This window comes from Rutidosis leptorrhynchoides, chromosome 3 (assembly GCF_046630445.1).
Source record: "Rutidosis leptorrhynchoides isolate AG116_Rl617_1_P2 chromosome 3, CSIRO_AGI_Rlap_v1, whole genome shotgun sequence".
In the NCBI taxonomy this organism is placed as follows: Eukaryota; Viridiplantae; Streptophyta; class Magnoliopsida; order Asterales; family Asteraceae; genus Rutidosis; species Rutidosis leptorrhynchoides.
Genome location: NC_092335.1, coordinates 220,574,434 through 220,646,522, shown reverse-complemented (window position 1 = coordinate 220,646,522; position 72,089 = coordinate 220,574,434). Strand labels below are relative to the sequence as shown.

Below are 72,089 nucleotides of genomic sequence, written 5' to 3'. Positions count from 1 at the left end.
TCAAAGGAAGGAATTGAAATGGATAGAGCTAAAGTAGATGTAATTGCTAAACTTCCACATCCCACCAATGTTAGAGGAGTTAGGAGTTTTCTAGGGCATGCCGGTTTTTACTGACGTTTCATAAAAGACTTTTCTAAAATTGCCACTCCTATGAATAAACTCCTAGAAAAGGATGCTCCATTCATCTTTTCGGATGAATGCATCAAATCTTTTAATATTCTTAAAGAAAAACTCACTAATGCGCCGATCATGATAATTCCAAATTGGAATCTACCATTTGAACTCATGTGCGATGCAAGTGATTTTACAATGGGGGCCGTTTTAGGACAAAGGATTGAAAAACGATTTCAACCTATTTATTACGCTAGTAAGATGTTACAAGGAGCACAAACAAATTACACAACTACTGAAAAAGAACTCCTTGCTATTGTCTTTGCTTTTGACAAATTTCGTTCATATCTCGTTCTAGCTAAAACGGTGGTCTATACTGATCATTCTGCTCTTAGATACCTATTTTCAAAACAAGATGCTAAACCACGTTTAATCCGTTGGATCTTACTCTTACAAGAGTTCGATATTGAAATTCGAGACAAAAAGGGAGCAGAAAACCTTGCCGTTGATCATCTTTCTCGTCTTGAAAATCCTGAATTAGAAGTTCTAAATGAATCGGCTATACAAGACAACTTTCCTGATGAATATCTTTTAAAAATCGATTATAATGAAATTCCATGGTTTGCAGACTATGCAAACTACTTAGTATGTGGATTCCATGAAAAAGAGTTGTATTACCAAAAACGAAAGAAATTCTTTAGTGATATAAAACACTATTTTTGGGAAGATCCACATTTGTTTAAAATTTATCCCGATGGAATAATACGCCGATGCATATTCGGGGATGAAGCTAGTCAAATCTTAAACCATTGTCACACAGGACCAACAGGAGGGCATTATGGGCCTCAACTTACAGCAAGAAAAGTTTATGACGCTGGATTTTATTGGCCTACAATTTTCAAAGACGCACACCTTCTTTGTAAATCCTGTGATGCTTGTCAAAGGGCCGGAAAAATAAGTCAACGTGATGAAATGCCACAAAATGTCATTCAAGTATGTGAAGTATTTGACGTTTGGGGTATTGAATTTATGGGTCCATTTCCAAACTCTCATAATAATCTCTACATTCTCGTAGCCATTGATTATGTATCTAAATGGACGGAAGCACAAGCTCTCCCAACTAATGATGCATGAGTTGTAGTCAATTTTTTAAAACGTCTTTTTGCAAGGTTCGGAACACCGAAAGCTTTAATAAGTGATCAGTGTACTCATTTTTGTAATAATAAACTTGAGAAAGTTCTTAAAAGATATGGAGTAACTCATAAAATCTCAACCGCTTATCATCCACAAACAAGTCGACAAGTTAAAAATACCAACCGAGCATTAAAACGTATTCTAGAGAAAACCGTAGGATCAAATCCGAAGGAATGGTCCATGAAATTGGAGGATGCACTCTGAGCTTTTAGAATAGCCTACAAAACTCCAATTGGCACCACACCTTTTAAACTCGTTTACGGAAAAGTATGTCACCTTCCAGTAGAAATTGAGCACAAAGCATTTTGGACTTTGAAGACATGTAATCTTGATTTACATGAAGCTTGACATCTACGGTTAAGTCAATTAAACGAATTAGAGGAATTAAGACATGAAGCATATGAAAATTCGATAATCTATAAGGAGAAAATGAAAAAATGGCATGATAAAAGAATCAGAAGTTCAAAAGAGTTTAAAGAAGGAGACAAAGTTCTTCTTTTCAATTCACGATTCAAGCTATTTCCTGGAAAATTGAAATCAAGATGGTCTGGACCATTCATAGTCAAAAGAGTTTTCCCATACGGAACAGTAGAGTTAATAAATTCAAATGGGATTGAATTTATGGTTAATGGTCACAGAGTTAAACATTACATAGATAATCCAATGAAAGTTGAAGATGAAGTTAATCACAATTTCAACACCACAGCTAACTATTTGTGGGAAGATTCGAATCTTTTAAGGTAATATGAATTTCTGTTAGAGTTAGATATTCTGTTTTCGTGTAGTTTTCGAAAATGGAATCTGCATGGTCTTTCCCTAGCAGACCCTAAAGAACTAGTCTTCTCCCCCCATTCTGAATTTTTATTTTTTTTAGGTTTTACGAGATGAAGAATTCCTTTGATCTGAACCATGATCTACTACTACACGCTATGATTACTAAACGTAATAATAACATCTTCTCGAGTGAACTGGTATCATTCATAAGAGGCAAAATGGACGAAGTGAGGAAAGAACTCAGGAAGAATCATCATAAGATATATTTGGTAAAGGAAAATCAAAATCCGCAACAAAAAGAAGAGCACGACACCTTGAAAGATGTCATAAATGCGAAAAATGGTCACACGAAGGTAAATGTTTGAACAATCAAACATATTCAAATACCGAATTTGTTACTCTATGTAGAGAATGACCGTTCATATGTTTAGAAGAAAAGTTATTGAAGAATCGAGGTTACGCTTATGTAGCTATGGAAAACCAAATCACACGACTCTCCTATGAGTCGGCTAAAGCAGGTCTCTGAGAATTCTATCTCACAGGTAAGTATGTACAGTTTTTATTTATTTTTATTTATTGCTTTTAACCTTTTGATAATAAATGCTGAATCGTTCGCTATAAAGTATTAAATTGATATTCAATAAAATTAGGTATGCGAAACCGAAATTATTGATATCATACAAAAATTTATTACATCACTGCGAAATTTACCGTTTATTCATAAGGTATAAATATCTTTAATCAATCAATCCAAAATATTTCAAAAATTCGTCAGGAGTAAAACTAGGTAAAATAGCCGAAATTACTTTACCCAAAAGAGGGGCGTATATTTTTGATAATATTTGATTGATTAAAGTGGAAAAAAAAACCAAAAAGATTTCTAATTTTACCTTGTTTTTAAATTAATAATAAATTATTATTGTAAATTTTTAAAACCAATATATTTAAGTTTTTAAATATTTTAAAAATTAATATTTTTAATATAAGTTTGTAAAATTAATGTATAAAAATATTAATGATATTTATATGAATTTTAAATTTTATGCATTTTCAATTTAAGTTTTTTGTGAATTTAAAAACAAAAATGTACTTTATTTCATTAAGTTAAAAATATGATTTTTAAAATTCGTCGTGAGTTGAAGATTAGGTCGTTGAACCGAAATTGCTTTACCCGAGTGCGGGACGAGAAATTTTATTACCATTTATTTTAATCTTATTGATTTAAAGTATGCCAAAAACATTAAAAAAATCAAAAATCTTTGCTTTTAAAACAACGCTTTAAAATGAGAAATTTTAAAATTTTGTCGAGGGACAAACTAGGTAAACGTACCGAAACGCCCTCATTTTAAAAAAAACAAATGTTTTAAATTAAATTAATTAAGTGTTTTACAAGATAAAGGTTTTTATAAAAAAAAAAAAAAAAAAATGCGCCCCATGCGATCGCATGGGGTTTTGCCTAGTAAGCCATACGGTCGCATGGACCACAAAAACTGGACAGGACATAAAGGCAGTCGCTGGTCTCTGTCTTCACAAAAACACACACACATACATACGAAAACCCTCCCAAAAACACTCTAAAATTCGCAATTTTTCACCAAAATCAACCAAATTTCGTTCTATAATCCGCTATAATCATGTCTTTTCTCAGATGGGGAAGCAGAAAGGTAAAAAAAATTCTCTCCTAAACTCTTTAATTCATATTATTAGTGTTCTTGAGCTAAATTTTACCTAATTTAATTTTGATAATTTCTAGTATAATTAGAGTTAAATTGTTAGTATATTATGCATGTATAACCTAGATTGATGCTATTTAACATGATTTGAAGCCTTAAACTTTAAAAATTTTAGAAATTTAGGGTTTGTGTTCTTGAGCAAATTGGGGCTTTTTGATATAAATAGGTTATGGCCGATTTTTGTTATGGATTATTGCTAAATTAAGTAGTGTAACATGTTTAGGTTGCTAAATGATCCAAACTTTGATCCTAAACATGATTTTTGAGCATCAAAGTGGACTTTTTAAGTCTAAAATTCATGAACTTGATTATTTTGATATAAATGTCATTTGAAACTTGTTTAATTGCTAGTAATGGTTATTTTAACATGTTATTTGAGTTAAATGCTTATGAACTTTGTATACATTTTCATATATGCTTATTTGAAAAATTGATAAAAATATGAAAATGAGTATAAGTTTAATATGGATTAAACATGTTATTGTAATTGTTTTAATTGTTATTTTGCTAACACTAATGCATATTTGGATGCACAAATTTTGTGTTTAATGTGTTTTGCATAAAAATACCGATACAGACGGTACATCATCGCCTGGACGAGCTGAGCAAGAACCACAGCCAGCGATGCAACCGGAACCACAACCTGAACAACAACAACATTTTGATCAACACGTGCCATACTATGAGCCGGAGCCACAATTTTTTACCGCCTACGTAGTATTTTCCGTTCACCATGTAATAGAACACTCGAGAATTCATGAAGAGGAGTTACACCCCAATATAAGGTTTGATAGAAGTTGGAGAGATTACCCGATGTACCAAAGTAACAAATTTAAGCTTTGGACCAAAAATGTAGAGGTACCAAGGGTAATAGATTGGGAGCCTTTGGTAAGGGTCAGCCTAGCTAACTCAGTTAGGCAGCATCTAATCCAAAGGTATGGCAGCTCTTCTTTTACTGATTGGGAATGTTTATTTACCACTCGTAGGCCTGTATATAAGGAGTGGTGTGTTGAGCTAATGAGTACTATAGCCTTAAATAAGGATGTAGATAGGTTAGACGATAAGACTTTTCTTAGATTTTTACTTGGAGGTAGGATGTACAGGATGTCTATGATAGACATGGCTAGAGCTTTACAGATTTACACACCTATTGAATTATTATCACTTGATTATACAGCTTTAATTTATCACGATGAGAGGGTAGATAGAGATTTTGACGCTAACGCCTTATGGAGGCGTATGTCAAATTTTAATGTGTTTACACGGGCAGGAAGACACTCCTATTTAGATATTAACAAAGCATAGCTTCGTATAATACATAGATTTTTAGCTAACTCGATTACACAAAGAGGTAAAAACAAGGAAAAAATGACTCTAAACGATTTATTTTACCTTAAGTGCATTCGAGACACTAGAGGCTTTGTTAATATTCCCTACTGTGTTGGGTTTTATTTGTCCAAAGTTGTGGAAGGTATAAAGGACGGGGGAATAATAGGAGGAGGTATTTTTGTTACTCTCATTGGAGAGTACTTAGGTGTAGATAGGGAACACTGGGGTCCAATGATGGTAGTTGAGGAACAAGCCGAGAGCATAGGCTTGTAGATTTATCAGGGTGCAAAGGTACTAAAACGGAGGCATAATATGCCAATACCATATCATGGCACCCATCCACAGGTAGAGAGGGGTTTGGATGAGGAAATGCAGGAAGCAGATGACATCAGGGATGTCATTAGGGATAGTTTTACTGACGTTTTCCAGCGTATAGATGAGGTGGAAATGAGTAATGAGGATAGGCATCGTCAGTATGAGCAGTGGCAAGCCGCAAATGCGTATGAGACTTCCAGGCGATGCCAACACGATAGCTGGCAAGTTCATCAGCACCAAATCATGAGCCAGCTATCATATTAGGTACCAAATAACTACATCCCGACTCGGCCTGCTTTTTACCCACCACATCAGCCCGACATGCTACCACCCTTTAACCTGTACAACCCCAATCAAGCCTACCAGAACACCTATCACCAACCATGGAACTCGAATGATGATATGAACTGGAATCTCTATCCAAATCAATAGTGTTCCATTGGTGATTTCTTGTCTTTTATTATTTTTATCTATTTATGTTAAACATATAACATTTTGATACTTTTATGTAATGTTTAACATTTTTATTATTGTGTACTAATATTTCATTTTTGTAATTTGAAAGTGGGATATTAAGTCCCATTTCAAATTACCATGCATGTTTATATTTGTATTTGTATGTATTTTATCTCATGTACACAACAGGGTAAAACAGCGCATTTTCAAAGACTGGCATTAAGTTCAGCAAAAGCAACTAATTTTGACGACAAGATGCAAAATATATGTGAAATAACAACTGCAGGAATGAACAAATGATGTGCACCATTTATCATTCAACACAAACAACAATATGTTTGGAAACTTTGGTAAAATTTAATCATTTTTCTACGCTAATCGCCCTTAATAATTTAAATTGTTACTGATTTCTTGCAAATGAGGGCATTGCAAGATCTTAAGTGTGGGAAGGGGTTAAATTCTTTTGGTTTTAAAAAAAATTTGACTTATATACTTGGTTTAATAGCCACCGTTAAATTTTACTAGTAACGCAGTAGTTGTATTAGAATCTAGTGCTCTCTGATAATAAAGAACAGCCCTAGTCTTATATACTGACTACCCACTTCTAGTAAAAAAATTTAAAAATTTTTAACTAAATGAACTCAAAATCATGTTTATACATATTTATGAATGATAAAACTAGGTGTTAACACCGAAATTATTGTTACCTCGAAAAGGATATAAATAGAGAAACAACCCAAAACGCTTGAATTCATTTAAAAAGGAATAGAGAAGAATAAAAAGGCAAAGAAAGAAAAATAAAATCCAAGTGTGGGAAAAATTTACCAAGTTATTTAGAACATATACCACATATTTTTGTACAAATAATTGAAGATACTTTTGTTTTGGACAATATTAGTCAGTTTTACCCAGTTTATTGTAATATAAATAGAATTTATAAGAAAGTATAGTATTCCGAGAAAAAGACACGCGCTTCTTGATTTAGGTCAGGAAGTTGTCGTCCAGACCAGTTGTAGAGACTACGAAAAATCTTGAAAAGTTTTCTCGAAAATCAGCTGGAAATTCACGGACCTCAGCATCAAACAGGGTTGCCAAGTGGTCAGACGTATCCTAACCATGAGAGGATCTATCTCGTACAATGGGGAGCACTGTGCAAATTAGCTTATAAGACAAATGAATCAAATCCCCAGAAAGGATAATCTCCTTAAAGATTAAAAATCAGCTTTTAAGCTTGATATTACTTAATCCTTGAGATTGACCTTAAAGATTGAGAATTCAAACTCATGGAATTCAATGATATCTAAACTCGAGCTTGAACGAGAAGATATTTTGATCAAAATTACAAACGATTTGTTTTCTGAAATCCTATTTTCAATGCGTTCATTACCATTGAACGTAAAATCCTAGGAATTCACCTAGAATTCATTAGGTCACCTGAACCAAATCGGGTGTCAACCGTAAGAACGGTGGTTGCATAGCATGGTCGAAGACAGGACCTTGTGCCAGACCGAAAAACTATAGGGTGATCTTTACTATTGCTCCTACAAAGGATAGTAATTGCATCCGACACGATATAGACCATAATCAAAAGCATGGCATTAGACATTGCCTTAACAGTTGCTTGTTCAACGCTTTCCTTTACAACCGGACGGTAGTTTACCGAAAGGTAATATACGGAGCAAGTATACTGGACATGTTGCTTTCCTAAAACAAGGTTAGCAAGTGGGTGACACAAAACCATAAGTTTTGAGCTAAAATTTTCAAATCTGAAACCCACAAAACCCACAAAAATATTTTGCAAACACTAGTGAAGGGTTATTCCGGAAAACTTATCTAGGGTAAAAGCTAAATTGAATTTTCAAAAAGATCAAATGTTTTCATAAAGATCCAATTTCCTAAAGGATCTAAATTTTTATAGTCATGTGGGACTGTAAACCACATCGTTACTATCATTGTTCATACCGCCGTATTAAAATCACTGATGTACAAAGTGTGAAGAATAAAGAATTGATTCTAGTATAGTTTTATTCAAGTTCTATATTGCTTGAGGACAAGCAACGCTCAAGTGTGGGAATATTTGATAATGCTAAAAACAAACATATATTTCATAGCATTATCCTTCAAGAAAGACAAGCTTTTAGTTGCAGTTGTTCTATTTACAAGTGATATTCGTTTAAATAATAAAAGGTGAAGACAAAAGACAGATTCGAAGATTTGAAGACACAAACGACCAAAACGCTAAAGAGTATAAAGTACAATCTAAGTGGTTCAATTTATTGATGAGAAACGTCTCAAAATTACAAGAGTACAAGCTTCAAAATGCAAAGTACAAGATATTAAATAGTACGGAAGGACGTTCGAATCCGGAACTGGAACATGAACCAACTATCAACGCGCGAAGCAACGGAGCTAAAATTACAAGTCAACTATGCACACAAATATAATATAATATATAAATAATTCTATAAATTATATATATATATATATATATATATATATATATATATATATATATATATATATATATATATATATATTATATTTATATATTAAAAACCATCGGCAAATAAGAAAACAAAAGTACCTGAGCTGTAAAAGGGGGCCATGCAATCGTATGGCCAGGAAGGCCAAAATCCATGCGATCGCATGGATTACTGTAGCAGCCCAAGTCCTATAAATTGGAACGTTTTCTGCCGAGTAATAAACACCATATCATACTTCAATCTCACTCTCTCAATATATATATTTATATTTTTAATTTTAATTTTAATTTTAAGTTAATAATAAAAAGGTTATAGTGGCGAATGTTTTGAGTTTGTAAGTCGAAATTTTGTCCGTGTAATACTGCGCGATTAATACTCATTGTAAGTTATGTTCAACCTTTTTAAATTAATGTCCCGTAGCTAAGTTATTATTATGCTTATTTAAGTCGAAGTAATCATGATGTTGGACTAAATATTAAAGACGGGGTTATTGGGCTTTGGACCATAATTGGGGTTTGGATAAAAGACCGACACTTGTGGAAATTGGACTATGGGCTATTAATGGGCTTTATATTTGTTTAACTGAATGATAGTTCATTAATTTAATATAGAGATTTACAATTTGAGGTAATTATAAATAACCACAGACACTCGATCGGACACGATGGGCGGGATATTTATAAATACTACTAATCGTTCATTTAACCAGACACGGGGATGGATTAATAGTCAATGGACTCATAAAAATAGGGGTGAATTACATACAAGAACACTTGGTGTAATTGTTAATAAAGTATTAAAACTTTGGATTGCACACAGTCGATAACCTTGTGTAATCATTAACAATGTATTAAAACTTTATTACAGTTTAAGTCCTCAATTAGTTGGAATATTTGACTTCGGGTATAAGGATAATTTGACGATGACACTCGCACTTTATATTTATGACTGATGGACTGTTATGGACAAAAACCAGATGGACATATCGAATAATCCAGGACAAAGGACAATTAACCCATGGTAATAAATTAAAATCAACACGTCAAACATCATGATTACGGAAGTTTAAATAAGCATAATTCCTTTATTTTATATCTCATCGCACTTTTATTTACTGTCATTTTATTTATTGCACATTTAAATTATTGCATTTTTATTTATCGCACTTTTATTTAATTTCATTTACTTTACGCTTTAAATTAAGTCATTTGTATATTTAATATTTTACATTAGGTTTTAATTGCGACTTAAGACATAAATCGACAAACCGGTCATTAAATGGTAAAACCCCCTTTTTATAATAATAATACTACTTATATATATATTTATATACAAATATAGTTTAAAATATAATATAGCGTTAAATTTAGTTGTACCCCTGTGGAACGAACCGGACTTACTAAAAACTACACTACTTTACGATTAGGTACACTGCCTATAGTGTTGTAGCAAGGTTTGAGTATATCTACTCTATAAATAAATAAATAACTTGTATAAAATTGTATCGTATTTAATAGTATTTCGCAATAAAAATATAACTATTTCGTATACACCTTGCATAACATCAGTATAACACTATATACTATTTTAAAACAAGTTTTGCATTCATGAAAAGATAACGTTTTTACCAACGTTAAATGTTTTACATAGGTAATGTGCTTCTACGAATAGAAAGCATTAGCAAAAGTATGTGACACTAAGGTCATTACAAAACCATAGTTCAAATAAAAACATAAGTAGTGAATGCAAAATAAATAGTTCCATGATTGAGACATCTCTAACAATGCAGCGGAAGTCTAACACAGCAAGTCTAATACAACGGAAGCAATATCGTCTAAGCACCTGAGAAATAACATGCTTAAAAAGTCAACACGAATGTTGGTGAGCTGTAGTTTTATTGTAAACAATAATGTAATGTAGACCACGAGATATCGTATTCAAAACAGTATGAAAAAGTATATGCTTAACCGTGAGCACTTGGTAACTAATTTAACGTAAAATAATATATCACCCCCTAAAAGTACACTTGGCGAGTGCGTTAAAACAGATGAAGTATTAAACACCTGTTAAATGCTAGCGCGACTAGCCCGAGTGGGGATATGAATCCATATCTTAGATTCGCGTTCACCGGTTCATAAACCAATGACTAAACGTTACCGAGCTAAGGGGAAAGTTTGTGCCGTTATGTCACCCACACATATATAAAGTTTAAGTACTCGTGTCTAGTATGTAAAACATAAAAAGCACATGTATTCTCAGTCCTAAAAATAGTTAAAGTAAAAAGGGAGCTATAACTCACAGTAAATGTGCGGTAAAGTCGATACGAAAATGTAAGCAAGTAGTAAGTCGGTCTGAAAGGTCCTTAAACTAAGTCAAAGGTTACTAAGTCAGTAAATCGTCCCAAAAGGTTTAAAGTACGTAAGTTAAGTCTTAAGTATCATCATTATCATCATACGTAAAAGATAAAGTAAGTTTTCAACAAGAATAGAGATCGAAACAAAGGGCTGACTTCAGACAGCCGCTACGACTTCTATACAAACTGAAATGATGAGCGGTCAGTGGCCAAGGCTCCATTTGTGAGTCCTCTTACCTCTGTCCGAAATTCAGATACTAACCCAATGTCATTTGACCGTGGTGATGGTCAAAGCGCGAGTAGGTCAGAAATTTCAGCACGTCATTACAAAGACGTAGTGAACTTTGGAAGGCTATAAATCCTAAACCGTACATCGGATTTAGGCGAGTCTTAATGAAAAGTCATCTACACATCCCGAACTTTCTAGAAATAAATTTTCCAGAAGCTCCAGGAGTCAGATCAGACCCTGAAAAATAGAAACAAGTGCTCCGGTGGGTTTCTTGGTGCTTGATGCTTATCACGGTTCTCATCCTTGATGCGTATAAGCCTCAAGTGTACAACTCTTTGATGGTTTAGCATCATTATGACCAAGTTTTAACTATCAACACACAACTAGAAGTAAAAGCTAACTTTCTATAAGTTTTGAACATCAAAGTTGTCTCTTTATTGTATAAACACAATAAAGCTTCAACCTTTGTCCTTTTGATACAAGTTTATGCATCTTCATCATATGAGATGATGAAGACTTGATTTTTATCATCATAAAAATCAAAGAAAGGTTCCAAGTAAGTGAGATCTACAATAATAACTTAGATCTCAAGTGTTAAGAAAACCTAAGCTAGAAAGCTTGGATTTTTACAAGATTAATGAGACCATAAGCTATAAAGTTAAGATATAGTAAAAGTAATGAGATCATAAACTTAAAAAGCTTAGATCTAAACAAAATAATGAAACCCTAAGCTAGAAAGCTTGGATCTTTACTGTTCTTGAAGATCCTTAAAGTAAAAAGCTATATCTACAAGTTACATGAAGATCATAAACACAAGTTTTGATCTTTTAACAAAAATAAGGTGATCTTAAGCTATAAAACTTAGATCCAACAAAGTAATGGAGATTCAAAGCTAGAAAGCTTGAATCCTTCATGTTCTTGAAGATTTCAAATTGAAGTTTGAATCTACAAGATGTAACAAGATCAAAAAGCTAGAAAGTTTGATCCTTTGATGATGATGATGATGATGATGTCGATTTAAAAAGAAGAAGAAAGAAAAATTCAAGAACTTACAATTTCTTAAGCTTTTAGTGTGAAAAAGACAAGAGAGAAAATTAGAAAGTAATTGTGTGTGAAATGAGAAATGAAATGAAGTGTGAAATGAGAAATCAAGCTTGAATTTATAGTGGTGGTGGGGGGTATGGTGGCCGACGGTTTTGAGGGGACAAGGAGGAGACCATTTTGCTTTTGCACGGTGGTAGTACAAAGGTGGTGCTTGTATGTTGGAATCCCATGCAACAAAGTGTAGTAGTGGTACACAAATATGCTAGTATATTGGCTTATCTTAATGGGTTTTTGTCTTACATCTTAATGGGTCATAAATCCATTAAAATTTGGGCTACTTAATAGTCCATTAGCTAGAGTAGGGTGGGCCTAAGTCCATTAATGTAAAAAGTCCATTAAGACTATCTAGCGTGCATTAGTAAAACACTAAGCGTAATTAAGCAACCAATAAGCCAAGTAATTGTCATTAGAAAATAACAATTAGTATTACGTAGTCATAATATTCCAATTATAACAAAAGTTTAACGTGTACTAAGTACGTAGCTCGTTTTAAACGACAAGTGACACTAACAGTCATAAAAGCATTCGAGGATCAAGTTAAGTAATTAAATATTTAAGATATTAACGAAAGTAATTAACATGAATAATGATCCCAGAATATAATATAGCTCAGTACGCACAAATACACAGTTTCATGAAAGTAATAAATATAAATATAAGTCCAAAAAGTCGGGTCGTTACATTTAAGAATAATTAATGCTCTTAATTTCTAAAATAGGATTAGGTTTGCATCAAACGAACACCTAGAACAAACAAGTAAGATGAAAAGTTTCACTAACCTTTTAGATAAGTGCTAAGAAATTAGACACACCTATGGAAATTAATGTTGACTCAAAAGGTGAAGGTGTGACTCTAAAGTTAGGTACGACTTTAGGATACTCTTTAGAAAGCAAAACCTAACTAGGTCTAAATAGACATCCGAGTTGCCTTAAGGAATAATCGAACATACATGAAAAGGTTATATCTTTGCACCTTGAAAGTTTTGATAGACTTAGGGCATTCTTACTTGGTCATGCATGAGAAATAGTAAAAAAGTTTACACTACATTATTTGCTAAGAATTATTAGAATGAAATCTTAATTATGCAAATAGATGTTCATGACTTGGTTATTGATCCAATTAACCATTTTCCTTGTGAACAGTTTTTTGAACTCACAAATGATAAGTTTGAAATATACTTGATATAGAAACTTGAATGCTTTGTTGTATGATTTACACTATAGGCTTAGCTCTAGGCTTCCGCTCATTATACACTAGGTGTAAACTGCAAATTATTTGTTTTCTCTCTCATATGTGCCATATATATGCTTTCATTGCTTGTATGATTATGTGTGCAACATCTACTTGTCATAATTGCATGATTATATGTTTGTGTCATACTTGTATGCTTATATGACTTTCATGCATGACAACTTGAGTTCTCTCAGTGTAACTCATGTTAGTTGAAATCAACTTATTAAATATCACCCTACGCACTTAAGGATCATTAACTTGCTAATTAAATATTATTTGTGAGTGCATTGTGCTTAATATTTGCTACATCCAACATGCTATATATTTTTCATCATGCTTATGTGCTTACATGCTTATGATTTATTAACATGTAGAAAAATTATGTTTGGATATTTTTGTGCTCATGATCTAATAGAACACTTCAAATTGTTAACTAAGATAAATGGAAAATGTTAACTAGTTAACATTATTCATAGTAAAGTTAACATATGTTGACATGATGATAATTGTCTTAGATCATATATGTCGAATGCCTGATAAGTAATTTGATATTAGCTTGCTTGCCATGAATTATGTGATTGCTTGTTACACTATATCACTTAAGTGCACTCTGGGGCTATATTAGAAAAGATAACTAAATAAGTAGTGATTTAATGTATATCGTATTTTGATATGAATTGCGAGTTAAATGCCTTCCCGGTCTAGTTATATAGGTTATGAATATGCTCATCAAAATTCATGCTATGGAACATGCCTCTATTTGATTATCATGATTACTTGCTTGCTATGCATGATTGTTACTTGTAGTGTGAATTCTAATTGAGCTTATTATGCATGATTGCTTGTTTTTATGTGATATATGCTTACTATAATTATTCTTGAGTTCTATGTATGCATATATTTCTAACAATGTTTGTGAGACTTCAAACACACTGTTATGCTCATCACCCATGCAAAGGAAAGTCCCAATGTGTCACACTTTCGAGCTGTTAAAAGGATCTTTAGAGTTATCTAAAAGGCTCTATGCATCATGAATATCATGTGCCTTGGTGATTCAGATGATGGTGGATCGCTACTATTTAGAAGAGTGGTGTATGTGCATTAGTTGGTTTATGCATAACCTCTTGGCTCTCAAAGGAACAAACACTTGTAGCTCTCTATCTACTACCAAGGTCGAGTATATAGCAATTGAAATATCATGTGCTCAAGGCTTATGGATGAAACAAACTTTCCTCGATTAAGGTACCACTTCTCCCAAAACTTATATATGTGTGCATCCTCTTGCTAAATTTGGACTAGTCAACCTAATAAGTGATTATTTGGACACCAATTTAGCTTTGATCATTATAAGTAAAATATTACCATGCTCTATATGTTTAGGTTATACATATGTTCATCACTAAATATACAAAGAGATATGCTCTTAGTTGAATAACTTGAAACTTAGTGTATGATTTTACAGTGATAACTTATCATGTGGATAACATTTTGACTTATCATATCTGCCTTATTGATCACTACTGCTTAACATGCTATTCTTATGATATGTGCCATATGTATGCCATACTTGTGTCCTTACATGCTTGTTGAAACTACTATGTTAGTATCTATAGTGTTTCATGATATGATTACGTGTGATGCTCTTACTTGTTTATCATGCTATGTTATGCTTGTGCTTAACATGCTTGTTTGAACTTACTCTCATGCTCTAGCATCTAAGCCTATAAATATGATTGTTATACATGATTGTTTGCTTGACAATTGATCCCATGTATATTAGCTTTTGTATGCTACTCTCACTTATGTTTCCACATTGTGCTATGTGCAATATGTATACCATGCTATGTTATATGGTTCTACATGCTTGATTAAACCTACTTGCTTTTATACATGCATGAAATTGGTAGAACTAGTGGAGTAATCTTGGTACTTAATGATAATGTTGCATGATATACTAAGGCTTCTGCTCACTATATGTTATATCACACATTCATGCTATACTATTCATCAACTCTGATATGTGGTGGTTCATACGCACTTTTGATCTTACATGCTCTCTAACGATCACATATATTGGTCAAAGTGCTCACTCCACTATCTTTGCTATCTATGACACACAATAATTCTTATGCTTGCTATATATTATTATGTGTGTGCACTAACCCTTGATTAAAGGTTTATCCAGCTCGTTGAGTTCATATCACTCCTTACTTGATATTATGACTTATGTGTGGACTTATAACAACCCTCATTTTTCCTTCATGAAATGACAGAAATGCCCTTAGGGTTCATCGTTTGTTTGTACATTATAACTAGGGTTGTTTTAGGAGATGGTAAATGGAGTAATTAATACTAAAACCCTAATATAATTTAAAACCCTAAATCTAACCCTATACATTAAATACTAAACCCTAATATCATTTAATATTAAATATTAAACCCTAACCCTAATACTAAATTAATAATATAAACTATATGTAATAAATAAATTATGACATTATAAAAATTAACCGATTAGGAATTAAGTAAAAATTTATAAGAAGACATGGACAAGTAAATACATGATTAAATAAAATTGTAACATTCTCAATTAGGCCTAGCTGTAAGATTACTAAATTACCCTTAAGTTGGTGTTGTGATATTATATGCTTTTATTTTTTTATTTGATGATTATTATTAAATAAGAATGTAGTTAGGACCAGTTTGTGACAAGGGTCACAGAACAGGTTTGTTTATTTAATTTGGATTTCGTTTGGGTTGCCAAATGATGTACGAAAGATATCAGATAACTGATAAATACCCGTGTATTGCACAGTGTAGGAATTAAACCTAATATGTTGACTAGTGTTGCTTCTATCCTTTTTTATTTCCAGATTTTTCCACACACACAAATACACACCCGTACTTACTCTTTCACCTAACCAAAACCCTAATCCTTAATTCTTGCTTTAGAGCTCAAATCGTTTATATTATTGTGTTCCTTGTGATTCACTGATTCTTTTAAGGTAAGGTTTGTATCATTTCGTGATTTAATCTTTGAGAAATTAAGAATTTTGTGTTAGTTTTCATAAAAGTGTAATTTGGGTCAAAATGGGTTGATTTAGTGTTGTTTGTGTCAAAACCTTGTGGGTTTGTGTTTCTAAATGATCAGTGTATCAGATTTGGTAAGTTTTAAGGTTAAAAACAAGCTCTAGATCGAGAATTGGTGAGTTTGGTGAGAAACCCGTCACTTTGTCAGCTGCTGTTACAGATGAACTACCCTCGGCCGATGGTCGTTGACGATCGACCGATGGTGTTTGACGATCGGTCGATGGACTAGACCCTCGACCGATGGTGTGAGTCCTTCGACCAATGGTTGAAATTTTGACGATCGGCCGATAGTGTAGTCGATCGGCCGATGGTGTAGTGACGATCGGCCGATAGTCTCTGACAATCTACTAAGTGTATATATATGTGAATGACGCGTTCGTCGCGTGTGGATTATATATATACATACGGTGGTGGAGGAACTTCTGGTAAGCCCCAGTCCGATCAGCTGGTGGTTAATGGTTTGGCCGAGCCACCAGAGTCTCTGTAGACGGCACTTGGGTGATGTTTGTGTGTTAGGCTATGTGACATGATTAGTATAACACTTCTGTATGCTATGGCCTGTAGTTAGTCGTACTCACTTAGCTTCGTACTAATTCCCCTCCATCTCCTCCCTGCAGGTTGTAGCTTGTAGATATTGCTTTTGGGAGAAGACGGGCATGGTGATGTTATGTTTAACAGGAGTCAACTCTGATGTTGTCTTGCTTTATGAAAACAATAATCTTTTGTAAACTTATTGTAAATATGTCTTCTCCATATAAACAAGCATCATGTAATGACACGTGACACGGGTTTTATTAACAATAGTTAATGTGGATATCGTATTTAATTAATATATGCTTCCGCCACGTATTTAAAAAAAATCAAAAATCAGCGGTGTCACAAAAATATACTTTAAATAAATGTAACTTTAAATAAAAAAATATATAAATTATATATATATATATATATATATATATATATATATATATATATATATATATATATATATATATATATATATATATATATATATATATATAAAGCCGTAAAAAATAATATAAATCTATAAATAAAAATCGGCCAAGGTGTTTTAAAAAAAAAGGAAAAACTTGATCACTAAGTAAGCTAACCTTAGAATCCTAATCTAGTTCTAACTTCCAATCCTAATCTAATTCTTGAGCCTAATCCTTTCTCACAAAATAATCCCTTAAAACCTATCATTAGGAAGTCCTAGTTTGATCATGATTCTAGGAACTCACTCTATAAAAGGAACCCCTAGGCTTTCACAATGTGCATCACAAATTAAACCCACAAACCCCTCTCCTTGTTATTGCTAGTCGACAGTCTTCCAATTTTTTTTCCTCTCTTTTTAGTCGACTAGTAGCTGCTGCAAACCATCCCCATCACAGCCATTTAGCCGACCAAAAACAGCCCACTTATCACCACCTTTTTGCTGCTTTCGGTTGCAGCTCATCACCACCATCGAGCATCTCTCTGCTGCTGTACAAACCGCAATCCAAACAGCCCCTTGTTCCTTCTTTTTGGTCGACCAATATAGCCTCCAAACCCTGACCTGCTGTCGACTTTAATCCCTACAAAATAGCCCCAATATTCATTACATTGTTGCTGCGTTTTATCTTCGCTTACTTGTTGTTTCTGTCGTGACCCAACAGACCCAAGAATAAGTTATTTGGGTCGAATCTTCCAGCTGGTTTCTGATTTTCTGTTGCAGTCCATTCATCATCATCATTCTTGATCTTAACCTTTAAGGTATCACTAAAACCCTAGTTCAATCTTGCATGTAAATCAGTTACTTTCAAGTTATTTATAAGTGCTAAGTATTAAGTATTATGTTATAAGTTATAAAATCAAGTATGAATTATGATTATGTTTATGGTTATAAGAACAAATTAATAATGGTTAATGAGTATAAACTAGTTCATGAATGTGGTTAGTAAGGTTAAGATTGTTACATTTAAAAGTATTATGGATAAGTAATTGATTTGATCATGATTATTGTATTGATTATGAATAAAATAAGAAAGTTTATGATTAGGGTTAAAAGATTTGAATAATGATTATGGTTGTTAATAAGTTAAAAGTATGATTATGAGAAGATGATTATGATATAGAGTATGATCTTAAATATGAAGTAATAGTTTGATAATGATCAAGAATAAGGATAATGATGATGTTAAAAGAATGATTATAAGATGTAAGTATGAGTATAGTTATGATCATGATTGTTGATATGAAGTTAATTACAATAAATAAAGGGTTATAGATATGATGAACATGTTCATAATAAAGGATAATGAATAAGGTTACAATCATGATACATAGATTATAATTATGATTAAAAAGATTAGGGTTGATGAATATGAGTAAGTATTATGGTTCACGGAATTGAAAGTGATAAAAGTTATGATTTTATGTGAGTATGAATAATGGTTAGTAATATTTGATGGTGGTATAATAAATGATAATGATAATAATACATATGCATGCATGTATGCATGCATACGTATGTATGTACATGTATGCATTGTATATATATATATATATATATATATATATATATATGTGTGTGTGTGTGTGTGTGTGTATGTGTATATGTAAATATATGCATACGTGTATATGTATGTGTATATATGTATGTATATGTACGTGTGTATGTATGTATGAGTGTGTATTGTGTAAGTTATATAAGATTAATAAATATAAAAAGAAAAGTAATAAGTGTATGTATATATGTATCATCTTTACACTAATGTATATGTAACACTTACAAAAAATATGTACATATATAACATATAGTTAAACACATACTTGTATGATAATAATAAAGAATATATGTATGTATCACATAGGTGTATATTATTTATATATGTAACACATATAGTGATGAGTTTACATAGTAGTTGATTAATTGAAGAATAATACTACTACTATTATTATAACTTATACACTTAACTATATAGTAACACTTTAATTACACTAAGTATATTATCACCTAAATATATATATATATATATATATATATATATATATATATATATATATATATATATATATATATATATATAATATGTACATTAATAACTTGTTATGTGTATACACTTATCGTGAAGGTTATAATTAAAGATAACATACAATGACTACATACATCACCGCTACTTGTGGCCTAGGGTGATCCTTGTTGCCATTATGGGAACCGCTTGTGGATTTCGAATGCCATGACTTAGATTCTGGTCAAGAATCCTGGGCACCCGGTAACAATAGATCATTCGAGTGACTTGCATGTTAGCAACGAAGTTTAGGCGAGATTGTACAACGCCTTTGTTAAGAATTATAACCCGAACATTCTTAACCAAGAAGCTTACTATAAGTGGAAGCTTTCCATAAATAGTAGGTTTCCAAATATAGAAAATGTAACATCCCGCCTTTTTCCAGTTACTTTCCATTTAACTATTTTAAAGTCCGTTATATATTTATAACATCTTTCGTTAATACGCGTTTTAAATTATCTCGATTAGGTAATTCACGCACCCGATTCAAACTTGAGGGACTAAAATTGACACGGGGCAAACTAGTTGACTAGGTCAACTAGTCCACCCCAATCACCACCATTCAATCATCTCCATCTCTCTCTCTTTCTCTCTAGCAAGAACACACACACATTTACCAAATTCATTCAATCATCATCTAAATTCGATCTAGGAGGCTTACAACAAAATAAATTACATATTCGTGATCCTCTCTTCATCCTCTTCATTTTGGTACCAACTTCATCTCGTTTGGGTAACATTTCTAAAACTCTAGATTTCTCTAAATTCGTGTTTTTGACTTGAAATGGTGTTAGTTAGTGTCTATGGCTCATTGTGATGTCGTGTATGTAATTTGTATGATCGATCTTGTTATTTGGTGTAACTAGCATGAACACTTGAAATGGGTTAGTTTAATCTTTGATTTTGATTGATTAAATGTTGTTAGATGTTAAACCCATTGTGTTAAAAGTGTTACTAGCATCGCTAGTTTCGTTTTGGTATGTTGGGTGATATGAAAACCTTGCGTTAACATGATTATTGATTTTGTGATTCTTAATTAGGGTTTGATGAACCTTAAAATGAACTTTTGATGCATTAAATTCTTGTTAATGTTGTTAGTAAGTGTTTAGTTGCAATGTACGTTTAATTATCTTCGAAACGGCATATCATATGTGTAAATTGGTTGCCCGAATCATTGAATTGTATTTATGAACTTGTATGCGATTAATGTTGAGCATTAGATGCGGTTTTGGTTGTTATAATAGGTAGATTGATTGATGAAATGTGTTTAGTTGTCTTCCTCGTCAAATTACCTTCCCAACGGTATAAAATACTTGACTTGATTGTTTGCGGATCATAAATTGTGTTTATTTGGTTTTTGGTTCGTGCACTTAGAAGGTTTCTCCATCAGACTTGAATACCAATCTGGACGCCGTCCAGACCCTTGGACGCCGTCCCAGATTTCAAGGCTGGACGCCGTCCAGATACTTGGACGCCGTCCCAGTCTTCAAAGCTGGACGCCGTCCAGACAATCTGGACGCCGTCCAGATACACTGGCAGGCTTCTGTCTTCGCTGGTCATTTTACGGAAAATGTTTGCAATGCTATGGACCTCCGATTCACATGTAACTTGTTCTAACATGCTCATACATGATTAAAAACCTCAGAAAAATAGTTCGGGACCCGACCCGAACGTGTTGACTTTTTCGTTGACTTTGACCGACCAAAGTTTGACTTTTTGTCAAACTTAACCAAATGATTATGCAACCTTCCTAACTTGTTTCTATACTTGTATCTTGCATGAAACTTGACAATTTGATTTCACATGCTACATAATCGAGTCGTAAAGAGCCGTAGGACTAATTGAACATCTTTGACCTATCGTGTTTACCGTTATTGATACGACCTATTTGTTTAGGTCAAGACTAGCATTGTTCTTTGCACACGTTACTTGTCGAAGTACTTATTTACTCTTCCGCTCAAGGTGAGATCATAGTCCCACTTTTACTCTTTTGAAACTTACATTTGGGATGAGAAAACATAAACGTTCCTTTTTAACTAAGTGAACACAAGTACAGGAAAACAAACATTCTACATACGAGTTTGAACAAAAATCCTCAATTCGATTATCATTAGTTACACTTGCCGGGTGTAAGTGAGAACTTATGTTATATGGCCATATGGGTTTGACAAACCCTCATTCAAACGGTTCGCTACCATTTACGAATGAAATGTATTTTCGAGAAACAGTGTATGTTCTAACACTATTGTGATGGGGTTCTATGGAAGGAATGTTAAGCATTGATAATTGCGTGCTCGTGATAACAAATTTTTGGAACGGTTAACTATTATTGAAATGTTATAAATCTTGTGGTTCATTTGTACTTACTTACTTAAACCTATGATTTCACCAACGTTTTCGTTGACAGATTTTTATGTTTTTCTCAGGTCCTTGAACGATACATGATACATGCTTCCGCTCATTATTTTGATACTTGCATTGGATGTCGAGTATATATGCATACATGGAGCGTCTTTTGGCTACTTTTAAATTGTGTCGCATAAGTTTCATTTGTACTTATAACTTTGTAACGTAACTTGTGGTGGAACTATTCTTGTAAACTTTGAACAATCTTTACATTTGAAATGAATGCGACATATCTTTTGGTCAAACGTTGTTTTAAAGACTTATGACCACGTAACGGGACCTAAGTAGACGGCGCCGTCAATGACGATTTTGTCGGGTCGCTACAGATGGTATCAGAGCGTTGGTTGTAGGGATTTAGAGTGTAGCGACCCCGACAAATCGTCAAATGACGGCGTCATCTACGTATGGTCCCATTACATAGTCGTAAGTCTTTACAACAAAGTTTGACCGAAAAGTATGTCGCATTCATTTCATAAATAAGGGTGTTTCAAAGTTTACAAAAGTAGTTTCCATAACAAGTACATAACAATGTTTAAAGTTTGTATGAAACACGTGCGACACGATTAAAAGTAGTCAAAAAGACGCTCCACGTATGCAAGTATACTCGACATCCAATGCAAGTATCAAATAGTATGAGCGGAAGCATGTATCACCTAAGTTCAAGGACCTGAGAAAAACATAGAGAATCTGTCAACGAAAACGTTGGTGAAATCATAGGTTTAAATAAGTAAACGAGTAATAGTAAGTTGAACCACAAGATTTGCAACATCGATAAAGCCATAGTACATTCTAAAAGTTAATATTCACGAGCACCCAATTATCAAAGCTTAACGTTCCGTCCGTTGAATACCCCATCAATTAGTGCTAGAACAACACTGTTCCCGAAAATATATTTCATTCGTAAACGGTAGCGAACCGTTTGAATGAGGGTTTGTCAAACCCATATGGCCATATAACATAAGTTCTCGCTTACACCATCTGATGTAACTAACGATAATCGGATTGAGGATTTTCGTTCTAAACTCGTATGTAGAATGTTTGTTTTCCCGTTCTTGTGTTCACTTAGTTCAAAAGTATCGTTTATGTTTTCTCATCCCAAAAGTAAGTTTAAAAGAGTAAAAGTGGGACTATGATCTCACCTTGTATGCACGAACCAAAAAGTACTTCGACAAGTAACGTGTGCAAAGAACAATGCTAGTCTTGACCTAAACAAATAGGTTGTATCAATAACGATAGTCACGAAGGGTCAAAGATGTTTAATTAGTCCTATGGCTCAATACGACTCGATTATTATAGCATGTGAATCAAATCATCAAGTTTTATGCAAGACACAAGTATAAAAGCATGTTAGAAAGATTGCATAATTAATTGATTAAGTTTGACAAAAAGTCAAACTTGGTCGGTCAAAGTCAACGAAAAAGTCAACACGTTCGGGTCGTGTCCCGAACTATTTTTCTGAGGTTTTTAATCATGTATGAGCATGTTAGGACAAGTTACATGTGAATCGGAGGTGCGTAGCATAGCAAACATTATTCAAAAATTGACCAAGTTGGACAGAATCTGGCCAGGCCATTTGGCGCGCCGCGCGGGGTATGGTGCGCGTCGCGCGACCTGTAGTTCAGCTATTTTTCTGTTTTGCAAAACTATGCACGAGCCAAAATCAATTTTAACACAAAACTTGACCCGCAAACACTTATAACGCCTATCATACATCGTTGGAAAGGTATTTTGACGAGGAATGCAACTAAACACATATCATCAATCAAACTTGCACTTAAAACAACCAAAAACCGCAATTAATGTTCCATAATCAATGCATACAAGTCAAAATTGCAATTTGATGATTTGGCAACCAAATTACATGAACGATATGCCGTTTCGAAGGTAATTAAACATACAACACAACCTAACACTTACAATTAACATTATCAAGCATTTAATGCATCAAGATTCAATTTACTTCTATCAAACCCTAACCCAAAATTACAAATTCAACAATCATGATTATGAAACTAATCCATGTCAACCTACATACCAATTTGAAGCTAGTGATGTTAAGAACACAATTTAAACATGAACTTTCATCATCAAACAACATATGATCATCCAAAATTCAAGAACAACACACCAAAATTCAAGTTCATGCTAGTTACACTAAAACAACGAGATCGAGCATATAAATCATATATTCATGTTAGACTTGAGCCATAGACACTAATTAACACTTTTATAAGTTAAAAACATCAAGAACACAAAATCTAGTGATTTTAGAAAGTTACCCAAATGAGATGAAGTTGGTATGGAATCGAAGAGGAGATCACGAGGAGTTCAAATATGTAATTTGTTTGGCAAGATGACCGCTAGCTCGATTTTGGATGATGAATCTTTGTATGGAAGTTGAGAGAAAAGTTGAAGTAGTAAGAGTGAAAGAGATGAGATTGAATGGATGAGAATGAGGGTTGACTCTTTGACCTAGTCAAAAGTTTCAACCCTTGGCAAGTTTGGTCCCTCAACTTTAAACCGGGTGCGGGAATTACCTAAACGAGATAATTCAACGCATATTAACGGGATGTGTTATAAACATATAACGGAACTTAAATAGTTAAACGGAAAAGTAAACGGAAAAGGCGGGATGTTACATTACCTACACCTTAAAAGAAATTTCGTCCCGAAATTTAAGTAGGCGTAGTAGTCGTTGTTTCTTCCTCGAGATCTTGCGTTTCCGAATTCACGAATAGATGAGGATACTTCCTTTGCATTTGATCTTGTCTTTCCCAAGTAAACTCGGGTCCTCTTTTGGCATTCCAACGAACCTTGACAATCGGGATTCGGCTTTGTTTCAATGTCTTGACGGAGGTGTCCACAATTTCAACCGGTTTCTCCACAAAATGTAGTTTGTCATCAATAGTAAGTTCTTCGAGAGGGATGACGATATCGGGTTCGGCAAGACACTTTTTCAAGTTAGATACATGGAAGGTAGGATGAACGGAGTTCAATTGAGGCGGAAGATCTAAACGATAAGCAACGGTTCCAATACGCTCCAAGATTTCGAAAGGACCAATATACCGCGGATTTAGCTTCCCGCGTTTCCCAAAACGGATTACACCCTTCCAAGGTGCGACTTTTAACATTACTCTGTCACCGACTTGAAATTCAAGATCGTTGCGTCGTTTGTCGGTATAGCTCTTTTGACGACTTCGGGCCGTCCTAAGCCTATCTCGGATTTGAAGAATCTTCTCGGTTGTTTCGTGAATGAGTTCGGGCCAAATTTGCACGTCACCCACTTCGGCCCAACAAAGAGGAGAGCGACATTTTCGACCATACAACGCTTCAAAAGGTGCGGCCTTAATACTCGTGTGATAACTATTGTTGTAAGAGAATTCGGCGAGAGGTAAGTGATTGTCCCAAGCTTTTCCAAAATCAATAACGCAGGCTCGTAACATATCCTCTAAGGTTTGTATTGTACGTTCACTTTGCCCATCGGTTTGGGGATGATATGCGGTACTCATATCTAAACGCGTCCCCAACGCTTCTTGTAACGTACGCCAAAATCTAGAAACGAAACGACCATCTCGGTCGGAGATAATCGATAAAGGTACACCGTGTCGGGCTACAATCTCTTTAATGTATAGTCGTGCAAGTTTCTCCATTTTGTCGGTCTCTTTCATGGCGAGAAAGTGCGCGGATTTGGTGAGGCGATCGACAATGACCCAAATAGTATCATAACCGCCTGACGTTTTTGGTAGTTTGGTGATAAAATCCATCGTGATCCTTTCCCACTTCCATTGCGGGATCTCGGGTTGTTGAAGTAACCCGGACGGTCTTTGGTGTTCGGCTTTGACTTTAGCGCAAGTCAAACATTTGGCAACGTAAGTAGCGACTTCCTTTTTGATGTTCGGCCACCAATATCGTTCTTTAAGGTCGTGGTACATCTTATTGGCGCCGGGATGAATCGAGTATCGCGATTTGTGGGCTTCGTCTAGGATGAGGTTTCGTAAGTCGCCATATCTAGGCACCCAAATTCTTCCGGCGTAATATCGAAGTCCGGTCTCCTTAACTTCGAATCGGGAGACGAGAATGTTTAAAAGTTCGCGTGCGATGTTGTTGTCTTTAAGAGCCTCCTCTTGAGCTACCCGAATTTGGCTATTAAGGTTGGAGTGGATGGTGATGTTTAAAGCTCGGACACGAAGAGGCACCGCTCTTTCCTTTCGACTTAAGGCATCGGCCACTACATTTGCCTTTCCGGGGTGATAACGAAGCTCGCAATTATAATCGTTCAAGGTTTCAATCCACCTTCGTTGTCTCATGTTTAGTTGCTTTTGATCGAAGATATGTTGGAGACTTTTGTGATCGGTAAAGATGGTACTTTTGGTACCAAGAAGATGATGTCTCCATAACTTAAGTGCAAAGATGACGGCACCGAGTTCAAGATCATGTGTCGTGTAGTTTCGTTCGTGGACTTTGAGTTGTCGAGAGGCATAAGCAATGACTTTCTTTCGTTGCATTAATACGCATCCATAACCGTTTTTCGAGGCATCACAATATACAACAAAATCATCATTGCCTTCGGGAAGTGACAAGATAGGAGCGGTGGTTAGCTTAGTTTTCAAGATTTGAAAAGCAGTTTCTTGTTCGGATGTCCAAACGAATTTTCGTTCCTTGTGAGTTAACGCGGTTAGAGGGCGAGCGATTAAGGAGAAATCCTTGATGAATTTACGATAGTATCCGGCGAGACCCAAGAATTGACGAATTTGAGTAGGAGTAGTAGGAGTCTCCCATTTACTAATGGCTTCGATTTTTTTGCGGGATCGACTTTAATGCCTTGATCACTTACAACATGACCGAGGAATTGAACTTCCTTCAACCAAAATTCACACTTGGAGAACTTGGCATAGAGTTGTTCTTTTCTCAAGAGTTCAAGCACGAGTCGGAGATGTTCTTTGTGTTCCTCTTCGTTTTTAGAATAGATCAAAATATCATCGATGAACACGATAACGAATTTGTCGAGGTAAGGTTTGCACACGCGGTTCATGAGATCCATGAACACCGCCGGTGCGTTAGTGAGACCGAAAGGCATGACAAGGAACTCATAACTACCATAACGAGTCCGGAAAGCGGTTTTGGAGACATCTTCCCCCTTAACCCTTAGTTGATGATAACCCGAACGGAGATCGATTTTTGAATATACACGAGAACCTTGTAGTTGATCAAAGAGGTCATCGATGCGAGGAAGAGGATATCGGTTCTTAACCGTCAATTTGTTTAGTTCACGATAATCAATGCACATTCGTAGGGATCCGTCTTTCTTCTTGACGAACAAAATCGGAGCGCCCCATGGTGAATGGCTAGGTTGAATGAAACCACGGTCAAGTAACTCTTGGATTTGACTTTGTAATTCTTGTAATTCAGATGGAGCGAGTCTATACGGTGCACGCGCTACGGGTGCGGCTCCTGGAATAAGATCGATTTGAAATTCAACCGGTCGATGAGGTGGAAGACCCGGTAATTCGTCGGGAAATACATCGGAAAAGTCACTAACGACTGGCACCTCTTCGATACGCTTTTCGTCGGCCTCGACTTTCTTAACGTGAGCAAGAATCGCGAAACAACCCTTGCGAAGTAGCTTTCGAACTTTAAGGCACGAAACGAGATTGAGTCCGGTGCAATTTTTGTCACCATAGACAATCAATGGTTCACCATTCTCGATAGAAATTCGGATTGCGTGAAGATCGCAAAGAATGTGAGATTTATTTTTGACCATCCAATTCATACCGATTATTACATCAAAACTCCCTAGTTCCATGGGTATCAAGTCAATTTCAAATTCATTACCCAAAATGTTTAAAGTACACCCCCGGTAATACGTGTCGGCACTTAAGAGTTTTCCGTCGGCCACTTCGATAGAATAAGTAGTATCTAAGGGGTGTGGTGGAGTGCAAAGAGTAGGAGCCAAAGTCTTAGACACAAAACATTTATCGGCACCCGAATCGAATAAGCAAGTAACATAAGTGTTGTTGAGAAGAAACGTACCCGTGACTAGTTCATTGTCATCTCGGGCTTCCTCGGTGTTGATGTTAAAGGCTCGGCCTCGGTTGTTGGGGTTGGCTTTCTTCTTCGGGCATTCGTTCTTATAATGGCCTGTTTGGCCACATTCGTAACAAGTGACCGTTTTTGGGGGATTGGGCCCCTTTCGAGCGACGGGGGCGGTGCTTGTGCAATTGTTGGCCCTATGACCAACTCCTTGGCAACGGTGACAAATTAGCTTGTTACATTCGCCGTAATGATGTTTGTGGCACTTGTTGCACAAAGGTAAGTTTCCGACATAACCCTTCTTGCCGTCGTTGTTGAAGGGCTTTTTGGTGAAGGTGTTGTTATTGTAGTTAGTTGATGGAGTGGCTTCCCATTTCCTTTTGTTGCCACCCGACTTGTCCTCGGTCTTAGGAGCCGGTACTACGATTTCGTCAACCGTTTCAATTAATTGGCGAGCCATGTTCATAGCGGCTTGATGAGTAGTGGGCTTGGATGACATCACCCCTTGTTTGATGCTTTTTGGAAGACCGAGCATGTAGAGCTCAATCCTTTGAGATTCGGGGTTAACAAGATTAGGACACATTAAGGATAGTTCGGCGAAGCGTTGATTATAAGCCTTAAGATCGTTTCCGACCGCTTTCAAAGCTCTTAGTTCTTCCTCGAGCTTTCGGGTTTCTTCGCGCGGAAAGTATTCGACAATCATCTTTTCCTTCAAATCGGCCCAAGAGAGGGCATGAGCTTCATCGGTACCCACCGATTGAACATAGGTGTTCCACCAAGTGAGAGCAACACCGGAGAACGTGTGGGTGGAGTATTTGACCTTGTCTTGATCCCGACAACCGCTTATGCTAAAGACGGCCTCGGTTTGTTCAAACCAACGAGTAAGCACAACCGGTCCACCGGTTCCATCATAAGTGTGAGGTTTGCACCCCATGAAAGCTTTGTAGGAGCATCCCTCGTTTGAGTTACCGGCCCCATTGTTGTTGTTGTTATTGTTGTGGTTGTTGTTATTGTTATTGTTGTTGGAAGAGTGACCGGCCATGGCCGCATCTACGGCGGTAGCTATCATCCGTTCGAGAGCTTGTTCGGGAGTTTCATTGCGGCGTACACGACGAGGAGCCATTGTTCCTTCAAAACAAAAGAATACCGTTGGTTAGTATTCTAAATAATACTAACCGCGATATGGAATAAAGATAAAGAGAAAATTATCCTTGACCCGCCTTAAATTCTTTATGTCATAATGTCGGTATGTTCATATGAGTCACCGTAATATAATTTCCGGGAATTATATTACCCTAATTCATATGTGCATTCGACATTACATCATATAGTCAAGGTGGCGTGTCAATTAAATTATACAACGCAAGATTTAGATAGGATAAGAGTAGATATGAGTAAGAGAGTTCGAGTATAAATGCACAAATAGTCAAGTAATTCCTACGTCAAGTCTATATGCCGGTTGTAGTCTAGACTCACCAATGTACCCTATGACTCGGGGTTGACACCAATGAACTCTAAATCCCTACAACCAAAGCTCTGATACCACTTGTAGCGACCCCGACAAATCGTCAAATGACGGCGTCATCTACGTATGGTCCCATTACATAGTCGTAAGTCTTTACAACAAAGTTTGACCGAAAAGTATGTCGCATTCATTTCATAAATAAGGGTGTTTCAAAGTTTACAAAAGTAGTTTCCATAACAAGTACATAACAATGTTTAAAGTTTGTATGAAACACGTGCGACACGATTAAAAGTAGTCAAAAAGACGCTCCACGTATGCAAGTATACTCGACATCCAATGCAAGTATCAAATAGTATGAGCGGAAGCATGTATCACCTAAGTTCAAGGACCTGAGAAAAACATAGAGAATCTGTCAACGAAAACGTTGGTGAAATCATAGGTTTAAATAAGTAAATGAGTAATAGTAAGTTGAACCACAAGATTTGCAACATCGATAAAGCCATAGTACATTCTAAAAGTTAATATTCACGAGCACCCAATTATCAAAGCTTAACGTTCCGTCCGTTGAATACCCCATCAATTAGTGCTAGAACAACACTGTTCCCGAAAATATATTTCATTCGTAAACGGTAGCGAACCGTTTGAATGAGGGTTTGTCAAACCCATATGGCCATATAACATAAGTTCTCGCTTACACCATCTGATGTAACTAATGATAATCGGATTGAGGATTTTCGTTCTAAACTCGTATGTAGAATGTTTGTTTTCCCGTTCTTGTGTTCACTTAGTTCAAAAGTATCGTTTATGTTTTCTCATCCCAAAAGTAAGTTTAAAAGAGTAAAAGTGGGACTATGATCTCACCTTGTATGCACGAACCAAAAAGTACTTCGACAAGTAACGTGTGCAAAGAACAATGCTAGTCTTGACCTAAACAAATAGGTTGTATCAATAACGATAGTCACGAAGGGTCAAAGATGTTTAATTAGTCCTATGGCTCAATACGACTCGATTATTATAGCATGTGAATCAAATCATCAAGTTTTATGCAAGACACAAGTATAAAAGCATGTTAGAAAGATTGCATAATTAATTGATTAAGTTTGACAAAAAGTCAAACTTGGTCGGTCAAAGTCAACGAAAAAGTCAACACGTTCGGGTCGTGTCCCGAACTATTTTTCTGAGGTTTTTAATCATGTATGAGCATGTTAGGACAAGTTACATGTGAATCGGAGGTGCGTAGCATAGCAAACATTATTCAAAAATTGACCAAGTTGGACAGAATCTGGCCAGGCCATTTGGCGCGCCGCGCGGGGTATGGTGCGCGCCGCGCGACCTGTAGTTCAGCTATTTTTCTGTTTTGCAAAACTATGCACGAGCCAAAATCAATTTTAACACAAAACTTGACCCGCAAACACTTATAACGCCTATCATACATCGTTGGAAAGGTATTTTGACGAGGAATGCAACTAAACACATATCATCAATCAAACTTGCACTTAAAACAACCAAAAACCGCAATTAATGTTCCATAATCAATGCATACAAGTCAAAATTGCAATTTGATGATTTGGCAACCAAATTACATGAACGATATGCCGTTTCGAAGGTAATTAAACATACAACACAACCTAACACTTACAATTAACATTATCAAGCATTTAATGCATCAAGATTCAATTTACTTCTATCAAACCCTAACCCAAAATTACAAATTCAACAATCATGATTATGAAACTAATCCATGTCAACCTACATACCAATTTGAAGCTAGTGATGTTAAGAACACAATTTAAACATGAACTTTCATCATCAAACAACATATGATCATCCAAAATTCAAGAACAACACACCAAAATTCAAGTTCATGCTAGTTACACTAAAACAACGAGATCGAGCATATAAATCATATATTCATGTTAGACTTGAGCCATAGACACTAATTAACACTTTTATAAGTTAAAAACATCAAGAACACAAAATCTAGTGATTTTAGAAAGTTACCCAAATGAGATGAAGTTGGTATGGAATCGAAGAGGAGATCACGAGGAGTTCAAATATGTAATTTGTTTGGCAAGATGACCGCTAGCTCGATTTTGGATGATGAATCTTTGTATGGAAGTTGAGAGAAAAGTTGAAGTAGTAAGAGTGAAAGAGATGAGATTGAATGGATGAGAATGAGGGTTGACTCTTTGACCTAGTCAAAAGTTTCAACCCTTGGCAAGTTTGGTCCCTCAACTTTAAACCGGGTGCGGGAATTACCTAAACGAGATAATTCAACGCATATTAACGGGATGTGTTATAAACATATAACGGAACTTAAATAGTTAAACGGAAAAGTAAACGGAAAAGGCGGGATGTTACATAGAGTTCATTGGTGTCAACCTCGAGTCATAGGGTACATTGGTGAGTCTAGACTACAACCGGCATATAGACTTGAAGTAGGAATTACTTGACTACTTGTGCATTTATACTCGAACGCTTCTACTCATATCTACTCTTAGTTCATCTTAATCTCACATTGTTTAATTTGATTGACACGCCACCTTGACTATATGAAATGATGTCGAATGCACATATGAATCAAGGTAATATAATTTCCGGGATTATATTACGGTGACTCATATGAACGTTCTGACATTGTGGTATAAAGAATTTAAGGCAAGTCAAGGAAAATTTTCTCTCTATCTTTATTCCATATCACGGTTAGTATTATTTAGAATACTAACCAACGGTATTCTTTTGTTTTGAAGGAACAATGGCTCCTCGCCGTGCGCCACGCCGTGAAACTCCCGAACAAGCTCTACAACGCATGATAGCCACCGCCGTAGATGCGGCCATGGCCGGTCACTCATCCAACAACAATAATAATAACAACAACAACAACAACAATGGAGCCGGTAACTCAAACGAGGGATGCTCCTATAAAGCTTTCATGGGGTGCAAACCTCACACTTTCGATGGAACCGGAGGACCGGTTGCTCTCACTCGATGGTTTGAGCAAACGGAAGCCGTTTTTAGCATAAGCGGTTGTCGGGACCAAGACAAGGTCAAGTACTCCACTCACACTTTCTCCGGCGTCACTCTCACTTGGTGGAACACCTATGTATAATCGGTGGGTACCGATGAAGCCCACGCTCTCTCTTGGTCCGATTTGAAAGGAAAGATGATCACCGAATACTTTCCGCGCGAGGAAACCCGAAAGCTCGAACAAGAGCTAAGAACTCTAAAAGCGGTCGGAAATGATCTCAAGGCCTATAATCAACGATTTTCTGAACTAGCCTTGATGTGCCCAAACCTTGTGAACCCCGAGTCTTTAAGGGTTGAACTTTACATGGATGGTCTTCCAAAGAGCATCAAACACGGAGTAATGTCATCCAAACCCCCTAATCATCAAGAAGCTTTGAACATGGCCCGTAAATTGATAGAGACGGTGGACGAAATCGTAGTACCGGCACCTAAAGCCGAGGACAATTCGGGTAACAACAAAAGAAAATGGGAAGCTCCCCAATCAAGCAACAACAACTTTGCCAAGAAATCTTTCACCTCCGACGGCAAGAAGGGTTATGCCGGAAATCTACCTCTTTGCAACAAATGCAACAAACATCACTTTGGCGAATGTAGTAAGCTAATTTGCCATCGGTGCCAAGGAATTGGTCATAAGGCCAACGATTGTAAAAGTGCCACTCCCGTCGCTCGAAAGTGGCCCAATGCACCAAAGACGGGCACTTGTTACGAATGTGGCCAAACGGGTCATTATAGAAATGCATGCCCAAAGAAGAAAGATAACCCCAACACGCGCGGTCGAACTTTCAACATCAACACCGAGGAAGCCCGGGATGACACTGAACTAGTCACGGGTACGTTTCTTCTCAACAATTCTTATGTCTCTTGCTTATTCGATTCGGGTACCGATAAATGCTTTATATCCAAGACTTTAACTCATTCTTTTAGCAGTCCACCTCTTCCATTAGATACCACTTATACCATTGAAGTAGCTAACGGGAAACTATTAAGTGCCGACACATATTACCGAGGGTGTACGTTAAACATTTTGGGTAAGGAATTTGAAATTGACTTGATACCCATGGAACTGGGTAGCTTCGATGTAATAATCGGTATGAATTGGCTAGCCAAAACGAAATCTCACATCCTTTGTGATCTTAACGCAATCCGAATCCCTATCGAGAATGGTGAACCTTTGATCGTCTATGGCGATAAGAGTTGCACCGGACTCAACCTCGTTTCGTGTATTAAAGTTAGAAAACTACTCCGTAAGGGTTGTTTTGCGATCCTTGCTCACGTTAAGAAAGTCGAGTCCGATGAGAAGCACATCGATGATGTGCCAATTGTTAGTGACTATTCCGATGTATTTCCCGACGAATTGCCGGGTCTTCCACCTCATCGACTGGTTGAATTCCAAATCGATCTTATTCCGGGAGCCGCACTCGTAGCACGTGCACCATATAGACTCGCTCCATCCGAAATGCAAGAATTGCAAAGTCAAATCCAAGAACTACTTGATCGTGGTTTTATCCAACCTAGCCATTCACCTTGGGGCGCTCCGATTTTGTTTGTTAAAAAGAAAGATGGATCCCTACGAATGTGCATTGACTATCGTGAACTAAACAAATTGACGGTTAAGAACCGATATCCTCTTCCTCGCATCGATGACCTCTTTGATCAATTACAAGGGTCTTGTGTATATTCAAAAATCGATCTCCGCTCGGGTTATCATCAATTGAGGGTTAAGGGAGAAGATGTCTCCAAAACCGCTTTCCGGACTCATTATGGTAGTTATGAATTCCTTGTCATGCCATTTGGTCTCACTAACGCACCGGCGGTGTTCATGGATCTTATGAACCGCGTGTGCAAACCGTATCTCGATAAATTCGTTATTGTGTTCATCGATGACATATTGATCTATTCTAAAAATGAAGAAGAGCACGAACAACATCTCTGACTTGTGCTTGAACTCTTGAGACAAGAACGACTTTATGCCAAATTCTCCAAGTGTGAATTTTGGTTGAATGAAGTTCAATTTCTTGGTCATGTTGTAAGTGATCAAGGTATTAAAGTCGATCCCACGAAAATCGAAGCCATTAGTAAATGGGAGACTCCTACTACTCATACTCACATTCGTCAATTCTTGGGTCTCGCCGGGTACTATCGTAGATTCATCGAAAACTTCTCTTTGGTTGCACGTCCTCTAACCGCATTAACTCACAAGGGAAAGAAATTCATTTGGGCGACCGAGCAAGAATCCGCGTTTCAAATCTTGAAGATAAAGCTAACCACCGCTCCTATCTTGTCACTTCCCGAAGGCAATGATGATTTTTTTGTATATTGCGATGCCTCGAAATATGGTTTTGGGTGTGTATTGATGCAACGGAAGAAAGTCATTGCTTATGCCTCTCGACAACTAAAAATTCATGAACGGAATTACACGACTCATGATCTCGAACTCGGAGCCGTTGTCTTTGCACTTAAAATGTGGAGACACTATCTTTATGGAACCAAGAGTACTATCTTCACCGATCACAAAAGCCTTCAACACATCTTCGATCAAAAGCAACTAAACATGAGACAACGACGGTGGATTGAAACTTTGAACGATTACAATTGCGAGCTTCGTTACCATCCCGGGAAGGCAAACGTAGTAGCCGATGCCTTAAGTCGAAAAGAAAGAGCGGTGCCTCTTCGTGTCCGAGCTTTAAACATCACCATTCACACCAACCTCAATAGTCAAATTTGTGTAGCCCAAGACGAAGCTCTCAAGGATGAAAACATCTCTCTCGAACACTTGAACGTCCTCACCTCTCGATTCGAAGTTAAAGAAACCGGACTCCGATATTTCGCCGGAAGAATTTGGGTACCTAGTTATGGGGACTTGCGAAGCCTTATTTTAGACGAAGCCCATAAGTCAAGATATTCGATTCACCCCGGTGCCAATAAGATGTACCACGACCTCAAAGAACAATATTGGTGGCCGAACATTAAAAGGGACGTCGCTGCTTATGTTGGAAAGTGCCTAACTTGCTCCAAAGTCAAAGCCGAACATCAAAGACCGTCCGGACTACTTCAACAACCCGAAATCCCGCATGGAAATGGGAAAGGATAACGATGGATTTTATCACCAAACTACCAAAGACGGTTGGCGGTTATGATACTATTTGGGTCATTGTTGACCGACTCACCAAATCTGCGCACTTCCTAGCCATGAAGGAAACCGACAACATGGAGAAACTCGCACAACTCTACATCAAAGAAATCGTAGCCCGACACGGTGTACCCTTATCGATTATCTCCGACCGAGATGGCCGTTTTGTTTCTAGATTTTGGCGTACTTTGCAAGAAGCATTGGGAACGCGTTTAGACATGAGCACCGCATATCATCCACAAACCGACGGACAAAGCAAACGCACAATTCAAACCTTGGAAGACATGCTACGAGCTTGCGTTGTCGACTTTGGAAAAGCTTGGGATAAGCACTTGCCTCTCGCCGAATTCTCCTACAACAATAGTTATCACGCGAGTGTTAACGCCGCACCATTCGAAGCATTATATGGCCGAAAATGTCGTTCTCCTCTTTGTTGGGCCGAAGTAGGCGACAAACAAATCACCGGTCCCAAACTTATTCATGAAACAACCGAGAAGATCGTTCAAATCCGAGATAGGCTTAAGACGGCCCGTAGTCGTCAAAAGAGCTATACCAACACTAGACGCAACGACCTTGAATTTCAAGTCGGTGATTGCGTAATGTTAAAAGTCGCACCTTGGAAAGGTGTAATTCGTTTCGGGAAACGCGGGAAGCTAAATCCGCGGTATATTGGTCCTTTCGAAATCTTGGAGCTTGTTGGAACCGTTGCTTATCGTTTAGATCTTCCGCCTCAACTGAGTTCCGTTCATCCTACTTTCCATGTATCTAACTTGAAAAAGTGTTTAGCCGAACCCGAACTCGTCAGCCCTCTCGAGGAGCTTACTATCGATGACAAACTTCATTTTGTGGAGGAACCGGTTGAAATTGTGGACACCTCCGTCAAAACGTTAAAACAAAGCCGAATTCCAATTGTCAAGGTCCGTTGGAATGCCAAAAGGGGACCCGAGTTTACTTGGGAAAGACAAGATCAAATGCAAAGGAAGTATCCTCATCTTTTCGTGAATTTGGAAACGCAAGATCTCGAGGAAGAAACAACGACTACTACGCCTACTTAAATTTCGGGACGAAATTTATTTTAAGGAGTAGGTAATGTAACATCCCGCCTTTTTCCGGTTACTTTCCGTTTACCTATTTTAAAGTCCGTTATATATTTATAACATCTTTCGTTAATACGCGTTTTAAATTATCTCGATTAGGTAATTCACGCACCCGATTCAAACTTGAGGGACTAAAATTGACACGGGGCAAACTAGTTGACTAGGTCAACTAGTCCACCCCAATCACCACCATTCAATCATCTCCATCTCTCTCTCTTTCTCTCTAGCAAGAACACACACACATTTACCAAATTCATTCAATCATCATCTAAATTCGATCTAGGAGGCTTACAACAAAATAAATTACATATTCGTGATCCTCTCTTCATCCTCTTCATTTTGGTACCAACTTAATCTCGTTTGGGTAACATTTCTAAAACTCTAGATTTCTCTAAATTCGTGTTTTTGACTTGAAATGGTGTTAGTTAGTGTCTATGGCTCATTGTGATGTCGTGTATGTAATTTGTATGCTCGATCTTGTTATTTGGTGTAACTAGCATGAACGCTTGAAATGGGTTAGTTTAATCTTTGATTTCGATTTATTAAATGTTGTTAGATGTTAAACCCATTGTGTTAAAAGTGTTACTAACATCGTTAGTTTCGTTTTGGTATGTTGGGTGATATGAAAACCTTGCGTTAACATGATTATTGATTTTGTGATTCTTAATTAGGGTTTGATGAACCTTAAAATGAACTTTTGATGCATTGAATGCTTGTTAATGTTGTTAGTAAGTGTTTAGTTGCAATGTACGTTTAATTATCTTCGAAACGGCATATCGTATGTGTAAATTGGTTGCCCGAATCATTGAATTGCATTTATGAACTTGTATGCGATTAATGTTGAGCATTAGATGCGGTTTTGGTTGTTATAATAGGTAGATTGATTGATGAAATGTGTTTAGTTGTCTTCCTCGTCAAATTACCTTCCCAACGGTATAAAATACTTGACTTGATTGTTTGCGGATCATAAATTGTGTTTATTTGGTTTTTGGTTCGTGCACTTAGAAGGTTTCTGCATCAGACTTGAATACCAATCTGGACGCCGTCCAGACCCTTGGATGCCGTCCCAGATTTCAAGGCTGGACGCCGTCCAGATACTTGGACGACGTCCCAGTCTTCAAAGCTGGACGCCGTCCAGACAATCTGGACGCCGTCCAGATACACTGGCAGGCTTCTGTCTTCGCTGGTCATTTTACGGAAAATGTTTGCTATGCTATGGACCTCCGATTCACATGTAACTTGTTCTAACATACTCATACATGATTAAAAACCTCAGAAAAATAGTTCGGAACCCGACCCGAACATGTTGACTTTTTCGTTGACTTTGACCGACCAAAGTTTGACTTTTTGTCAAACTTAACCAAATGATTATGCAACCTTCCTAACTTGTTTCTATACTTGTATCTTGCATGAAACTTGACAATTTGATTTCACATGCTACATAATCGAGTCGTAACGAGCCGTAGGACTAATTGAACATCTTTGATCTATCGTGTTTACCGTTATTGATACGACCTATTTGTTTAGGTCAAGACTAGCATTGTTCTTTGCACACGTTACTTGTCGAAGTACTTATTTACTCTTCCGCTCAAGGTGAGATCATAGTCCCACTTTTACTCTTTTGAAACTTACATTTGGGATGAGAAAACATAAACGTTCCTTTTTAACTAAGTGAACACAAGTACAGGAAAACAAACATTCTACATACGAGTTTGAACAAAAATCCTCAATTCGATTATCATTAGTTACACTTGCCGGGTGTAAGCGAGAACTTATGTTATATGGCCATATGGGTTTGACAAACCCTCATTCAAACGGTTCGCTACCATTTACGAATGAAATGTATTTTCGAGAAACAGTGTATGTTCTAACACTATTGTGATGGGGTTCTATGGAAGGAATGTTAAGCATTGATAATTGCGTGCTCGTGATAACAAATTTTTGGAACGGTTAACTATTATTGAAATGTTATAAATCTTGTGGTTCATTTGTACTTACTTACTTAAACCTATGATTTCACCAACGTTTTCGTTGACAGATTTTTATGTTTTTCTCAGGTCCTTGAACGATACATGATACATGCTTCCGCTCATTATTTTGATACTTGCATTGGATGTCGAGTATATATGCATACATGGAGCGTCTTTTGGCTACTTTTAAATTGTGTCGCATAAGTTTCATTTGTACTTATAACTTTGTAACGTAACTTGTGGTGGAACTATTCTTGTAAACTTTGAACAATCTTTACATTTGAAATGAATGCGACATATCTTTTGGTCAAACGTTGTTTTAAAGACTTATGACCACGTAACGGGACCTAAGTAGACGGCGCCGTCAATGACGATTTTGTCGGGTCGCTACAGAAACTTTTGAGAATAGGAACTTTTCTCAAAAACCGTCACTGTTAATATAATTTACTATATTAATAAACAAACTTTATGCCTACAAGACATTAACTAATCAAAGGTTATATCTCTAGGTTGAGATCTCCGATTTCATACTCCGTTCATACTACTTGCGTGGAATTACTTACTTGCTACTAAGGTGAACTTCATAACCCTTCTTTTTACTATTTATTAACTGTTTTACAACTTTTGGGGTGAGACACATGCTTGCTTTTGAAATGATTTACAATTTAGACACAAGTACCTAAACTGTTTGATATGCAATTTCGTGAGAATTTTATTAAACATGTATTTATTGTTACATGCAAATCCCCGCCATAATATCGTTAATTGCTGGAATTGAAATTTTGCAAGCTTAATTATTGTGAGTAGGCCTATTGAGAGTGACGTCTCTACCCATTGGCGTGATCGTCAAGGGGGTACATAATAATAATTGCCAACACTCGTACAGTGTCAGGGGTTAATGTTTAGTTTGATATTATAACTCATGGCATATTGAATATTTTGATATCTTGAATTAAATCTTGTGGTCTAAAACTTATTATGATTGTTAAACCTATGATGTTCACTCAACCTTTGTGTTAACATTTTAAGCATGTTTGTCTCAGGTGAAGATTAGTTTGTGTGCTGCCCTATGATGCTTAGTTAGCTGTTGCATTGGAGTTCACATATTAGACTTACCATTTAAATTTCATTATGTAAAACATTAGTATGTTTCCGCTGCAAATCAAATTTTGTTAAAACGTCTCATTTAGAGTCGTTCTCGTTTATACATACTTGTGTTGTGATATTGTGAAGTCATATTTCCCCGTCCCTATTTGGGGGTATGACAGGACTAATCCTCTTTTCTATGAGTCTTATATTGCACATTTCAAGGGGGAGCTATATCATCTACCGCTATGTAAGATTCAAGGGGGAGCATTACTCTAGGGTGCGCTTAGTTCCAGGGGGAGCTAACCTTTTTGCTTAAACAAAAGGGGGAGAAAGTGTATGGTAAGTGATGTTAACACATGTGTTGTATTATACGCTTAAGCACACTTACATAGGTTTGTCATCATCAAAAAGGGGGAGAATGTTGGTTAGTGATCCAATATTAATATTCAAATGTTAACCACTTTGTTTTGATGATGACACCAAGTCTTGTGTGCTTAAAACAACGTATAGAACAACACAAGTTCACAAGCCTACACTATCTCTAGCAAAAGACCAATTCACAATAATAAAATTAGCAAAGATAAAACACGGCCGATCCACGGTCGACCGTAGGCCTGACCATGGATGCCCTGTACAAACATTTTCAAACGATTTTTGAAAATATGATCCACGGTTGACCTCACGGCTGACCGTGGATCGACCGTAGTTCTTCCTGTTACCAAATCCATTCACTTTGAGTTAGACCACTTTGAGGCATCTATAATTTACAAAACCTTTCTAAATATACTTAGAATAGTTGCCTTCTTTATTTTTTTAAAAGAGTTTTGAACCAAAAGATGTTAATCTTGATTAATCACACCTAATGACACCTTAATGACAATTTAACTTGAAATGAGATTAACCACACAAGTTTTATATTTATCCTATTACATAATGTCATTTAAACATACTAATAATGGTCATTAAAGTCCCAATTAAAGATGTACTCTCCCATTAGTTTTATGTACCATTGTATGTATGTAAATGTAATTAGTTCAAGCTAGTCAAGGTTGTAACAAGGATCATTAAGTTCCAACTAGACTCAAACTAGTTCAATTAAGATGTAACAAGGTTCTAAAGAGCAAGATACTTTCATCAAAGAAAAAACAAGTTGGTGAAGACATGGGTATGAGGTTTGGAATGTAGTGGTTTATCTCTTTATGATTAATGCAACTAGTCAAAGCATTCCCAACTAGATTCAAACAAATCCAATTGACTTGTAACAAGCACCAATGAAGTAAGATACTTCCATCAAAGATGAAGACAAGGGTTTAAAGACTTGGGTAATGAAGTTTGGATGCTAGTGGTTTGTCAAGGGACAAAAATCTACATTTACCTTTTTAGAAAATCAATGAAAATGGTCAAGGGCATCGAACTTTCCTCTTTAGCTAGCAGGTGTCAACCTCCATGCATATGTCCAAGATCAAATGGGTAATGGAGTTAACTTCTAGGTGTATTAAGCATCTTTTGAAAGCTTTATATAGGGTAAAGAAGCCAAAAATTCAAACAAAAGAGCTTCAACGGATATATTGAAAAGCTGTCCAGTAGGAGCAAGGTCGAAGCACGGCTGACCGTGGAGTCAGCCGTACACCATCTGAGAGAATTTTTTCTTTCCTATAAATGCCAACCTTTTCCAAACTTGAAGACCACATCTTTCCAACATTCTTTCAAAGTCATATCTACTGATTTCCCAAGCCTCGTGCACATATCTATGGAGAGATTATAAGAGAGAAAGAGAGTTTCTACTTACACTAAGTAGAATTAAAATGTAAACTTTGTACTTGTCATTTGTATCTTTAAGTTTACTTTGTAAGACACTTTCTTAGGGGGTCAAGGAAGTTAGATAGTTCTTATGATAGGAAACACCATCTTGCTTAATGATTCAACTTCCTTAAAGGGATATAGGAAGTTGATCAATTTCATTGGGAATTAAGTTGATGTGACCTATTGAAGAACTATGAGTGATTGTAAGTTTAGCTATAAGTTTACTTGTGAGCTATCTTCTTAAAGGGGTCTAGAAGGTAGTTGTGATTTCACTAGGCTAGAGCATTAAGATCTTGTGGTAAGAGCATTTGGTGTTTGTGAATTCTTCAAAGGGACGTAAGGGTTCATAAGTAGCGGCTTATCGAGGAGCTAGTGTTGTATCCGGACACTCCACCGAATTTGGGGTATCATAGTGAAGAAAAGTCTCAATTCTTAGAATTGGGGAGTGGATTAAGGAGGATTAGTTAACATCCTACCGAACCACTATAAATTCTCGTGTTTGTGTACTTACATTCTTTACATACTTGCATTAACAAACACGAATGTTTCCGCACTTAAAACTTATCTTTTAATAGCTAAAGATTTTGAAAAAGTTTTAAGAAACAATTAAGTAACTATTCACCCCCTATAGTTACTTACACATGGGGTTAGTACCTAGTATACCTAATGACCGGCACGTTTTTAACGCCGGAAAAATTGGGTAAAAAGGGGACGGAACCATCGATATGATGTAGTTAGGTTGAGTTGTTTATTATACGTGCATATATATGTATGAAAGATAGCCCTATATGTTTAGTGTTTTTTAAAAAGTGTCCGTTTCGCATATAGTTAGTTGTGTTGTGTTCGTAAAATTATTTCGAGTTGAACGGTGACGTCGGAGAAATTTAACTCGTGGCGAGCAGGAAGATACGGGCCGTTAAAAATTTGGGTGAAGTTTGATTAAGTTTTTTTAGTAAAATAATGATGTTACATGTTGTACCCTTTTTTGTGGGGTAGATGTGTATGTTGGGTAGTTCTTGAGGGGGTGATTTTTTATTTTTTTTTGTTAGGTGTCGTTTTGGACTAAATGGAATGACGAAAGTGTGGGGCTCTTTTAGTATTGTAAGAAAATGTAATATAATATAATATAATATAATATAATATGAAGTTTACTATTCGTGAAACTTTGCCTTTTCGAAGGATATATAATATAATAATATAAATATAATATAATATATAATAATTATCATTTTAAGATGTTTATGAGAGTTCTAATTTATGCTTTTTATTCTAGTAATTACAAACATTTATCTATATTTTAAAAGGAAAAATGGAGTTACTATTTTTTTTGAGTTCATTTTTCATATTTTTTAATATTTTTTTCTAATCTATCAACCAAACACAGTTAGAGATGCTGCATCAATTTACCCACAAAATGCCCCTTTTACATTTGAAGGCAATGGATGTGTCGTGTTAAATTCGCGTGTTTTTGTTTCTTTCATTCGTTCAATTTCTCTTTCATTTCATTATTTCAAAATTTTCTAATGCTATCAACGATTTATGATCAAACTAAAGTAATTACAGTTGTATTGCAAAAGCACATTTTAGGAATTCTTATCAATGTATTTTTCTTGGAGTACAAAAACCATAATCCATATATCAGACACACTATGTTTCTATTAGAATAATCATTTCGGTAACATAATAAATTGAAATGTTATTAGGTTTAATGATTTGTTTAAAAAAAATATTAATTAAGGCTTGCCTAAGTGGCCACCGAGTTGCCCAATGAAGCACACCACTCGGGTTCAATTCCTGGTCATGCCAAATTGTTCAAAAAGGAAGTGTGACTAGAGGGTGCGCATAATGCGCAATTTACCCGGTACCAGGTCTCGAGCTCAGGGGGCTTGATTACCCGAGGTTTTACCTTCTATGGGGGAGCCAATGTGCTCGTTCATAGGAGGGTTTCCTCGCTTACCCAAAAAAAAAAACAAAAATATTAAGTACTATTCTTAATAATTTTTTATCACTCTAGTGAAGAACTTTTGTTAATTAAAATGAAAAATAATAATGATCAAGTTATAAAAAAATTAAAATAGTGTTCGAGTTATTTTTATTAACCATAACCAAGTATAATTGTACAAATCTATTGGTAGCAGTGGCGATTTTAGGATGCAAACTCAATGGGGTCCTATACAATTTAAGTGATACATTGTAAATTTTTTTTTCTAAAGAATGACTATTGACTTTCATAATAATCACTAATTTTAAAAATATAAGGGGTTCTATCTATAAATTTAGTGGTGTCCTATAATATTTTATTAGTATTAGTATTTTATACATATGTAAAAAAATTTAATGGAGTCCTTTGACCCCACTTGCTTCCATATAGAGTCGCCATTGATTGGTAGATGAGAAGTTCACTAATGAGTTTATTATAATTAGTATGATCATAGAATAATATGTTAGGGCTCGTTTGAGGTCGTGAGATTTTTGAAATTTTATGGGTGTGAAATTGAAAACGTTAAAATTCCATTTTGGTTGCACAAATAATATTGAGGGATTTAATTTTCAAGTTTTTTAAAATTCTTTTGTTGTGGGATTTTGAGATGCTTCGAGGTGGAGGGATTTCTAAAAACGTGAAACATGGTGTTTTTTCAGTTAAATTATTACTCTATATATCTAAATAGCATAGGCCAAACGAATAGCATCACTCTTAATTTTCACAAATTCACCTCGAACTTTTTATATTTTCACAATTCAACCCCGCCCTTTATAATACTTAACTTTATAGCTTTTATAAACTTACCACAAAGTTTTCACATTTTATAATTTAATCATTAGACTTCTCATTCATAATAAATCGACCACATAATTACTCAATAAATCTAAATGGCATAGGCCAACTTAATAGTAACACTCATAATTTTCACATATTCACCTCGAACTTTTATATTTTCAAAATTCAACCCCGCCCTTTATATTACTTAACTTTAAAGCTTTTACAAACTTACCACAAAGTTTTCACATTTTATAATTTAACCATTAAACTTCCCATTCATTATAAATCGACCACATAATTTTTACTAACTAACAACTATTTATTATTATTATTATTATTATTATTATTATTATTATTATTATTATTATTATTATTATTATTATTATTATTATTATTATTATTATTATTATTATTATTATTATTACTCTATAAATCTAAATGGCATAGGCCAACTGAATAGTAACACTCATAATTTTCACATATTCAAATCGAACTTTTATATTTTCAAAATTCAACCCCCCCTTTATATTACTTAACTTTAAAGCTTTTACAAACTTACCACAAAGTTTTCACATTTTATAATTTAACCATTAAACTTCCCATTCATTATAAATCGACCACATAATTTTTACTAACTAACAACTATTTATTATTATTATTATTATTATTATTATTATTATTATTATTATTATTATTATTATTATTATTATATGAATAGTATCACTCCTAATTTTCACAAATTCACCTCGAACTTTTTATATTTTCACAATTCAACCCCGCCCTTTATAATACTTAACTTTATAGCTTTTATAAACTTACCACAAAATTTTCACATTTTATAATTTAACCATTAGACTTCTCATTCATAATAAATCGACCACATAATTACTCTATAAATCTAAATGGCATAGGTCAAATGAATAGTAACACTCATAATTTTCACATATTCACCTCGAACTTTTATATTTTCAAAATTCAACCCCGCCCTTTATATTACTTAACTTTATAGCTTTTACAAACTTACCACAAAGTTTTCACATTTTATAATTTAACCATTAAACTTCCCATTCATTATAAATCGACCACATAATTTTTACTAACTAACAACTATTTATTATTATTATTTTTATTATTATTATTATTATTATTATTATAATTATTATAATAATTATTATTATAATTATTATTATTGTTATTATTGTTATTTCAACCACATAATTTTTCACTTTATTATTGTTTAACTTTTTCCTTATTATAAATTAACTACGTAACACATTATATATTATATATATATATATATATATATATATATATATATATATATATATATATATATATATATATATATATATATATATATATATATATATATATATATATATATATATATATATATAAGACAAAGGCTTTATGAATAGCTCTTCCCCATGTTTTAATTGTTTGTACGTCGTGCAAAAAGGTTGTACCCACAATGACACCACACTAAACATTGACAACCATTATAAACTTTAGGGCGCCAAATGTAAATTCCTAGGGTAAAAAAATGTAAACTCCATAGGGGTCTAAAGTTAAACTGAATAGCAAGTAAGAATTCGACATATTCAGGGCCGAATTTTTGGGTGCGCAATCGCACATGGTCCAAAATCTGAATGAACCCTTTATCTAATTAACAAAATTTGAAATATATTATTTTACAATTGATCAACACTTCTTACTTTTTATTTAATGGTTCATTTTTGTTTCTTTAAGACATTGTTTAACTAGGATTGTTTGTACATCATCTTACTTGGCACATATTGATGAAATTTGTTGCGTACTTCGTTATTTTGTTGTGGGTTCTTATAGTTAAACACATATGAGATAAACAATTTATTCAATACCTTATATCGGACCAAAATGCATACCCTAAACATTGCAAGTTATAGAATGCGTATGTGTTTATACAATTTGGAGGAATCACAATCACAATTCACAAGGTACATGAAAATATAAGTTTGAATGTTCCAATGAATGAGATCTAAGTAAAGAGTTCTCAATGGATCAATAATCGTTCAAATAATCTATCCTTCGACTGGAATGTATGATTGTTGAACCCGAGCACTTACGATGACCATGGATGATGATGATGCTGCTTTCTCGTGCTTGCAGGAGTCTTTAGACTCCATTTTTTATTTACGTTTATTTTCATTAATTCATGGGCCGATCAAGGCAGTTTCTAGTTGATGTATTTGGCCTATGCAATTTCTATATGAATGTATGTATGTATGTCTAGGCTTATGCCTTTGTTTAATAAAATAAGTTTTTTTTTGCTTTTCAAAAATAAGTAACATTATATTATATTATATTATATTATTATATTATATTATATTATTATATTATACCTATATTCTAAAAGACATAGCAGAAACGAATAGTAACCTGGGGTATTTTCTACTGTTATACCTACATTCTAAAAGCCATAGGAGAAATGAATAGTACCCGGGGATATTTTCTACTTTTTTCCTTTTTTTTTTTCAAATTCAACCACAAACCACCCCACACTTTATGAATATTCTAAAAGACATAGCATAAATGAATAGTAACATGGGGTATTTTCTACTGTTATACCTATATTCTAAAAGCCATAGGAGAAATGAATAGTACCCGGGGGTATTTTCTACTTTTTCCCTTTTTTTTTTTTTTTTTCAAATTCAACCACAAACCACCCCACACTTTATCCAAAAAAATAAAACCCACCCCCATACCTACATTCGAAAAGACATAGGGGAAATGAATAGTACCCGGAGGTATTTTCGACTTTTTTCATTCTTTTTTTTTTGTTGCAAATTCAACTACAAACCACCCCACACTTTATCCAAAAAATCAAATCCACTCCCTAAACAGGGGGGTAAAGTGTCAATTAACCATTTTCATAAAAAATCTTAAATAAACTCCACCCAAATATTCAACGGGCCATATCTTCGCACTCACAACGAGTTAAATTTTTCCGCCACCATCGTAAAACTCAAAATAATTTTAGGAACACAATGTCACTAGCTATACGCAAAACGGACACTTTTTAAAAAAAGCTAAATATTTAGGGTACTTTTCATACACGTTAATTCCCCGTTAAATTTGCAAAAGTCGACAACTCCATAGCGAAACGCGGAGATGCACATATATTGTTAATTTTAAATAACATTTAAATCTTTCACGGGTTATATCTTAGTTCGACTCGAGTTGCGTTTCAACAACATCATCGTTAACCACAAAAAAAATTTACAAACTAATCGCAATAAAATACATTAAAAACCGAACCCCCGGCGCGAAGCGAAGGTTCGAACACCAGTTAGGTCAATAATGCAAATCAAAGTGACTCAGGTTTGCTTCAAAAAGTTGTGTTGCATGTTTGAAATGTTTAGTGGGTTAAAATCAAGTGAAAATATGAATGTTGATGAACGAGTTGGCATTTTTTCTTTTTTATGAAAGTTGTGTTGCATGTTTGAAATGTTTATAGTTGGCATTTTTTTTTTTTTTTTTTTTTTGTTTTTGTTTTTTGTTTTAAAAAGTTGACGTGTGGGTATTTTAAAGGGAAGATGGAAAAATTTAATGTACTCGTCATACTATCTTATTGAATAATAGTTAAAATTTATGAATAATATTCTCATGATTAATATAAATGAACGACTTGTTAAATTGTGAATTTGTTTGAGCTCGTTAATTTAATGTATGAGATAAAAAAAAAATTAAATTAAATTCAGAGTTCAAAGACATTTAAACTCAACTCGAATCAACCTTTTAATACATGGACCATTTAAATTCAAGCGGCTCACAAATAGCTTGACTTGATTCAATTACAGCTGGTAGTGATCTGCCTCTCTTAACGAGAGGTCAGGAGTTCGACTTCGCTGAACTGCAACATTTTATTCAATGTTATCCTTTACATGAAGTATCCACCCAGGTCATCTTTCGCTTAGTGCAGGGGCAGCGGGGATGAGGGAACTTACCGGTCATGCCCTCGGATTGGTCCGGGTCAGCAATAGTTGGAGGCGGGTTATGCAACTATGAGACATGAACGCGTGAATGATTAAGTCCCCTGATTGATCCCAAATTGATGTGAAAAAAAAAACATTGAGTTGTAGTTCAACTGGTAGTGGCATGCCTCTCTTATCGAGAGGTCAGGAGTTCCACTCTGCTGGGCTGCGGGGAGGGGGTCATGTTTTCGGATTGGTCGGGGTTTTCTTCAGGGCAGTAGTTGAGAGTGGGTTATGCAACTACGGGAAATAAATGCATGGATGGTTTTGTCCCGTGTCGAGAAAAAAAAAAAAAAAAAAGTTAAACTAGTAAACAAGCAAAAATGTTAACCCACGAATTTTGATAAACTAAATCGACTCGATCCGACTCAACAAGATTATTAAAAATTGTCGTAAACCCACGGTTTTTGAGGGGTTTTCACTTTTCATACCGTGTTTATTTTATTTATTCATTTTATTATTTATTTATTTCTGCATCTGTTTACTGTTAATTAGCTTCCTTGATCCATCACATCCAACCCGAGATCTCGGAGCCTGATCGATCGAATGAGCCACAGAACTTGATCCACACTCACAAACTCTAACTCCTTTTCCTTTACTCCTTTTCAATTCAAACTTGAAACCTAGATCTCTAATCACCTTAACTTTCAACTTTAAATCGAATTCGCGTATTTCATTCATTAAATTGAAAGTATATTGTAAATCGAACATGGCTGGAGGTGCAGCAGGTGGATTCGTTACACGAGCATTTGAATCGATGCTCAAAGAAGCTTCGGGAAAGAAATATACTACTCTTCAAACCGCTATCCAATCCTATCTAGGTTTGATTTCAACTTCTCATTCTGTTTCAATTCATATGCATTTTGTATTTAATTTGATTTTATTATAGTGTTCAGATCACTAGTCTCTGCACTGATTCAGATGAAAAAGGATCTAGGTGTAGGTATATGTTTCAATGCGTAGAGTACAAGTAACAGTGGATACTTTGTGATTGATTTTATTGTGTTTGGTGTTTTTTTATTATAATGATTAGTAGTTAGTATACATTGCTATAGATATAGTTTAAACTGCATATTAGTTGTATGACAAAAAAGTTGAAGCTTAACTTGTTAATGAGAATTGAAGGGATAGGTTTTTATTGTATATATATGTTTGATAATGTATGGTTTTTACGTTTGTATCTAGGTGTTTTAGGAGTGCAGGAAAAATGATAATACATACAGTGACCTTGTGTTGTTCGAATTTCCTTTCTTTGGTTGTAATTGGTGAGAGACTTTGTGGCGTCGAATGTAATGTTGACATGATAATATTAATAGTTGCAGGAACAAAAAGAATTAGACAGTTTATGAAATATGTGAGGAGTGTTCTAAAAACTAGTTAAACTTTTTGTTATTTAAACAATCATTTTAAGAAGGTAAATTCCAGTATATAGGAACGGTTAAGGTATTAATATCGTTGATGTATTTAAGATTTTGTAAGGCCTCATGCAACAAATCAAGCATGAAATGCACATTTGTTCCTTTGTGGGTCATATAGATTTAGAGGCTCCTAATTTTACTATCCATGATCCTTTCAAAATGAAATTGTTGAGTTTGTTATATATTGATTCTGTTTCCTCTTGCATTCAGAAAATTCGAAGGATATTAATAAAGAGGTAACATCAAGTGAGACTAGCATAGTGACATCATCAGGTGCAGCAGGAAAAAGGTGCTTTACATATTCTTTATGATTGGATGGTTTACTGCATATCTCATGTGTAAACATTTTCCTTTGTTACAACTCGGTCTATTATAAGTTGCATTAGACTGATATGTTTTTGACCAAGTTCAATAAACTAAAAATATGAATGATATAGAACACTGACGCAGACAGTTCATGTACTTGAACAGTAATCAAGTAATATAAATTGTTAACTTTTGTTGCAAGATAGGTTATTAATGAAAGCCACATATATTAACAAGCTACATAAAACTAGATAAAACAAACGTGTTTTAAAATCTTATTGAGTCATTACAACCAAAGTGAAGTCACTTGGCTTATCCAATCCAGAACGGATGAAGGATATAAACTCTTATAGGCCTTCAGAGTTTGTCTCCGAGCATAATTTGTTTAAACTTTACTACATGAAGACTCCATATCAGTGTTCTAAAAATTGTTAAGTAGAGTTTGTCACCTCAAGGTTAGATTTGTTTAAGCTTTACTCCTTATAGACTCCAAAATAGTCTAAGAAAGTATAACAGCTTTTAGATTCTAAGACAATTGCCAAATGGCTGGGTTATACCAGATGGTTCTATCGTTGATTAATTTTAATATTGCCACATGGCAATCCTAGCTTTAGTTTATGTCCTATTATCTGAGAGTGCAAGTATCTTCACATGTACCTGGATAACATTTATTCATTACGAAATGATCATTTTGTTGCAGTGCTGCTGAAACTGATAATGGAACTGTACAAGTGGAAGTGGAGGCAGATACAACACCTTCAGCTTCACAAGATTCAGGGGAGGCGGAAAACGTTGGTGCTGATGTGGCATCACGTGGAAATGTGAAGACGACATTGGCTAGTGCTGGGCATACTCTTGAAGGAGCTGATTCCGAGCTTGTTCTTAATCCATTGCGGCTTGCGTTCGAGACCAAGAATCCTAAAGTCATTGAGCTTGCATTGGACTGTCTTCACGTAAGTCAAATTTGTTCGGTTCTAGCTATAGATTCAAAAGAAAGTACATAGATATGCTAGTATATACAAAACTTCAAGTGTTTTTCATATAGGTAGCAAGATAGGCGGGTTAGTGATATTTGTATAAAGTTATTCACATTATAATTTCTAAGTGCAGAAACTCATTGCATATGACCATCTAGAGGGTGATCCTGGTCTAGAGAACGGTAAAAATGCTCCCCTGTTTACAGATATTCTTAATATGGTCTGCAGTTGTGTGGACAATTCGTCACCAGATAGGTTAGTTTTATATATATATTATTTATATTTATATTTATTTTTCTTCTCGAGTCACTCATTTTTCTCCAAGAAGCCATTCTTTGCAATTACATTGGATGAAATTTGTGCAGTACAACTCTTCAAGTTTTGAAAGTGCTACTTACTGCTGTCGCATCCGCCAAATTTAGAGGTAATATAAATGGTTAAATGGAGTTTTTTTTTTTTAATTTAGTTTCAAAATAATAACCATATGCAATAAGAGGAATGTAGCAGTTCTAAAGATTTGCTCTTTTAATATTCTTCACTTTCTTATATTTAGTTCATGGGGAAGCGTTGCTGGGGGTAATCAGAGTGTGCTACAACATTGCTCTTAATAGGTAACTGTTAGTTTTTAAATTTTCATTTTGGATAAGAATGTCAATTTTGACCCATTTACTTATTAAACGATCGATCTGGGTTATGCTTTATCTCTAACGGGTCAATTGGGTGGGTGGGGTGTAATTTTTATTTGTACAACCTCCTGAACCATTTTTTTGTTGAAATAATACAATTTTTTTTTTTTTTTTTTTCTCATATTTGTCTCACTTATTTTGAAGTTTTGGATTGAAAGACTTTTAGATCAACTTGGACTTGACCCGTATTCTAATTCGTAGAATCTCCTAAACCATTTTTGTTGAAATAATACAAATTTCTAACCATACTTGTCTCACTTATTGTTTTTAAGTTTTGGATTGAAAGACTTTTAGGTCAAATTGGACTCGACCCGTACCAAGTTTCCCGTTTTGACCTTAATCTGTTTTGTTCTGTACCGCCCACTTTACCATCTACGATTTGATTTCAGAATCTGGAGGTGAAGTGCTTTTGTTTCTCGGGAATTAACTTGAATCTCTTTTGTATGTTTAGTAAAAGTCCTATCAACCAAGCTACATCCAAGGCTATGCTAACCCAAATGATCAGCATAGTATTCAGGCGAATGGAAACTGATATGGTATATAACTGAAAACTGCTGTAACACCCAATAAATAGTACTAGATTCTATTCTAAATATAAATTTGTGTTTAGATGTCTTCAAATAAGAAAAGTGGTTCATCCACGAAGGTTGAAGACAGTTCTTCAGGTGACGAGAATGGTCAAAAGAACGACACTTCTCTTGAAGAGCTTCATAATCTTGCTGGTGGAACTGATATAAAGGTCATTTTCTATTAAACTTCATGTTGTTAATGTAATAAAGGTGGACATTTCGACCTACTTACCTCAAAAGGATCAATCTAGTTTGTGTTATAGCAGAAAAAGTTCAAATAGGCAATAGGCTGAATTAAAAAATGTAGCTAGAAATTCTACTTTTGATAGTTATGACCTCTTAAACCATTTAACTTAAAGACTTCGATTAAGATTTTAATTATTTGTTTTTGTAGTCATGTTTAACTAATTAAATTAAAAAGTATTCTTAGAAGTGGACAAGAAATTGCTTGTGGGTCAACCCAACCTGACCTGTCTTGATTATATAATTTGTATAGTTTTTGTATTATATGGTTCCTACATGTTTGAGTGAAGATTATTTATTGTTAAATAGGGCCTGGAGGCAGTTCTTGACAAGGCTGTAAAACTTGAAGATGGTGGGAAGACATCTCGGTATGTATGATAGGATATTTAACGACCCGTTTAGTGTTTATGGAAATATTTATTTTCACTTTCTTATATTTTATTCTTAAGAGGGATTGATAACGACCGCATGACCATTGGACAACGTGATGCTTTGCTCCTTTTCCGCACGCTTTGCAAGGTTAATATTTTCTCGTATACGCTTCTTGTATTTCGACTTTAAGTCTAGAGATTTTTGTTAATCATAGTTTGTTACAGATGGGTATGAAGGAAGATAATGATGAAGTTACAACAAAGACGCGCATTCTGTCACTGGAACTTTTACAGGTTACTTGTAGCAATGATAGAAACATATTTTTATCACGTTTCATTAAAATGCTAATGAATTAATGGTGCTTCTTTCACATTATACTCGTTTGTTTAAGAAATGGATTTTGCAGGGGTTGTTAGAGGGTGTTAGTCACTCCTTTACTAAGAACTTAACGATCATCGACTCTGTGAAAGCCTACTTATCCTATGTGTTATTACGTGCATCAGTTTCACAATCCCCGTCCATCTTTCAGGTAAGTTGTATGCTTATTTTAATGTTTAGTTTGTTTCACATCCATCATTTGATATGTAAAATACGTTTTTATGTCCATTTTGGCAGTATGCAACAGGAATTTTTGCTGTTCTATTGTCACGTTTTAGGGAAAGCCTCAAGGTACCTTCAATATTCTTGAAAGTATACAGTTAGACTCATTTTTTTGTATATGAATTACTTATTTGTGTAATAATGATTTTCAGGTTGAAATCGGTATCTTCTTTCCATTGATTGTTTTGAGATCTTTGGATGGCTCGGAATACCCCCTCAGCCTAAAATTAAGCGTACTAAGGTATGATTCTTTGTTTCTTTTATTTTTAAGCCTTGCTGTTATGTTATTCTCTCTCTCTCTCTCTCACACACACACACACACATCAGACACTACTATTCTCAACACAAACCTATCGAAACTTCCAAGTAGAGGTGGCAATATTATCACCTTTACTTATGAATGGGTCAAATTTCACTATAGGGCTTGTGCATTATCTCTTGAGTGGTGAGATGAAAAAATAGCCTATAAAAAGTGGATCAAATTGCATGAAAGAGGTCAAAAGTGGCTAGGGTGTAATTTTAATGCCCAATTTAAATGATTTTATTATATTATTGTTTTTTCTATAATCATCATCATCATCATCATCATCATAATTTCTTAAAAATTTGCAGGATGCTGGAGAAAGTTTGCAAAGATCCTCAGATGCTCGTTGATCTATATGTGAACTATGATTGTGATCTTGATGCTCCAAATGCGTTTGAAAAAATGGTAACTTGACAAATCTGCCCTTTGACTTTTGGTACATGTTCTTAGTGCTTGGATAATTCATATTAATTTGGCTTAACGTGTAGGTGACGGCACTATCAAGAATTGCTCAAGGAACTCAAAATGTGGATCCAAACTCAGTTAACGCTACTCAAATTGGATCAATTAAAGGTTCATCGCTTCAGGTATGCACCTCCTTGTAAAAAAAATCATGGTATCAAAGGAAATAAGTTCATATTATCTTTAGATGTTGTAACTTTTGTCCTTCGTCATTTAGTGTCTTGTGAGTGTGTTGAAATCACTAGTTGACTGGGAGAAGTTGAGAAGAGAGTCAAAGCAGAATGATGACCATAAATCCTTTGATGAAGACTCTTCAGCTGTAGAGTCCCAAGGCAACTTTGAGAAAGTCAAAGCTCATAAGTCAACCATGGAAGCTGCAATATCTGAGGTACTTCTCTACCAAAAAGGAGAAATATACTCTTGACTTTTGAGGTTGACTTTTGAAGTCAAATCTCATTAAGCTTTCTAATTGCAGTTCAACCGTCATCCTGGGAAAGGTATTGAATTTCTGAAGTCAAATAGCTTGGTAGAGAATACGCCTGTTTCAGTTGCTCAGTTTCTCAGAAACACACCTAACTTGAATAAGGTACAAGTTTTGATTTAGGACATTGTAAGTTCCACTCATAGTTGTCTTTCTGTTGCGTTTAATGTGTTTTTTTTTTTCTTTTCCTGGACTTACAGGCGATGATTGGTGATTACTTGGGTCAACATGAGGAGTTTCCTCTTGCTGTAATGCATGCTTATGTTGATTCGATGAACTTCTCTGAAATGAAATTTCATACTGCGATACGTGAATTTCTTAGAGGTTTTCGGCTTCCTGGTGAAGCTCAAAAGATAGACCGTATTATGGAAAAATTTGCTGAACGGTGAGTATCTTTGACCGGGTCTCATGTTCAAGTCATCATTCCTTTGATCACCATATACAATCAGTCTACTTTAGGGTTAAACCTGAATCAAATTGTTGCATAAATTGAACTTTCTTGAGAACTATTATTAACAAATAGGTGGGTTTGGCTTGTTGAATAAGGGGATAACCTGTTATATATAATGATTTAGGAAGTTCCATTTTTTAGATATTTTAATAGCTATTACAACAACAACAGCAGTACCCAATCCTGAAGAAGTGAACATGCATACCCCCGAAGGTAGGGAGACTGCTTCTAGAAGGATAACCCAACTTCGCTCATTCTTATGTAAATGGGTCAAGATTGACATCTCTAGATTGATCATGGTCTATTCTTAATTCCAGCTACTAAGTGTTATTTGCATTTTTTTTTTTTTGTCTTTGTAGATACTGTGCAGACAATCCAGGCCTCTTCAAGAATGCAGACACCGCTTATGTTCTTGCATATGCAGTAATAATGTTAAACACAGATGCTCATAATCCAATGGTGTGGCCTAAAATGACAAAACCCGAGTTTGTGCGTATGAACGCCGCAAATGATCCGGAAGAAAGTGCACCTACTGAACTTTTGGAGGAAATATATGACTCTATCGTTAAAGAAGAAATCAAAATGAAGGATGACACTGTAGGTACGGGAAAAAACAGCAAAAAGACAGAAACTGAGGAAAGAGGTGGGGGTATTATTGGTATTCTCAATTTGGCTCTCCCTAAACAGAACAATCAAACTGATGCGCAGTCCGAGAGCGAAGCTATTATCAAACGAACACAAGCGATTTTTAGGAACCAAGGGGCGAAAAGGGGCACGTTTTATACATCACATCAGATTGAGCTTGTGAGGCCCATGGTAGAAGCTGTTGGTTGGCCTCTGCTTGCTACGTTTGCAGTAAGTATGGAGGAAAGGGAAAATAAGACTAGAGTGTTTTTGTGTATGGAAGGGTTTAAAGCGGGAATTCATATTACACATGTGCTTAAAATGGATACCATGCGCTATGCTCTTTTGACGTCACTCATTAGGTAAAACTTATTTTTGGGAATTTTCAAGTTATCTATTTGTGGGGTGCTATTCGGTTAGATCAATCGGGTTTTGGGTTATATGGGATGGGTTATTGGGGTATTTCATACTGAAAATCTAAATTGATAACTGACCTAAGTGTTGATTGGTTACGGATTCAGGTTATGTTTATCTAATAGATAAAAACAAAAATTACCTAAAATATCTTAAAGTATATCCTTATTGTTTAGAAGCTCTTAAACCATTTTCATCCACAAATTGTATCATTCTTGAAATAATTTAGTTTTGCCTTTAATTTGACACTAGTTATTCGAAAAGCTGTATAGGTTTGGATAAAACATGTATCAGGCACAACCCAAGCTTCCCTTTTTTTGACCTGACCAAACATGTCCGTTACCAGTTCACCCGTTGTGTCATTTAAGCTATCTTTTTTATCTGTTCCAGATACACTTTCTTACACGCACCAAAAGATATGCGTAGTAAAAATGTCGAAGCAATACGAACTTTATTGGACATTAGTAACTCAGAACCCGATGCACTTCAAGACACTTGGAACGCGGTTCTAGAATGTACCTCTCGTCTAGAGTATACAGTATCAAACACTGCTATGGCTGCTACAGTCATGTTTGGATCTAATCAAATATCTAAGGATGCAGTTCTTCAATCTCTTAGGGAATTGGCGGGAAAACCATCTGAGCAAATTTTTGTAAATAGTGTTAAACTCCCTAGTGAATCGGTCGTTGAGTTTTTTACCGCTTTATGTAATGTTTCTGCTGAAGAATTGAAGCAGAATCCAGCCCGTGTTTATAGCTTGCAAAAGCTTGTTGAGATCAGTTATTACAATATGGCCCGTATACGCATGGTAATCAATTTTTCATTAGCATATGAAATATGCATTGTTCTACCACATTATTTGTGAATGATTTAAATAATATTTATTTTTGTAGGTATGGGCTAGAATATGGTCTGTTCTTGCTAATCATTTTATATCTGCTGGGAGTCATCATGAAGAAAAAATTGCAATGTATGCGATTGATTCTTTAAGACAACTTGGCATGAAATACCTGGAGCGTGCAGAACTTGCCAATTTCACCTTTCAAAATGACATCCTAAAACCGTTTGTGGTGCTTATGCGTAATAGTCGCAGTGAATCAATTCGAAGGTTGATTGTCGATTGCATTGTTCAGGTATGCTTACCTAATTTTAGAATTTATCTATTTCAGGGAAAACAAGTGTTTCAACCTTCTTTATGTTATGCAGAGCAAAAAAAAAAAACCATTGTGGAACTAATTTTCTACAAGTATAACAAAATCAGTTTTCATTATGTGACTAATGCTGGTTTTTAAAACAGATGATAAAATCTAAAGTTGGAAGCATTAAATCTGGTTGGCGAAGTGTTTTCATGATATTCACTGCTGCTGCAGATGATGACTTAGAACCAATAGTTGAAAGTGCTTTTGAGAATGTTGAACAGGGTATTTTACTTTTTCATGCCTTCATTTTATTTAACATGCAGTATTAGATAATCTTCTCATTACTAAATTGGTTATGAATTGTCAATGTTAAACAAAACTTGCAGTTATACTGGAACACTTCGATCAAGTTGTCGGTGACTGCTTTATGGACTGTGTCAATTGTCTAATTGGTTTTGCTAACAATAAAACATCTCACCGCATCAGCTTGAAGGCAATCGCCCTTCTCCGTATATGTGAGGACCGACTGGCAGAGGTTTGCTCTTTTTCTTGTTCTAACCTTATCAAATTTGTACTCAGACAAAGCTTTTTCGTATAAATTGATGTATTTTATTTTATGGATATATATAATAAAAGTGCAATTGCATAGGAAAGTCTATTAGTTCTTTACCATTAAAGGTTTATTTTTTACATGACCTGCTTGACTAGGTAGATATAAAGTCTAACCCAAATCGGTCCTTTAGTGAATGAGTTATAAGTTCTACCTGTTTTTTCTAATCGAGGGAATCTGATTTCAATCCATTTGTTTTCCTTTTCAGGGCCTTGTGCCAGGTGGCAGCTTGAAGCCAATTGAAGACAATGCAGATGCAACTAGTGACATCACCGAGCACTACTGGTTCCCAATGCTGGCTGGTTTGTCTGATCTGACATCTGACCCAAGACCCGAAGTCAGCAACTGTGCACTAGAGGTATTGTTTGACTTGTTGAACGAAAGAGGAAGCAAATTCTCATCAAACTTCTGGGAAAGTATATTCCACCGTGTTCTATTTCCTATTTTTGATCACATAAGACATGCTGGAAAAGAGACAACATCTTATGGAGATGAGTGGATTCGTGAAACCAGTGTTCATTCATTACAGTTGCTATGTAACCTCTTCAATACTTTTTACAAGGTATGTTTAAAATTTACTTAATGTTTTATTCACTCAAGTTTCTTATGCTACATCATATTTTTGTTGCTAAAATCATATATGCATATAAATTTTAAAAAAACTAATATTACATGTGTCTTGCAGGAGGTGTCTTTTATGCTACCCCCTTTGCTAAATTTGCTGTTAGATTGTGCTAAAAAGACGGATCAATCGGTGGCCTCAATATCCCTTGCTGCTTTGGTCCATCTTATAGAAGTTGGGGGACACCAATTTAGCGACAGTGATTGGGATACATTGTTGAAAAGCATAAGGTACATCTTGTTAATTCTAATTTCTTGCAAGTTTTTTGTAGGTTTTTTGTATTATAAATTTATATATGCATGTGGCTGTGTTTGTTTGCTTATTTTCACATAAATTGTCTTTGTAGAGATGCTTCATACACCACTCAACCCCTCGAATTACTCAATGCTTTGGGTATTGAAAGTGGTAAGAGTCAGTCAGTTATGGCTAGAGATTTTGAGGTTCCTGCAAATGATAATTCTTTAGTTGTGCCTGCTAATGGTGAGTGACTTAGTTATCATGTGCGTGTTTCATTTGAACAAGAGAAAGATATGATTTTTTACTTCTGCTATCAAACTTTATGTCAATACCACAATTAAGAATGTTGAGTTGTAAGTTTATGATAAAAAAAAGTATCAATAAGTTCCATTGTTTAGTTATTAAAAACGAACTTAAGGTAGGATGTTGGATTTAGATAATTACTTTTTGGTTTGTGATAGGTCAAATGCAAGACAATCAAGAAGGAAGGGCATCAATAGATCTGCATGAATCTGAAGGTACACGTTTTTTTAATTCTATACATGTAAAACCTTAACTATATATTAATATATCATTCAAATCCGTATTAAGTTTTCAAGAATTTGTTTTTTTTTTAAAGTTGGTTATCTCTTTAATAAATTGAGTAGCATATAATCTGACACTCATGTTTTGCAGGTCAAACGCCTTCACCTGGAAAGCTACAGAAAGCTTCTGAAGCTGCAGAATTGAATCGAAGTCAAACAATAGGTCAACGACTAATGGGAAACATGATGGATAACCTTTTTGTTAGAACTTTCACCTCTAAGCCCAAGAATCTAGCGTCAGATTCTGTTATACCAGCTTCACCATCCAAGGTAATTTGTTATTGTGTTTTGTAGGAGTTATAGATATTGTATCATATAATATAATGACATATTGTAGGAAAAAATGTCTTATTGGGTAATGTTTACATTGGTTATAAGGTATCACAGCTAGTTTCTCATTATATCTTTATACTTTTTCTCTGAACTTTATAGTCTCTGGATGTTGTGGAACATTATCCCGAAGATTTGACTGAAAGTCCATTTATGGGAACCGTAAGGGGCAAATGCGTGACACAGTTGCTACTATTAGGGGCCCTTGATAGCATCCAGGTACATGTTCTACATTCACATGTCACTACATGCATATATATAAAGATGTAACGATAAATTCTGTTATTAATATTTGTCAAAACATGCAGAAAAAGTACTGGAGCAAGTTAAAAGCATATCAAAAGATCACAATATTGGAAATTTTGTTCTCTATGTTGGAGTTTTCTGCGTCATATAATTCATACACAAATCTCAGACTACGAATGCAACACATTTCTTCTGAAAGGTTAGTTTTTTCTTTCTTTCTTGTTGGCTACTAGTTATGACTGACTAATGAGGAGAAATGCAAATCAACTTACATAATAGACAACTGATCATCAAGAAATATTTAAGCTAAAACGGGAGGTGGAAAGTAGTCAAAAGACTTATTAAAATGTATGCAACTTTCTAAATCATTTTTACTCAAAGATATAGATTGTTATTGCAGATATGTGTTTGTAATAATAGCTAAAATAATAATAACAATCTTTGTAATCATAGCTAAAAATAGTGTTTGTGGGTCAAACTGACTTGTAGCCCAGCCCAGCCCATCTTACCACATATAGTTTCAGAGAATGTGGATTGTTTTTATCATATACTGACATAAAGTGGTTTGTAATTAATTGGTCCAGACCACCTTTGAACCTTCTACGCCAGGAGTTAGCTGGCACTTGCATTTACTTAGATGCATTACAGAAAACAACTTCTTCTTCTTTTGGGGTTGATGCAAAAAATCAAAATGGAGAGTTAGAAACGAAGAGTGATTCTCGTGTTGAAGAAGATGATGATGATGTTACAGTCAAGACTGATGCTGAAGAGAAGCTCGTGTCGTTTTGTGGACAGGTGCTTAAGGAAGCATCTGATTTTCAATCAAGTATTGGAGAGACTACTAACATGGAGATTCATCAAGTTCTTGGTTTACGCTCCCCAATCATCGTCACGGTATCACCTTCACCTTCTTTTTAATAATAATTAAAAAAAAAATCTCATAAAATGTTTAAAATCTAATTGTTTAAATTAAAAGAAATGTAGTTTAATTTTCATGGGACATGATATATAATTATTTTTTGAAGGATATTATAAAAAATCATATTAAATTAAATTAGTAGTCAGTCAAACTGCTCACTCTAAACTTGCATGCCCAGTCAAAAGTCTCAATGCGTGTTTGTGTGCGCGCTCTCGTGTTTCAGGTTCTCAAGGGAATGTGTGCAATGGACAACCAGATATTCAGGAAACACCTCAGGAGTTTTTACCCGTTATTTACCAAGCTTGTATGCTGTGACCAGGTAAATCATCCATGCACTATGAAGAATGATTTATTTAATCTATTTTCCAAATTGGGTTTATTATGACCCATACCTTATGGTTGAGTCATTTGGGTTGTGTTATCACAACAATAACAACAAAACCCAATACCACATAAGTGGTGTATGGAGGAGGTGAGATGTAGACAATCCTTCCCCTATCCGAGAATAAAGACAAGTCATTTCTCCACCCAGAGTGTAAACACTCCCAAAAGTAGAGAAAGTCATCCCTCTCTATTCGACGAATAAAGAGATTGCTTCCGAGTGGACCTCCGGCCAATAAGTAGTAAAAACTTTTTAAAAAAAAATAAATTAAATGAAAAATAAAATTGAGACGCCATGAAAATGGTATAATCAAATTTCCATGGGGTTTAAATCCTGCCTGAAATTTACTTTTGGCTCTAAGAGTCAGTCAAGTCGCCAATAAATCGACGCTTGTTGTGTTATCACAAATAGTGTCTTAAAGGATAGCAAAAAAGGAAACAAGTCAAATCATGTTGAAATTCTCTAAGTAGATTTTTTAAGCTTACAATTTTATAAATCACTTTACTAACAGAAAACATATTATCATTAATATGTCGTATTTTTTGCCACCTATACAAGGTTTTTCTCATATATAACTTGCTGAAATGCTGTTATGATTTTTGTGTGTCAGTATTATTCTAAATTTTTATTATTCTTTTGGGTCAGATGGACATTCGTGGTGCTCTTGCCGACCTTTTCAGCATGCAACTCAATGGGCTTGTGCAATAGGGATTTATTTGAACTAGCTATTAATTACTCAACAGTTTTTGGGCACTTGGAACAACTGATAACCTGTGAGCATTGCGGATATTGTCTTTGTCTTGTCTTATCGGGGGGACTATTATTTTTGGATTCGAGGACACATACGGGTTGTGTTAGTTCGTTTGTTGTATATTTGCATAGTTAAAAAAACATCACCAAGCTTTATGAATTGTTGTAGAACATGTTTATTGAATTATGAATGTAGTCCAGCTTGAAAGATTGAAATGATGATGATATTATTAAGCCTTTATTTTAACATCACAATACATGCGACCAATTGCGTTCCCTTTACACGAAGATATGTACGCTGCTGTGGTAAGCTGTTAGCTGTAAACGAATTGGTTTTGGCACTGTGTCTAGATACAGTTTGGGTCGAAACTGTTATTCTCATGTCAATTTATAAGTTTAACATCTTTAGTAACCTGAAGCATTGTACTAGACTAAACTAATTCAGAACCTTTCAGTATTCATTCTGTTGTTAGTTTCATGCTGTTCTGTACAGTTGCACATCCCCAGAGCCCAGGCATAGGTATGTTGGCTCAGCGACATTAAGACTGTTTCCAACCGCGTTTCCAACCGTGGCGGTGACATCAAAGTCAAGTAATGTACTTTTTGGTGATGTGGCAAGGTCAAAAGATGAAGTTAAATAAAGGGGAGTGTCAAATTTGAGGGTTAAATTTGTGAATGGGTGATGTGGTAAAATATTATTGGTAGTTGGGTATAAAATATATTAATTAATAATATATAAAAATATTTGAAAAAATCTGATTGGTTGTCACACATTTGACACACCAGTCAAATTCTCGACTGACGCCCCGGGCGTCAAATTTTGACGCCGCGTTAGGGGCGTCAAGGGCGTCAAATCTGTTGCCAAGTGGGATGACGGGAGTATTTTGACGCCGGGTTGGAAACAGTCTTGGAGGCTCATTAACCTTGAGCAAGTCCTATAAAAAAATACTATTTGTGCGCCTTGCACAGTGGTATATTTGTTTTAAATTAGCTTTGGAGTGTTTCTTTGAATTATAACTTATTTTCGTTATAACTAGTTTTTAAGCTGCGTTTGCGTGGAAGTAAAATATGGTTTAAATATTAAATTAGATTGATTGTCAATACAAACTCAGAGATTTATGTTTAAAAGTACATAACAAATTGACATTCCTTGCTCATGTTGGAGAGATCCGTCCACTAGTTAACGCATATCCGAAGAAGTTATCACGGATGAGCCACATGCAGGGAAACTTGCACGTGTGATTCTGGCCGGGCTTTCCTGAAGTATCTAATAACTTTGCTTCTGCTCTGGCACCTCTCCTAACTATTGCTCTTTCCTGCACTGAGTGGGTGTTTGGGGTTGTGATTTGAAACTGATTTTTTGATTATCAAGTTTGTAAATCGTAAAAATCAGATAATAGTGTTTGGAAAATTAAAAACAATTATCAATTAATTGCAACATTAAAGGCTGTAAACGCAGTTTTCAAGAAGTAATGTATGTCATACTGTTGCAAAACGCATTATTCAATTTTCAATTCTTTGAGCATTAATTCCTTATATACCCTCGTATAATTCTCATACCACATACACATATAACATTTCGGAGCCAATTTTTTTTTACAAGTACACCAGGCTGCAATGTTTGCCATGTATTAAGTATTTGATTCTTTAATTTACTCGTACCTTTTTGTCATCTGTTCCGTATTATGTTAGCACATAGATATATGATATTTTGATAATCTACTTTAAAATTATTACTGTACAATTAATCCATTTCAAATTTATTAGCAATACATTGACAAACAGATTTGTATTATCAGTTGTTATGAGATATATAAATGAATTTTTGTAGGAAAAATAAAGTAGTACAGTAATTTAATATTTTTATGAATGTCTATATTAGTAATTTAACTTGTTAAATAATCAAATGATTTAATTTGCCAAATACCGAGATAACTGATTGTATAATTATTACGTTATCAAATCACATAACACATTTTCTCTTTGGCACGTTTTGTTACAGCTGATTATTTGATTATAATTATTCAAAACGCATAATCAATTTTCTAATCGCAACCCCAAACACCCCCTGAAAAGAAAGGACCTAAGAGAAGGGCGTCTTCTCTTACGTCTAATCATCAATTTTTATCATTAGGAAAAAGTGAAATTATATATTTTCTTACATTAAGAAATAAAGTTGATCCGAGTTGCCCAATGAAGCACACCACCCGAGTTCAATTCCTGGCTATGCCAAATTGTTCAAAAAGAGAGTGTGACTAGAGGGTGCGCATAATGGACAATTCACCAGGTACCAGGCGTTGGGGGACTTGATTACCCGAGGTTTTTTTATCTTCTATGGAAGAGCCATTATGCTCGTTAATGAAGTGTTTCCTCGTTTACCAAACAAATAAATAAATAAAGAAAGTAGAATAAAATGTATGAGCGTATTATGTCAAATCCATCTTATCATTAGAAACAAAATAGAATAAATAAGAAAGGAGGGTGAGACGAGTCGGACCCTTAAATAACACAGTAAAAGTCCTAGGGATGGTTGGGTGATTATTGGGTCAAATGAAATTACGTAATTTGCCTAATAGATAGACGGTTTTCATTGATATTTTCAAAAAGAAAATTATGACATTGCTTAAAAGTGAGAGGAAAAAAATAGTACTGTAGGTACGGCAATCTTCTAGATACTCCTTACAGTGAGTTTGGATTTGCGATTTGAAAATTAATTATGCATTTAGAATAATCAGAGTCAAAATAATTGTTGTATCAAAACTTGATTTAGTTTCATGGTGTTTGGATTTGATTATTCTAGTTTGATATCGCAATAATTACATAATTAGTTTTATGTGTGTTTGAAAAATTCAGATTATTTGATAACTTAACATGTAAATTTACCAAAAGGGACATTCTTATAAACATGTGCATTCTTATGCATTACTCCATGTTTTTTACTAAACATATATTATTAGTAATACATTAACAAAATTCATGCTTCCATAAATTATGAATTGTCATCATTAATCACTATTTATGTCAGAGTAAGTGACTTATTTATGTCAGAGTAAACTGGAAGCAAAAAATAGAAAAACAGAAAGTAAAGTCACTAGAATAGGGTGATAGAAGTGAAAATAATAGGCTAGAAGAAAGAGTGTCATGGTTCTGTAGATTTTAATAAAAAAAAATTACTCCTTATAAATTATAAGGGCAAAGAGGTAAAGTAACCTGGCGTGAATTATTATGGGGAATTGCGTTTTCACTGCAGTAAGAAACTAAGTATCCCCCTAGGTTTTTGCATTTTTTAGCAAAGAAATTGAAAAAAATCAAGTTTTATCATTTATTTCCCAAACACTCTAAATAAATTAATTGCAACTTGTAAATGCAATAATTAAAAAAATCAGTTTCAAATCGCTAAGCCAAACACTCCTTTATTATAATTATTTTGTATGAAAAGTTTTAGACTATTAGGATGTAAGATACTAACTATTAAACTTGAAGGACTTCATTGTAACATATTTCCAAACTTCATTTCAAGTTTAGGGGTGTAGTGTTTTTACCAACGTTGTAAAAGACGTGAGTCGGGGACGCATCAGTCATGCCTAAAAACGACGCGTCAGACGCAACGGGGACGCAACGTTGACGCAACGGGCGTAGACTAACGTTGACTTTTTATAGTATTTGTATTAAATATATATTTATTTTATATATAATATTATATAGATATATAGATTGAATCTTAAAATATAAAATATATTTACAATAAACATTAACAATTAGCAATTATTAACAATATTACAAAAAAATAAAGAAAATTGACCGACTTTGACTGACGTTGACCGAATTCGACCGACTTTTTCCGACTTTGACCGACTTTTTTCGACTTTTTCCGACTTTGACCGACTTTTTACCGTTGACCGACTTTTTAGCAACAACGCATCGGACATGCCTAAAAAATGACGCGTCGGCCGACGCGTCGGTCAAGCCGGCCGACATTTACAACACTGGTTTTTACACCTACGAAATAGAAGATCGCCGCTCAAAGACGCACCGCCGACACTTTCTACATCCGGTATTATTATACCCCCAAATAGGACCAGGGGTAAATATGACTTCACAATATCACAACACAAGTATATAAGCGAGAACGACTCTAAATGAGACTTTTTATAAAAACAATAACTTTATTGCAGCGGAAACGAAATAGTGTTTTACATAATAAACCCAAATGTAATTAACAACGTTCAATAAATAATGAGTTCTAAATATGTGGACTCCAATGCATCAACTAGCTAAGCAACATAGCACATAAGCTAATCTTCACCTGAGACAAACATGCTTAAAATCGTCAACACAATGGTTGAGTGAACATTATAGGTTTATATAATCAATAAGGTTTTAGACAACAAGATTTAATTCAAAACAAAAATATTCAATATGCCATGAGTTATAATATCGAGCTAAACATTCACCCCTGACACTGTACGGGTGTCGGTAATCATTATTATGTACCCCCTTGACGATCGGTCAATGGGTAGAGACGTCACTCTCAATAGGCCTACTCACAATAATTAAGCTTGCAACATTTTAATTCCAGCAATTAACGATATTATGGCGGGGATTTGCATGTAAGAATACAAGTTAACAATAATCTCATGAAGTTGCATATCAAAAAGTTAAGTACTTGTGTCTAAAGTGTAAATTATTTAAATACAAGCATGTGTCTCACCCCAAGATTTATAAAATCAATAAATATGAAAAAACGGGGCTATGAAGTTCACCTTAGGAGCAAGAAGAGTTATTCCACGAACGAAATGAATGAACGAAAGTAGTAGACCGGGAATCTCAACCTAGAGATAGAACGAAAGAACGGATATAAGTATACTTTATAAGTACAACCTATATTCGTAGTGATGATTTACTAAAAGAGTTCTATTTTTGAAAAGTTACTATTTTTGAAAAGTTTCCATTTATAGTAAGTTTCCAATTTGGGAATTTCTGGTTATAATCTTTCATAAGACGTTGTACACCTTTACCCAAACCTCATTGCTATCAGATAATTCACTCTGATGATTTGTTGTTACAGGGCGCCCAGGACTCTTTACCAGAATCTAAGTCTTGGCATTCGAGATCCACAAGCGGTTCCCATAAGGCAACAAGGACCACCCTAGGCCGTAAGTAGCGGTGAGGTTCGTATATAGTGCACGTTATCTTTCAATCATAACTTTCACTTTAAGTTTAAGTCTTAATCTATGTTATTATTATATTATATTTATTTATTAATGACTTAATATTTATTTAAATCACACTTATAATAAAAGTAGTAATAATTACCCTATAATTATTTATTAATAATGTATTACTATGGTTAGTACTATGAATTCCTATTAACTTTTAATTACTATAAAATAACTAAAGTATTTTAATAAGTTATAATGTAATTATTTATTAATAATGTATTATTATTATTATTAACTTATATTATAAACATTATACTTATTATTTATCTCCTTAAATTCGTTTTTTAATTATAATAAATACCAAATAAATATAAATAAAATTTTTATAAGTTTATTTAAGTATTCTAAACTGTGTAAAACTTTATAAATATAAATATAGCTCATTTTTATATTTATTTCGCATTTTCTTTATATATAAATATTCGATTCACTTTAATCAAGGTTAATTAGTTAATAATTATTAAATCGACCTAATTAAATATTTTTATATTTTTTATAGGTTCTATATTCTGTAAATATGTTATAAAAATTATAAATTTGAATTTTATATAAATATATTATTTATTTAATATTTTCTTATCATTTAGCCATTCAATTCGGCTTATAATTGAATAGATAGGATAAATTAATTTAAAATTAATTTTTATAATTTTTACAGTAGCTATAAATCCTAATGATTGTATAAAAATTTCATATTATTAGATTTAATACACTTTGGTATTTATTTTGTATTTCTTTCATTATCCCTATCGGTTTACAAATAAACACAAGCAAATTTATATTAAATACTAATAGACCTATTTATTTATTTTTTATAATTTTCGCAGCTTTATACAATTATAATAATCTCAAAAAAAAATTTATAATTATTTTTTTTCCGTTTAATATTTATTACGAATTTCACATAGTTTTTGTGTCTACTACTTAAATCGTAATTAAATATAAATAATGTTCCAAAACTTATTATAATTATTTTTATGAGTAACTCTACTGTTATAAATAATTTATAAGCAAAAACAACTGATGTGAATATTTTTATTTAATTTAAATTCGTTTTTATTCATTAGATTAATTCGGTAATCATTTAAATATAGGATAAATATATAAAATGTTATAATAATTAATTTTCCTCTTCCAATAATTTTTATATATCATCTAACCTCTGTAAAAATTATTATAACAAATTATAAGTATTTATAACATTTTCACAAAGTATTCGACATATATATTCATTAAATACATTATAATTCGAATTTTAATACTTATAAAATCTACAAAATTATTTTTGGTTACTATTATATTTTATTAACATTTAAGAACCTGTAGAAATAATTTTTATCAATTATATATATTTATTTGTTATTTAACTCGAGTATACCCTCATATATATAATAATTTCATTTTTAATTGTATTTAAAATAAAATACAAATATTAAATTCATAAAAATAATTTTAATACATACTAGAATACTTAACACTCATTATAGTAGGTTCATATGGGTTTTAACATTGTATTTAATTTATTAACAATTTAAAGATGCATCGGCTATAAATAAAAAAAAAAATTGAACCGAAACAAAAAAATAAAAAAAATTCGATGGGATAGAATGATACCTCAAGTTTGTTGTAGGTTTTTGAGAGAATTATTTTTGTGTTAGTGTAAGTGAATAAAAATTTGATGTGTAGTAGTAGTAGTATTTATAGGATAACATGTGATAAATAATTTAGTGAAAAATAAAAAAATACTCACAATACAGTAAAAGGAGCCGAAATTCTTTGGATAAAAATTTGAATGTGTTGAACACTACTTGGTCAAGTCTTTTAAATTTCATCCCTTAAAAAGCTAAACAATTTAAATGGGTTTTTCTTTTTTTTTCTTCTTTTCTATTCGGCAGAGAAAAAAAAAAATAAATATATATATATATATATATATATATATATATATATATATATATATATATATATATATATATATATATATATATATATATATATATATATATATATATATATATATATATATATATATATATGGTCATAATCAAGAGGGAAGCACTTTTTAGGGGGAAGGGGGAAGCAAATTATTTTTTTTTTCATTTTTTCTTTTTTTGAAAAAACTTTGTTCACGAACATTATAGATTAGATGAAAATATGAACATTTAAAAAAGACACTTTGTGATAAATGTCATTATTTTGGCGGAAAAACGCTCGAATAAAAAAATTAAAACATTCAATGCATTGAATGTTTTGCTGCTGAGTTTATTTGCATCGTTTTGTTTTCATCTTGTGTGAAGTGTTTTTTTTCGAATTTAGCCCGATTTAGATTTTAGGGTTTAGGGTTTAGGGTTTTGGGTTGAGGGTTTACTCCGTAAACCCGAAAACCCTAAACCCTACTCTAAACCGTTCTTGTTAAAATATTCAATCTAAACCCTAATTTCTAAACCCTAAACCCTAATTTCTAAACCCAAAACCCTAATTTCTAAACCCTAATAGCTAAACCCTAATTTATAACCCCCTAATTTCTAAACCCTAATTTCTAACCCCTTAAAAAAAACTCAGCAGCAAAACATTCAATGCATTGAATGTTTTTATTTTTTTCTTCGAGCGTTTTCCTGCCAAAATAATGACATTCATCACAAAGTGTCTTTTTTAAATGTTCATATTTTCATCTAATCTATAATGTTTGAACAAAGTTTTTTTAAAAAAAAAAAAAAAACTTCCCCCACTTCCCCTCAAAAAAGTGCTTCCCTCTTGATTAAATCTCTCTCTCTCTCTCTCTCTCTCTCTATATATATATATATATATATATATATATATATATATATATATATATATATATATATATATATAATAGAAGACCATTCTAGATTTTTTTTATCACTTCATTTTTATTTTTATTTAATTATTAATTACGAATTTTATACATATTTATTTATATTTTGGTATTTAATAATAGTAACCTTTTATTTTAAATTATTAACTTATAGTTTTTATTATTTATAATCATCACACATAACTTATTATATAATTGTTTTTTTTTTCTTGCAAAGTTAGTTATGTAATCTTTTAATTATTAACAAAGTTAATATAAGTTACATATATATACATAATATTAATACTTCATGTACTTAATATATGTTAGATTTAGGGTTTATATGATGAATTACTATTTAGGGTTAGGATTTATTTATTACGAGCATTTATTATCTGAATAACAACCCTAATGACAGTATACCGGATCAGAAAATGAAACCCTAAGGGGAATATAGTAAATTAAAGATGGAAAAGTGAGGGTTTTTATAGTACCTCCCCGTTAATTTAAACTTTGTCCCAAAGTTTCAGATGGACTCCTCGATTGCATCAGTGGTTGAGAAGAGATGGGGATATTTCCGCTTCATCTGGTCTTCATGTTCCCAGGTATACTCAGGGCCTCTTCGTGAATTCCAACGGATCTTAACAATAGGAATAGTGCTCTGTTTCAAGCCTTTAACCTCACGATCCATAACCTCTATCGGTTCTTCAACGAAATGCATTTTATCATCAATGCGGATATCCTACAATGGAATAATGAGTGTGTCATTAGCAAGACACTTTTTCAAATTCGAGACGTGAAATACGTCGTGTACATTATTAAGCTCAGAAGGTAATGCTAATCGATATGCCACAGGACCAATTCTTTCAGTAATCTTGAAAGGTCCAACAAATCGTGGGCTAAATTTACTTCTCTTGCCAAAACGGACAACGCCCTTCCAAGGGGATACTTTCAACATGACTTTATCACCAACTTGGAATTCTAAATCTTTCTGACGAATATCAGCATAGCTTTTCTGTCGGCTACGGGCAGTTTCTAATCGTTTCTTAATCTGATCGATCTTTTCTGTAGTTTCTTGTATGATTTCAGGACCAGTTAACTGTCTGTCCTCAAGTTCATCCCAGCAGAGTGGAGATCTACATTTTCGCCCGTATAAAGCCTCAAATGGTGCAGCCTTAATACTTGAGTGATAGCTGTTGTTGTAAGAAAATTCAGCCAAAGGCAAATGTCTATCCCATCCTTTGCCAAAATCGACAACACAAGCACGTAGCATATCTTCCAACGTTTGAATGGTTCGTTCACTTTGACCATTGGTTTGCGGATGATAAGCAGTACTCATGTCGAGTTACGTTCCAAGTGCAGATTGTAGAGATTTCGAGAATCTAGAAATGAATCGACTGCCGCGGTCAGAAATGATAGAGATAGGGACCCCATTACGAGAGACAATCTCTTTGATATATAGCTGTGACAATTTGTCCATTCTGTCAGTTTCTTTGATCGGTAAGAAGTGTGCAGACTTAGTAAGACGATCCACTATAACCCAAATAGTATCATTGCCACTATAAGTCTTGGGCAACTTAGTAATAAAATCCATAGTGATGCACTCCCACTTCCACTGGGGAATATCCGGCTGTAGAAGTAAACCAGGCGACTTTTGATGTTCGGCCTTAACTTTCAAACAAGTAAGACACTTGCTTACATAATCAGCAATATCAGATTTCAGATTAGGCCACCAATAAAACTTCTTCACATCGCGATACATTTTACTAGAGCCTGGGTGAATAGAATACCTAGTTTTATATGCTTCATCCAAGACTAGTCCTCGAAGATTTCCGAAGATTGGGACCCAGATTCGGTTATTGAAATACCTTGTTCCGTTTCCCTTGAGTTCAAGTTGCCTTACGAGACCTCTAAGTCCCTTGAGTTGGACATTCTCTTCCTTCAATACCTCAAGTTATGCCTCACGGATTTGAGATGTGAGATTTGTATGAATACGCAAATTCAAAGCTCGAACTCGGATCGGTTTGGCACGATCCTTTCTACTAAGGGCATCGGCTACTACGTTTGCTTTTCCAGGATAATATTTA

At 34.5% G+C, this 72,089-nt stretch overlaps 1 protein-coding gene across 1 annotated transcript; it reads left to right on the top strand.

Annotated features, from left to right (window-relative positions):
- The first annotated feature begins 48,733 nt into the window (after positions 1-48,733).
- On the top strand, positions 48,734-62,210 carry LOC139902782 (brefeldin A-inhibited guanine nucleotide-exchange protein 5-like). The gene is made up of 34 exons (XM_071885393.1): positions 48,734-49,063; positions 49,871-49,949; positions 50,667-50,919; positions 51,077-51,198; positions 51,309-51,367; positions 51,497-51,554; positions 52,081-52,165; positions 52,240-52,368; positions 52,751-52,809; positions 52,891-52,960; positions 53,038-53,106; positions 53,220-53,342; positions 53,429-53,482; positions 53,566-53,654; positions 54,026-54,122; positions 54,206-54,304; positions 54,397-54,567; positions 54,655-54,765; positions 54,861-55,045; positions 55,471-56,097; positions 56,540-56,957; positions 57,043-57,282; positions 57,447-57,570; positions 57,675-57,823; positions 58,107-58,460; positions 58,584-58,750; positions 58,867-59,000; positions 59,219-59,275; positions 59,433-59,611; positions 59,774-59,890; positions 59,980-60,116; positions 60,502-60,811; positions 61,060-61,155; positions 61,864-62,210. The coding sequence occupies exons 1-34, from the start codon at positions 48,952-48,954 to the stop codon at positions 61,924-61,926; spliced, it is 5,196 nt and encodes a 1,731-aa protein (XP_071741494.1). The 5' UTR covers positions 48,734-48,951; the 3' UTR covers positions 61,927-62,210.
- Positions 62,211-72,089: the final 9,879 nt, after the last annotated feature.

Coding starts and splice junctions, on each gene's coding strand:
- LOC139902782 (XM_071885393.1), top strand. CDS start 48,952: ATGGCTGGAGGTGCAGCAGGTGGATTCGTTACACGAGCATTTGAATCG. Junction 52,369..52,750: donor CTGGTGGAACTGATATAAAG/GTCATTTTCTAT, acceptor ATTGTTAAATAG/GGCCTGGAGGCAGTTCTTGA. Junction 54,123..54,205: donor CAAATGCGTTTGAAAAAATG/GTAACTTGACAA, acceptor CTTAACGTGTAG/GTGACGGCACTATCAAGAAT.